This window comes from Mercurialis annua, linkage group LG7 (genome assembly GCF_937616625.2).
Source record: "Mercurialis annua linkage group LG7, ddMerAnnu1.2, whole genome shotgun sequence".
Taxonomy (NCBI): domain Eukaryota; kingdom Viridiplantae; phylum Streptophyta; class Magnoliopsida; order Malpighiales; family Euphorbiaceae; genus Mercurialis; species Mercurialis annua.
In genome coordinates, this window is record NC_065576.1 from 31,632,122 (window position 1) to 31,704,210 (window position 72,089).

Sequence of the window (72,089 nt, forward strand, 5' to 3'; positions counted from 1 at the left end):
AGTTGTGCATAGATGTGCCACAAACGACAGCAGTAATGTTTATGCTGTGAGAAGCATAGAACAAGGAATGGAAAGAGTATTGTTTGACTGTATAAGTAAAAGAAGAAGAAGTGTATGTAAATTCGAGGACGAATTTATATAAGGGGGAGAGAATGTAACATCCCGTAAATTTAAGGGATAAAATATTGCCACGTGTCTAATATTTTATTAGACAAGAGACGTAAATTAAATTTAAAGATAAATTTAATTTACAAGTGTCTCTAAAAGTATATTGTGACAATAGGATTTCAAATTTAAATTTTGGAAATTTAAATTTGAATATTTACATAGTTAACGAGAGTAAAATAAACTTATGAATTGGGTGCAGAATAATTCATAAATCCCGCGCAAATATTTTTGGTGTCAATATTCACGAAATATTTTAAAAAGGTTATCGTGAAAATTTAATAGAATTTGGAAAGAAATTTTATCAAGTGCGGTTAATGTGGACCTAATAAATCAAAAATGATTTATAAAAATAAAATATAATTCTTTTTATATTTTATTAGATTTTTGGGTAAAATTTCACGAAATTCGAAGTCGTTTCCGTTTGAGCTATGGACGACTAATTAACAAGTTGGTTTAAAGTGCATGATTGAGCTAGTATTAAACTGCACTTTAACTGTTTCCATATATATAATTTCATTTGAATGAATTATGCAACACAATTCATTTCTTTCATCAGAGAAGGAAAAGAGAGCACCTTGTTCTCTGAAGGTGACGAAGCTAGGATTTTGAAACCGCTTTGTCCATTTCTCGATTGTAACTTTGTTTCTTCGATGATTACTTAAGTAATCGAGGTATTAAACCCGTAATAAACGCTTATTTCGATATATTTCAAATATATAATCGTTTACAAACGGTTACCGAATCGAACAATTGAAATATACGTCCGATAGCGTTTGGATTATGTTTTTGTGAACTAGGACGTTTGAATACACGTTTGCCGCATTCCGAGCACATCGGAAATGCCCCGAAAATTGTGTTTTCAGGACTGGAAACACGGCTGCACGAGTGTGCAGCTCAGCGGCAAAAGAGGCTGCACGAACGTGCATCATGATTGTTGTACGAACGTGCATCATGATTGCTGCACGAACGTGCAGCATTGTTGCTACACGGTTGTGCAGCTACCTGCTGCGCCTTGCACAGCAGGTCCGACGCCAAATGGGGGGAGGACTTTTTTGGGGCTTTTGTCCTATTCGTCTGACATAGTTTCGTCGAACCGAAAGTATTGAAAAACGATATTTGTTTTTAAAAGAGAAATGAAAAGGGGTGTTAATCAAAACCGAAAAGACTTTTAAAAAGAGATTTTAAAAGTAAAGTTAAATGTTTAACTAGGACATTAAAAGAGTTAAAGTCGACGTTTAACCGGTTTAAAAAGAATTAACAAATGATATTGCTAAATAATTAGTATACGACTGTGAATTGTTTTGGAAATCAAGTCGATACTATTAAATGATTTTAATTAGGTATTGCTATACCTAAAAGGACTTCTAGAGTGAAGTCTAAACGTTTTCTTGAGGTGAAAACGACTCAAAGGGTTTTCAAAAGAACAAGACCCTAAGTGCTATATGGTATGTGATTTGTATGTTAGATTAAACCTAGGCTTCTAGACCTAGATTTTTATACCAGAAATGAGTATTGATGTGTTGTCTTGTGTGTTTTGTATGTTTGATCCGACTAGCTGTCCAGGAGTCAGACCAGGACTCAGGGGAGTCTGTCACACATACGACGAGGCTAAGTAGTAACTTACCAGTATTGTGAGTTTACGTGTTTACTTTTGAATATTAGTATTCAACTGTTTTAAAACCATAATCGCAGTAGTATAACTTAGCCAAGAGAGGTCCATTGTAACGAGCTACCTATTGTGCGGCAATAGGGTTGCGTGATCACCGACACTGATTCTATATGTACTTCTATCGAGGTATATAGGTATGTCTGTCGTGTTACGTCATTGGGAAAGTGAATGCGCTGACTTAACTGGTAAACCCTGAGACGACAATAATACAGTTACGGTCGCGGGTAAAACCGCGATGGCAGTTTTTTATTACAGTCCAAGTACTAAGGATACATAATTAGACGATAGTGATTCAGTTTATGGTCTTTATTCTATTGTCTATAAGCTCGTGAGTCGAGTTTGTCTGTTAGGACAATTGTGGACTAGGGTTTCATATGGATCCACAGATTGGTAATATTTTATATATATAATTGTTATATATATATTATGCGATTTGGGTATTTATCTATAAACTATTTACTCACTCAGAAATATTTATATTTCTGACCCCGTTGTTGTTTCCCATTTTCAGGCGATGAGCTTTGAGGCCAGTCGAGCTTCCACCTTCTTGTTTCAAGGGAGCTCTCCTTTTGGTACTTTACATATGGTTTTGTACTCTTAGAATGCTGCAATAGTATAGGTGTGATATGCCAGCAGCCGTGCCACTAGTCCTCAGTCTAGATACTCTGGTAGGATCTAGTGCACCTATGTATATGTTTTGGGTGGCCGCGTAGTGGCATATTGTATATAGTTACCGAGTCGGCTCGTGTGTTTTTAGGAGGGTCAAAACATTATGTTTTATATGCGCAGGCTATGTGTAACCGGTTCGTTGTGTATTTTAATACGTTTAATACCACCGTTGTGAGACGCAAAAGTGTATGTATTATTTAATTAAATATATTAACAGTGGCATGTGGTTCGGAACAGGGCTACCTATGTGTTAAAGTAAGCGAGACTTAAGTCCCTGGTTTCCAATAATCACCACGTCAGGTTTTCAGAAGGAAGCGAGGGTTGAGATAATACGGTTATCCAAACAGTACTTCTGAAAACCATAATTTCGCTTATATGTATAATGCAGAAATCGTGTTACGTTAAACGAGAAAAGTTTTAATGGTATTTTTTGAAAACGGATCGTGCGTGAGAAGCGATCTTTTAATAATATTTGCGAATTTTTTTTAGAGGTTCTAGGCTTGCTACGGATTTCAGAACAACCATTCTCATTCCCTTGCGCCGGTCGTGACTTGGATTAGTGTGGAATTCGGGCTGTGACATGACATCAGGATCATGCACCTCAACCTGTGATACTTGGGCTAGTGCATTGCCAAGCCACCGGCGAGCGTGTACCTCTGATGGTGGACAATATCCTTGTTGCTTGTTGAACAACGAGTTACTTCTATGACAGAAATTGACCTACTTTTTCAATTCCCGTCAAAGAGAGGGCAAACTGTAGACACCTATTTTCCGGACAAGTAAAAAATGATAAGGGACTGAGGCGTCCAATGATGATTTCCAGAGAAATTCATTCAGGTGACGAGCTATCGATCTGTTTGTTTGAATTCAAGTAAGAGTGATCGGTGCACATTCGCAAACTTAAAGGATTGTGATCCAAGTCTAAGAAATTGGATTGATTGCAATATCTTAAAAGTTTATGGGCCAATTTGCAAGTTTGACAAGTTAAATTGACCATACCCAAACCCATATGGTCTTATAAGTCCCTTTTAACACTTTTAAGCACCAAAAACAATTTTTACCCATTTTCTATGTGGCATACCTAACTAATTCCAAATTTTAACTAATAAATTAATAAGATAAATACAATTACTCCTAATCCAAAAAGATTGCCACTTCACACATTTTCACAACCAATACTCAACTCTAACACTTAGTTGATAGACTCTAACCTTAGCTTAGACTCTTATTAGATCTAACCAACCTTTCCCTAACCACTATAAATAGAACTGCCAGTCAGCCTAGCTAAAGGTGGAACCAGGGCGTACCAAAAAGTAAATACCAAAACCGAAAATTACTAGTATATGCCGAACTCTCCCCCCCACCCTTTAAAGTCAATTCCAGTCAATCGAACACGCTTCTACGCTTCAATCAATCAAGAACGTCCTATTGCGCACTAATCTGAAGGTGGATTCCACATCCACATCACCCGAAAACGAGCCAATGACTTAGCTACCATTTTGAGGACCCTTTAATCAATCTCTATCACTTTTTCATATGATGCATGCAAGCTGTTTAACTGTGTTAATTGCTCTTTATGATAATTGCCATATTTCCTATAACTGTCAATTATGATGATCATGACATGCTTAGAGCAGATCTATATTACAAATATGCTTTTTAGGACGTTTTACATGCTTTAATTACTCTCATATGCCAGATCTGACAAGATTTGATCAGATATGTATGTAGAATCACATGTTTAGCCATAAACTGTCTTTTTGTCATGCTTGATGTTCTTGACATATTTGCCTTTAGATCCATTTAGAAACATGTTTTTAGGATGTTTTTGAGTGTTCATGACGTTTAGATTTCAATTCCAGTACATGATTTGTGAGTTTTAAGCGTTTTTGAGTGTTTTGCATGAAAACCCAAACCAAATGACGAACTACCACCATCCCCCGCATTAGCGCCGACGCCACTATATAATGGCACCGCTGCCACTCCCTTTAGCGTCGTGGTTCCCTTGTTCTTCGATTCCAGAATCAACTCCCAGATCTTCCAAAATCAATTCAGATCTTATTTTTGTATTTCCGAGTTTGTTTGAACTCAAAAGTGGGCCCCGTTTGACCCACGTGTATGTAATTAGTCGTAGGACTTTAATTTTTGTTGTAGTGGGTCTGTCCCAATTTATTTCGGGACTGGAAGCCCATATTAGTAATATTCTCAGTCAACCGTGCTTTAAAGCCAAAACCCGACAAAACTAACAACTTTTTGACGCAATTCCGGCTTTGTCTAAACTCAGAATCGACCCCTGTCCAAACCAGTGGATCCGTATTAACGAGAAGAAGGACTTTCATGTTTTGACCGAGTCCTGATTCCGACCACATCAACAACCAAACCACATCGAGTGCAAGACACTCCGGTTCAGCAAGGCTAAAAAGTATCTCTAACCTTATATGCATATCACTTGCCTTTTGTGTATGTTAACAATGTTTAAACACTTTTCAAAGCATGCTCAAATTCAATATTAACAAGTTAAAGGACTAATCACCTAAATTAGTAATCAAATCAAGCAAGTCTAGCAAATTACCTAAAAATCATAGGATTGCCATGAAAATGTAATTAAAGGTTGTATAGGCATTCAAGACGGTTTAATAAAATCAATCTCACTTAGACATCCGGTTTTAGGCTTTATGCATGTATAATAATCCAGACCAACCACTTATCTATTATTTGATAGATATTTTCAGGGTTAGATGTATGCTTAGGAGTACCTGTTACTTGCCTCACATGCCAGTCCAAATCAAGTCATATTTGCATTAAACATGATTTTTTTGCTTTCCTTTATCGCTTTCATACATGTTTACCTTCTAGCATATTATCCTATGAATTGCATAAATGCCGAGATGAGAAATAACTGGATGATGCCCAATCAATAAAATGTAATCGATAAGTCAAGTACAAGAGTTTTGGTAAAATACCCACGAACCTGCTCTTTTGGTCTGATGTACGATAATCTCATCCATAAGCGAGTGAAGTTATTTAGTCGGTAGAAAACGCATTTTGTAGCTGAGCTAGGTGGCGACTCCATTTTTCAAACCTTTCTAAATCCAAAGTCAGCCATAAATATGGGCAAGTGGCCCCTAAACCTCGCTCCGATCACAATGGGTCGGTTTTGGGGTCGGAGTTGGGTGGTTGCGGGGTGGTCGGAGGCGTTTAAACGTCGAGATGAGTTTGACGTTTATTTAATTTAAAAATTAATTACGTATTAAATTTATTTAGATTTAGTTAAATTAATTAATTTTAATTTAGTTATGGATTTTTTTGTTAGTTTTTAAAGATGAAAACTTATTTTTATTTTTTAATGGAAAATAATATGATTTTATACTTAAATTTAATTATTTCAATGATTTCATTTTTAAAGTAAAAAAATTATCAAAAATTAAAAAATTGAGATATGGTTGAAATGAAAAAAAGGAATAACCCATTTCCAAGTCCTTAAACTATACCTGTTTTGTTTATCTGGTCCTTATACTATTTTTTTTCATTATCTGGTCTTTCAACAAAGCAAAAACGCAATTTCTAGTCCTTGAATGATAAAAACAACGTTGTTTTGTTATTTTCGAAAATGCAAATTGATACCCTAAGGTATCGTTTTTGCCAGTTAGGGATCAGAAAATGATTTTTCGCTAAATTGAAGGACCAGATAAAGACAGAAAATAGTTTAAGGACCAGATATATAAAACAGGTATAGTCAAGGACTTGGAAATGGAGTTTTCCATGAAAAAAATACAAAATAGAATAAATTGACCACTATTCAACATCCTATTAGATAGGATTAAAAAGGGTAAAAGATCCGGAAATTTTAAGGCATTAGGCCAAATAAAAAAGGGCTTTGTACCCAACTACCCAACTTTTTCTTATTTATATTTAAAATACGATGCCATGTTTCTATTTATTTAAATACGGGACACGCTTAAAATTCAAACATTTATACAGACTTTCTTATAACTCATCTTCTTCCTCCATCTCTGGTCTTATTTCTCATCTTCTTCCTCCATAGCTGTTGTTGCTCGTGATTCTTTGAAACGACACACCGTCGCTGCTATTGTCGAAATTTTGTTCTTCGCATTTGATTCAAATGTAACTCTACTAGAATCACAGAACACGGAGTTGGACGTTAGATTTAAGAATCGGAGAGATTTTTTGCCGAAGGCGGCGAGCGCTCTTGGTTCACTGTTTTTTTTTCATGATATAAGAATCTGGTTTCACTTTTAAATATCTTTTAGTTGATTTGAGCTTCATTTTCTTGTTTGTTAGTTTATCTACTCTGAGAAATTCTTGCCCGTTTGTTGATCTGAGGAAGTTAAAAAATAGATCCAAATCTAATTGAAATATGAAAGAAAACTAGGCAATACCCATCCCAAGTTAGAATAATGGATTTTGTATTTGTTAGTTTGAATTATTCCATGTGCTGAATTCAATAAATTACTAGTTGTTCTTAAAAGTTGTTAATTTTAATCCATTTTTGTGTTCATACAAGGAATACTAGCAGCGAGTTTGTTCCGCTTTGTCTAAATATCATAGGGTACTAGTTAGAAATAAGCCAAGGCGAAGGCCTAGTACGGAATCGAAGAGACAGGACCCGGAAAAGAAAAGAAGCGATGAAAATAATTTTTTAGGAAGTGACAATGCAGAGACCATTGATTCTTCACCCGGTTACTCTTGTATGCTCAATTCAGAAACCAAGTTTACGAATAAATAAGAGACCGTACAAGAATCCTTTGGCGAGTTCAAAGTTAGAGATGATAAAGAACATAAGACTATAAAGAGCTGCCACAAAAACCAAAAAAAAAACGATCGAGCAAGGTTATATATATATATATATATATAAAAAAATGAGTTTCACTGCTTGATGAATGAAGCTTTTTGAGAATTCATCCGGTTCAGCATTTCGTGTAAATGATTGTAATCACTTGGAAAATTGCAGGTTGTTAATTGTTGAAGCTCAAAAAGCTACTAAGGCAACAACAAGCCCTATTGCTCAAGCCTCCCTCATCGAATTGTAGCTGAAGCAATTCATTTAATTGAATCTAGAGGTGCTGAGGTTATGACATTTAATAAAGATACCATTGATCCTTTGCCGCAACAGAACTGGTTGACTAGATTGATAAGGAAGGAGAAGTGGGCCATGAAAATTTTAGTCAAGTACAGTCAAAACAAGGAGTTAGGAGTTAAATAACGACACTCTATTTTTGAAATTGTTCTGTCTTGTTTTTAAACCAATGCATGTTTACTATATTTTTTTTAATTTTAGGTTAACATTTGATTAATATTGTATTAATATTTTATTGATTTTAGCATTGGTGAAGATACAAAATAATGATGTTGAATTATTGTAATGTTACAGTGTTGATTTTGTGTTGATTTTTGATTGATATTTTGTTGATTTTAATATTGGTGAAGAACGCAATAATAATGTTAAATTATTATAATATTACAGTGTTGATCTTGTGTTGACATTTTGTAGATATTGTGTTGATGTTTATTTGATATTTGAATGAAATTAACATTAGCAAAAAAGACGATATTGTACATGAAATAAAATAAAACAAATAAATATTTAATTGAAATAATGCTGAAAAATAAAAATGAGTGTAAAAAAATTTATAAATTTAAATTAGTCAGTTTATTATATTTTGTTGATTTTTGGTTGATTTTATGTTGATATATGAAAGAAATATTAAAATTAAATATATAGTAAATAATAAATGCTCATTAATAATGAGTAAAAAATAAAAATAAAAAAAATAAAAATAAAAATTAGTATGAAAAAAAAATTAAAAATTAATATTATCCAATTTATTAAATGTTATTGATAACTCAAAAAAAGTTAAAATTCAAAAAAGTCAAAAAAATAAAAATAAATAAAAAATAAAAAGTAAAATATATGATAAATATTAAGTGCAGAAATAAAATGGTGAAAAAAATTAAAAAAAATAAAAAAATGTCGGAAAATGAAAGTAAATATAAAAAATAATTTTTTTTTAAAAAAACAGTATAAAAAAAGAAAGTTAGCATCCACAATGCAATGCTAAATCGGCAATGCTAATGCTGTAAGAGTTTTTTTTACAAATACCGGAAAAATGAAAATATTTACAAAAATACACTTTTTATATAAAATTCGATTTTTCCAGATTTTATATATGTTTGGTATATAATACGTATATAATCTGAATATAATTTATTAATTTTGTATATAATCCGTATATAATATGAATTATATACGTTTTTTAAAAAGAAATTCAAATCTGAGAATGAAAATATCAAATCTGAAAAACGAAGAAGATGAAGATGGAGTCAAACTGAAAATCTGAAAACAAACTGAATAGATCTATACATACAACAATAAATCTTAGATTTATACATACAAATCATAAATCTTATATTTATACACACAAATCATAAATCTATACACACAAATCATAAATCTATACATATAAATACTAGATCTATACATATAAATATAATTTTAACATATTACACTCAAATGGTGGCGGTGTGGAGGAGATAGCAGCGGCGTCGTGGTTGTGGAGAGGACAGCGGCATCGGCTTGCGCGAGGAGGCACAGCGGCGGCGGCGTATGGGCGTGGAGGACACAACAGCGGCGACGGCGGGAGTAGAAGAATGGCTGTTGTGTGCTTTGAAAAATTAAGTTTGATGATGGGTGGAGGCCATTCATGAAAGAAGAAATGAAAAAAGAAACTAGGGTTTCAAAGATAAAATAAGAAAGAGGGAAAATATATTTTTGCTAATAAAAAAAATAAGGTGGTATATTTGAATGGCTTAATACATAGTTTGACCTCTGAACTTGTACCCTTTTACCCATCTAACCCCTAAACTTAACGTCTCACCTATCGAACCTATGAATTTGTTAAATAATCCGATTTGACCCCTGAACTTGATAAATATGCAAATATTGAACCCTTCGTGTCCACCTGTCACTTGAAACGTTCTAGAAGAAATTGTGTACGGAGTGGTTCAATGTTTACGTATTTATCAAGTTCGGGGGTCAAATCGGGCTATTTAACAAGTTTAGGGGTTTGATAGGTGAGACGTTAAGTTTGGAGGTTAGATGGGTAAAAGGGTACAAGTTCAGGGGTCAAACCATGTATTAAGCCATATTTGAAAATATGAAAAAAACTCTTTTAAAGAGAAAGTTTAAGGTTGCATGTTTGTAAATATTTTACCCTATTATACTATAGAGTGTAAATATTTCATGCTACAATCACAAAATTCAACTTCAATGCAATACATACATGCTAAATTTAGCATATGCTATATTGCATGTTAAATTTAACACTCATTATAGCATATGCTAAAGTTGAACAACCAATCAAAATTCATTTTTAAGTATGATTCTACTATTATTTTCTTTGCGTTTTTTTTTTAATTTTATTCTCTTTTTTTATTTTTACGATCTTGATTGATTAATTTTTTTAATTATAGACCGCACGCCAACATATTAAAATATTATATTTTTAATTTATTGATTCACATAACAATTTTATTTAAAATAACTCATTATTATATCAAATAAAAAATAATTATTATTTGTTTCATATTGCCAAGCCGAAGAACATCACTTATGTACGTGGTCGCAGTATATTGTAAAAAATTATAAACATATGATTAAATTTTTATAATATAATAAAAATAATAATAAATAATTATCATAGTAAGCAATTAAAGCATTTATTTTAAAATTTTGCATTGGAGTTAAAATTAAAAAATTATGCCAAATTTAACATTTTGTCATTTTTTCATGCTAAATCTATACTATATATAAAAGCACGGATGGGGGGGCAGGCACTTTTACGTGATTACCCTTAACATTGTTTTAACTATTAATATAATTAATCAACAAAATTAATAATCCTATCCTAATCCAACTCATAATATATTTCCTAATCCAATACAAATTCTAATTAATTTCTAATTAATTTAATACTAATTAAAAAATTCTAATCCAACTCATAAGATATTTCCTAATTCAATACAAACTCTAACTAATTTCTAATTAGTTTAATAACTAATTTAAATAATATATGATTATATAATAAATTTAATTTTTAATTATGATTATGTCTTTCTTTTTGAATACATGATTATACTTATATCTTATTAGCTAGCATATGGCAAGACATAAACATTAACCTGGTTTTGATTTTCGTATAATAATACATAGGAAATAATATCACAAAGTTGACACCATATGATAAGAAATATGTATTTGATTTGATAAAGGAAATAAGAATTTAATTTGGATTAGAAAACTATATTATCTATAACATACCAAATATACCAAGACTTGATAAAATTACTATTTACAAATTATTACTTGCTAGAGACTATTATTACCTTAACTATTTACTGTTCTAATTGCAGCTATAAATTTTCGTGTGTTGAATTTACTATTTATGTGTCCATTTAATAAACCAATGTTATGGAGTCATTTTTAATTTTTATAGAGTCATTTTTCTCTCTCATCGTTTCTCTCTCAGCGCCCTGAGCTAGGTCTCCCTACGCTTCGCTGTTGCCGGTATGGCTAGAAAACGAACCGGGAAGATGACTGCTACTCTGACCACTAAAGAACCTCCTGAAGAACTGAAAGATAATCATGAACAGAGATCTGAAGAATTGTTTGAAGTTCCAATATCAATGATTGGATCTAGTGAACAAATGATTGGATCTACTGAACAAAGCCCAGAGATGAAGATGAGTGAATCTGAGAAGATGGAAGGAAAAGGTGAAGCTGTGAATGCTTTGGAAATGAATGAATCTGATAAGATTGAGGGAAATGGTGAAATTGTTAATGCTGTGGAGACGAATAAGGAAGAGGAGGTAGAAAAACCCCCTAAAAAATGGGTTAATCTGTTTGATAACCGCCAGAGAAGTGAATCAAGTATGTTGAAGTATATTCCGCCATCGATTAAGGATGGGAATAGATTTGTGAGCTTTAGCTCGACGGAAACCTTGAAAGAAGAACACAGGTGGAGAAATGCTATAGTTGGATGTGTGTATGGCTCTTTCCCTAAATATGAAAGAATCAACGCGTTTGTGAGGAATAGATGGGCAAAATTTGGTCTGCTGAATGTGATCAGGATTAACTCTTCGATGTTCTTGTTTGAATTTCAATCAGAGGAAGATTGCAGTAAGGTCCTAGGGTCTGGACCATATACGTTTGATCAGAAACCTCTATTACTGAAGAAATGGCAACCGAGGATGTCAATGGATCAAAATTCTATCAGAACAGTTCCTGTTTGGATGCAATTGCCAGGGCTGCCTTGGGAGTTCTGGTCTCCTGAAATCCTAAGCAAGATAGGGAGCATTTGTGGTAAGCCTCTTTTCAGTGATCAATGCACTACTAATAGAGCTAAGCTTAGTTTTGCTAGAGTGCTTGTTGAAATGGATGCTACAGGGCCCTTTCCAGAGACTGTAACTTTATGTGATGAGAATGGTATGTGTTTTGTCCAAAAAGTGGTGTATGAATGGAGGCCTCTAATTTGTGAGAAATGTTGTAGAATGGGACACTCAAAAGGTACCTGTAGAGTCAATCAAGATACCAGAAAAGCTTTAGAAAAGGTGGAACTAGTGGAGAGTATGGAGGATGGAAGTGTGAAAGAGGTAATCAATGGTGAAATGGGAGTAGAAAACTCTAATGCTAATCAGGATGAGATGTCAACTGAGGATAATGGGGATACGACTGTGGGGACAAAAGTGGATAAAAGTAATGAGAAAGAAGTGAAGACCAGTCAAGTGATGAATCCAACAGATAGAACCAGCCCTGTGAAGCATGGCCAAGCCATTTTGACTAAGGATGGTAAGAACTCTATTTCTCATTCTGGGAAACTTGGGGATCCAGGGGGGACTATAAGTATGAAAGGGAGTGATCTGAATTGGAGTATAAAAACTGGTAGGGGAGGGAGTAAGGCAAGGCTGAACTCCAAGATGCTAGATATTGACAGATGATTGGCATGTGGAATATTAGGGGGATTAACAATCCATCCAAGCAATCTGAAATGGTTGCTTTTATTTTAAATAATAAACTGAGTATTATGGGTATTGTAGAAACTAGAGTGAACTTCAATAAATGGGGGTTGATTTGGAGTAGTATGAGTAAGAAGTTGAATGGTTGGGAGTTGATCAACAATTATTCTTGCTCGAGTATGGGTAGAATTTGGGTTATTTTTGACAGTAATAAAGTTAATGTGAAAGATGTTATGGTTCACAACCAATTCATTCATTGTAGAATGGAGAGGGATGAATTTAAATGTTGGTGTACCTTTGTTTATGGATCTTACATTGCTGTAGATAGAATGGAGTTATGGAGTAATAATTCTGGGAGACTTTAACTCAGTTTTGAGTAATAATGATAGAGCAGGTGGAATTGATATTGATGAGGATGCTGCTGAACAATTTAAAAACTGGATTAATGAGGCCAATGTGAGTGAGATCAAAAAAGTGGGATGTAAGTACACTTGGACTAATAATCAGAGTGGTACTGACAGAATTTGGAGAACTATTGACTGGTGCTTTGTCAATGATATATGGATGTCTGAGATGGGGAATGCTTACTGTGAAGTTCAGCTCCTGGTGTGTCTGATCATAGCCCTCTGGTCATCAAGGTGCAGAATAATGTTGTTAGAAAAAGAGGTGGTTTTAAGTTCTACAATGCTTGGTGTGATCACCTGGAGTTTATGGATTATGTTAAAAGAGGTTGGGACATCAGTATTAATGGTGCTAATATGTATAAAGTGTATCAGAAGCTGAAGAATACCAAAAAAGAGCTTAAGAATCTCAGTAAATTGGACTTTAGTGGCATCTCCATTAGAGTTACCAAAACTAGAGAGCTTCTTAAAAAGTTACAGAATGATCTCCAGGCAAGCCCTAATTGTAATGAGCTGATTGATGAAGAAAGGGTTGTTCATAAGTACTTCTGCAATTTGATAAAATGGGAGGAAAGCATTGTTAGACAGAAATCCAGAATGAAATGGATTGCCTTGGGAGATAAAAACACCAAGTTCTTCCATAGATGCATTAAACAAAGATTAAACAGAAAAAGGATAGTGAGAATTAAAGTGGATGGAATAGTTGTTGAGGATCCTGATCAGATTAAAGAGGAAGTACTGAGACACTACAAGACTTTCTTTGGTGATACAATGAAGAACAGAGGTAATTCCAACCCTGCTGTCTTTGAGTATGGAAATAAAGTGAGCCATGATGAAAATGAGATGCTTACCAGAGATGTGTCTGAGAATGAAATTAAGAGTGCTTTATTTAGTATTGATTCTGACAAAGCCCCAGGGCCTGATGGGTTTGGCAGTGCATTCTTCAAGAAAGCATGGAGTGTAGTTGGAGGAGACATTGTCAAAGTTGTGAAAGACTTCTTCCTCAATGGAAAAATGTTAAAACAGGCTAATTCTACCAGCATTTCTTTGATTCCTAAAGTGGCTATTCCTGAATCTATGAGTGATTACAGGCCCATTGCTTGTTGCAATGTCACTTATAAGGTAATATCCAAAATTATTGCTAAGAGAATGAGTAACATATTGGATAGAGTAGTTTCAAACTGTCAGTCTGCTTTTGTCCCTGGGAGAAGCATAGCAGACAATATCCTTCTGGCCCATGAGCTGGTGAGAAACTACCATAGACAGAAAGGTGAGTCTTGTGCTATGAAAGTGGACTTGCAGAAGGCCTATGACACAGTGGAATGGGATTTTATAGAAGAAGTGTTGCTGGGCATGAACTTTGATAACAGATTTATAAAATGGATCATGATTTGCATCAGAAGTGCCATGTTCTCCATTCAAATCAATGGAGATAGTTGTGGATACTTTAAGAGTTCCAGAGGGCTTAGACAGGGGGATCCAATATCCCCCCTTGTTTTTGTCTTGTGCATGGATTATCTATCTAGAAGCCTGAGTATGAAGACAGAGATGGGATCAGGGTTTAAGTACCATAAAAGCTGCAATAAAGATAGTCTATGTCACCTTGCTTTTGCAGACGACCTTTTCCTGTTTAGCAATGGAGATGTCCACTCAGTCTCTATTCTGAAAAACACTCTTAGTGAGTTCTCTAAAGTATCAGGTTTGTTCCCTAATCTGAATAAAAGTTTTGTTTACTTCAGTGGCAGTAATGGGAATATTAAGGATAGTATTTTGAATATTTTGGGGTTCAAAGAGGGCTCTCTGCCTGTTAAATACCTTGGCTTGCCTTTAATGTCATCTAAGCTTTCTAAAGATATGTGTAAGGAGCTGATTGATAGAATTGCTAGCAGAATTAGTTCCTGGGCTTCTAAGTGTCTATCTTATGCGGGTAGACTTCAACTGATAAAGGCTGTTCTCCTTAGCATGCATGTTTACTGGTGTGCTGTGTTTATGCTTCCTAAATCTGTGATCAAGGGAGTGGAAGAAAAATGCAGGAAGTTTCTGTGGCATGGGAATAATGTAAAAAAAGGTAGTCCTGTGAGATGGGAAACAGTTTGCACCAGTAAGAGGAGTGGGGGGCTGGGGATTAAGTCAGTGTATTTGTGGAATGTAGCTGCTGTGTCAAAAAATATCTGGAATGTAGTCTCCTTTAAGCCCTCTCTATGGGCTAATTGGGTCATCACTAACAAGCTAAGGCTGTCCAGTTTCTGGGGGATAGCTAAACCCCTAGATAGTTCATGGAGCTGGAGAAACCTGCTAAAGATAAGACCCCTAATAGCCTCTTTATTTGAGTATAAGCTGGGTAATGGCAACAAGTTTTTCTTCTGGGGGGATCCTTGGGTGAATGGGAAGTCTATTACTGAGAGATTTCCTGGTATTAACATCAAAGAGTCTGAGATAAAGAAATCTGTTAAAGTGTCCAGTTTATGGAGGAATGATAGATGGGTCTTACCTGATCCAGTAGATGACATCACTAATAATGCCTGGGAGTATATAAGGGACAACATCAGAGTGAGAAATAACTTTGAAGATCAAGTTAGCAGCAAAGCAAAAAAAGATGGAAAATTCAGCATTAAAAGTTTCTGGCAGAGTCTGGATCCAGAAGGTGATAGAGTAAGATGGGGAAAGTTTATTTGGGCTTCAGGAAACATTCCCAGGTATTCATTTATAACTTGGATGACTCTGATTGGTAGAATGATTACTAAAGACAAACTGAAGAATTGGAATGTTATTAATGATGATATGTGTAACCTGTGCAACTCAGATGTTGAAAATAGGAACCATCTCTTCTTCGATTGCAGTTTTTCTAATGGTATTTGGAGAAAAGTTCTGGATAGCCTGGGTATTAACAGAGGAATTATGCATTGGAATAGAGAGGTCAGCTTCTTCTCCAGGAGGGCTACTGGTAGATCTAATGAAGCTAGAAGAAGGAGAACAGCTTTTACAGCAACTATCTACTTCATTTGGAGGGCAAGGAATGATTTGATATTCAACTCAAAAAGAACAAGAGCTGAGGATTGCACTAGAAAAATCCTTGATTGTATTTATTAGAGTCCTGTTCTTTTGATCTCAGCTTTTGGCCTTTTCCTGAGTTAGTGTTTTTTTTTTTGCTGCGGTAGTCAGCTCTGTTTTTTTGTTGCTTGTATCAGCTTTGCTGAACTGTTTTTTGGGGTTTATAGCAAGCTTTGCTCTTTTTGGTGCTTTTGCCAAAAAAAAAAATGTTATGGAATTATTTATTTAAAATAGAATTCTTTTTATATATAACTATTACTATTAAATTAGTTAATTGCTACAAAAATATTTTTTAATCTAACAAAAACTCTAAGAAATTTAATAACAATTATACATAAAACATATTGATACAATTGTAATAAATTTAATTTAATTTATATTATAAATCATAAATTAATATTATTTATATTGATTAATTTATTAATAAATATTGTCAATTCACGTTACGAGCCACGTGCATAGCACGAACTGCGAAACTAGTTTAATATAAAAAGTCGCACTCCATTGTTGATGTTCTTAGTATGTAAAGATTTAAAAGTAGTAATAAAAAATAAATATTTAATTAAAATAAAAAATAGTAATAAAAAAATAAATATTTGATAAAAACAGTATTTCATATAAAAATCAATAAATTTTGGTGATTGCCATGAAAAATAAATGTAATATATTCGATTTAATGTGATTTGGTGATATAAAAAAAATATATAAAAACTAATAAATTTTGTTGGTATTTTGAATAATTTTATCAAAATTCACGGTTTCATGATTTTACATAAACTGCTGCTGCTGCTGCTGCTGCTGCTGCTGCTTCTTCTTCTTCTTTTTCTTTAGAAGAACAAATTGAAATAGCATCCTGCTTCAAATCTTTTACACTTACACACAGCTCCTAAAACTGTCTTGTTACGGCTAACAAAACCAAAGCCATTGTCGTCTCTAAAGAGGTTTAGGATTTTCCACTCTCTCTCTATATCAAACTTTCATCTCAAGCTGTTTGTGTTTTAAATGTTTATTTGAAATTCCATCTCCAATTGATCCCTACACTTTTTTCTACTTGATTCAATTTCTGTTTGTTTTAATCAACATTTGTTATTAATCTTCCAATGATTTCTATTTCCTACCCAATTTCAACCCTAATTTGTATTGCAATTTTGTTCGCTCTGCATATTTTCATATTCACTACCAACTTTTAACTGGGATTAGGGTTTCTCTGTATGCTTCAATTTGTTAATTTTTTGTTTTCACTTCGCTGCTCTTCATATGCAATGTTTACCATTTGATTGTTATTTTCTATCAATTTTTCAGTGCAGAGAACAATGGGTGATAGGGATTTGAAGACATGGGTATCTGATAAGCTCATGTCATTGCTGGGATATTCTCAGACAACAGTTGTTCAGTATATAATTGGCATATGTGAGTCACCTTATGTTTTGCAGCATTTTATTTATGATTACCAAACATCATGCGAAATCGCTCTATGAAAGTGCACTTGTCAGTTTGTTCTCGTAATTTCTGGGTTAAGATATCAATATGGAATGGGTAATATAATATATATAGTGTGCTGAGTTAAAGTCACTTCTGGCTGCAGCTAAGCAAGCAAATTCCCCAACTGATGTTCTGGGAAGGCTATCAGAGTTTGGATTTTCAGCATCTTCAGAGACCCGTTCTTTCGCTGAGGAGCTTTTTTCTAGAGTACCCCATAAACAATCTGGTTTAAATGTGAGTTTTTTTTTTATGAGTTTCATACATTTGCACAAAGTTTTATTGTCACTATACTTTGCTTGAAAATATATATAGATTTTAAATGACATTTTAATATATATATAGTGTAAATGAGTGGGTTTAGGTTGCATTGATACGTGGGCAATGTGGTAAATAGGTGAAATACAACTTAAATGTCTAGACCATACTTATACAGTTTTATGCCCACCTAAGCCCACCCATTTGTTGCCCTTAGATGTAATGATAATTCTCCCCGTTGTTACTTGCAATACCATGTATGCATGTTTTCTTTCTTCCCTAGAATTATCAAAAGCAAGAAAGGGAAGCCGCTATGCTGGCAAGGAAGCAAACAACATATGCAATACTGGATGCTGATGATGACGACGACAACAATGGTGATGCCAGTACTTCTGGAAAGACATCCTCAATTATAGTTGCCTCTGAACGTAGAAGAGATGAGTCACATAAGAAGCGATTCAGGAAAAAGATTGAAAGTGAAGAGGATGAAGACAATGAGGCATAGTTTTATTTTCTTAAATTGATTCTTTTTATGGTCTTAATCTTAATCTGCTAGCCGATTTTATTTCGAATTGACATTTCTGTCGGATTTTTCCTTTTTGGGACTCAATTGAATGCTGCAGCAGGTCTCACAAATGGTAAATGAGAGAAAGGTTAAACAGAGGATTTCCCAAGATGAAGAGGATGGTTCAGAGGTATGGTGCCATTTCTGAAATATGCATCTTTCAAGAATATTTATAGCAACTTTTTGTTCAGTTCCTGGTACTCTGTAAGAATGAAATATCATTTTGTGCTTTTAGCAGTGAGATACTCTTCGTTTTTGACGGGTTATATCTTTGTTAATTGCTAGTAATAAGTACTTAAATAAAGTAACTAACAAATTAATTTTCTGTGGTGTGTATATATTTTTGCTTAGCTATTTGTTACTTCCCATTAAAATCTAAATGTGGCTTGTATTTATTCTGCCTTGCAGTCAGAGGAGGAAAGATTGCAGGATCAAAGGGAAAGGGAACAGTTGGAGCAAAATATAAGAGAACGCGATGCTGCTGGAACTCGAAATGTATGTATTGCACATAACAATCTTAATTGTATTTCCCTTGCATTTTAAACTTGTTGTTTCTGGGATCTGCTTGGACTGTTGCGCCTTAAATGGTCATAATTTTCAAAAAATTATCTTATTATTGTTGTCCCTCTTTTGTTACAGTGCTATGCCAAGTGCATAAGCTTTGGCTTCATTCTGGGCCACATATGGTAGAAAATGTATGTGTAGGATAACGTGGATTGTCGAAAGGGAATAAGCTTTTTATTTATTTACTTTGAAGCGAGGTCATGCAAATTTATTTATTTTTCAAATAATTTCTTATATTAAATGTCTGAAGTTCTCCTTATTTGGTATATTTATCACAGCTAACAGAGCCAAAGATAACAAAGAAGGAGGCAGGTATAACACCTTAAGAGTTATACATTAACAAAGCCACACACTAAATAAGTGCACTGCGTTTTGCTTGTAATATGTTAACTCTTCTCTGCAACTCCTTCCTTATTTTGATGCAACAGAAGAGGCAGTGCGAAGATCACATGCTTTGGAGGAAAATGGAATCGGCACTTTGAGGTTTGACCTTTAGCATCACTTACTTCTGTGGCTTTCTTTTACTGGTGAGAAAATCTAATCCTCTTTTTGTTGGCTTTGATTCAGAGATGTATCGAGGCAAGAATATCTTAAGAAAAGAGAACAAAAAAAATTGGAAGAACTCAGGTAAATTTCATCTAGCTGTGATCTAAATCTGTTACTGATTTTTTCTTGAAATATTTATTATGGTTATAAATTATTTTGATCTCAAAATAAAAAATGAAACATCCTTAATATGATTATTTGCAGTAATTTTGAATTTTCTGTATGAGATTATAGTTGTCAAAAAGCACCAGCTGTACTTATGGCCTATGAACAAGACACTATTGCAAGATATGCATAAAAGACTTGCAGTGGTTGTGAAAATGTAGTTAGTAATAGTTGAAAGAATCCAAGCCCTCTTAATAGAGCATTCTCATTAATCATTACTGAAAATTAAGATATTCATTGGACTAGGTAGCACAAGTTATGTTTGCGGAAGAAAACAAACGAATTAGTAGCATTATGTCAGGAGAAATATGATGGGCTATGCTTATACTTAGGTTGGATGGTGAAGAAATCGAGATGATTAAGAGGGAAGATCGGGACGCCAGATTTTGCAGGGAGTAATAACAGAATGAAATAATTAAGATGGCAGAAGGGCAACTTTCGAAAATGATGTGGACAACAGATTATGCATGACAGAGACATAAAGTAGAATAAGAATAACAAAGGCGTGTTCTCGCAAAGGCAGTCAATTAGAACTAAAATTGCTTAACAGAAGTAAACCAAATGATAAGTAAAATAAAAATTGGTCAAGTTTAAAACATGAACCTTAGCATGGTACCTTTAGGTACTGTAGCCCTTAGGCATCGCATTATCAATTGTGCTACAAACTCTCTTTTACATTTTATATTGTTTATGTTTTTGGGGTTACATCTTCACGATTCTTGTTTGTGAACTTCTACTTCAGGGATGATATAGAAGATGAACAATATCTATTTACTGGTGTAAAGCTTACTGAAGCAGAAAAAAGTGATATAAGGTAAAACTTTTGGTCATTGCTTTTGGTCCTGTGTGTTATTAAATACAATTTACTGTCTCTTTTTCTCGTCCCACCTTTACTGTCACCGGCAAACTAGCTTGTCCAAATGATGATTGTAATTGCAAGTCATTGACAATTCTGAAGTAATAATGATTTCAAATTTTAGTTCATTTATGAAAATTTATGGGTTTTTGTGATATAACTGAACAAATGGAAAATAGATCTATTTTTGCCTCCAGCTTCCAGCCTTGATGGAGAACGTGCAAGCACTGGTGGGTACTTTTGTAATTTCTGATTTTTGCAATACAGCAGCAGAAATACAAAATTTCTTTATTAGTATGTGTCCTATTTAGTTTAGAAGTCCTAATTAGTATTGGTTAAGGGTTTCAAATCCTATTAGTATTAGGATTATTTGTTTAAGTCTGTAAATAACAAGTTTATTTTTATGTTTCAGCACTTCAATTTCATAATAAAAAAATATTATTTTCAGCAATCTTTAACGAATTATGCGACTCAATTCTCTAGGCGTGACTCCTAGGCCTTCTAAGTGTCACTCTTAGAAGTCTTCTTTATTTTCCTTCTAATTCTTATTATTCCAGATCTGATTTTCCGATAATTCTGATCTGAAATTCAGACCTAAACCTCAAGTTATTCATTAATTAACCCTACCTCAGCTTTACCCAATCTGTCCTACATCAAGCCTTGTGTGTTTTACTTTGCCAAGCCTTCCTCTCTCTTTTCTTCCTCACTTTCCCTACTAAATGCGTTACATATTAAGACCTAGTTTTACACACACTATATATTATAAATTGATTCAACTAAATATGGTAAAATAATTTTGGCCATCTTATTTTCGCAGTTACAAGAAGAAAATATTTGATCTTGTACAGAAGTCGTCAGAAGATGTAGATGATACTACTGGGGTATGCAGCTTCTTTTTTCTCCTTATTTGTTTTCTTTTCTCCTAGCATATTTGTGATTATTGAACGAGACTCAAAATTTAGTGGCAAATTCTTGTGGCTTTTGACGATATTATTTAACTTATGAATTTTCAATGGATATCAGTGTCATTTTATCTTTCCACAATAGATATGATGATGACTATGATAACATTTAGTATCTAGATCACCATATCTATGCATTTGATAGTATCTGCGTGTAACCATTTTGCTGTGGAAATGGTGGTTTCTCTATAGTAGAATCGGAAACTAGAATTATCTCTGAAGAATCGCATACCATTCCTGATTCAGAAGCATGGAAAACATGTTTGTTGCTAAGTAATTTTATGTCCTATGTCCCCTTTGAAATGCAGTATAGAATGCCAGATGCATATGATGATCAAGTTAGGGGTGTTAATCAGGAGAAGAGATTTGCTACCGTTCATCAGCGTTATGGGTCAGTATGAGAACAAAAGGCTCCTTGATTGGGACCGTAAAGTTTTTCTGTTAAAATGTTATTTTTTTTAACTAGCTCTAAGTTTCCAATATTTGATTGCTTGTTCCCCCTTGCATTGAGGCTTTTTTATCCTCTTCTTTTTGTAGAGATGGTGGTTCCAGTAGCAAAATGAACCCCTTTCGCGAACAGGAGGAATGGGAAGAATATCAGATTGGTAAACCATTGGTATTAGCATTTTCTTAGCATGTTCTCTAATGCAAGGCAACTCTAGTTTGCAACTTATTCCGAATTTGTTGTTATACTCCAGGAAAGGCTTCTTTGAAGTTTGGCTCAAGGAACAAGAAACAGACCTCTGATGATTATCAGTATGTTCTTAGAGTGTCACAATGTTGATGAAATTATTGACTGAGCAATTTCTTACTGTATTTGTTTTTCTGCCTTTAATTAAGTTTTCTCAGTTTTTTCTTCTTTTGTTCTCTTTAAATATAAATGTTTTCATGTGTTATTTATTTTCTATATCATATTTAATTATGATTTCTGGTTATGCTTAGGTTTGTGTTTGAAGACCAGATTGAGTTTATCAAGGCATCAGTGATGGATGGTGACAAGGTAGATCCATCAGTCCCCAAGTTATGAATGGTGGTTGTTTAGTTTGTCTCTGAATTCACAGTAATTACATGTCTTCTATGCAGTTTGATGGTCAATTACCAGCTGAGTCCCTGGATATCTCTGCGGAAAAATCAGCTATGGAGAAGATTCAGGTGCATAATTTATTTTTATCTTTTCGCCCTTTCTGCCTACTGATTGTTCTTTCTGTCTTCCTTAAATTCTCTGATAATGCTTTCTGTCACTAAAAGACAAAAGTTATGCGGCGTGCATCCGGAACAAGTATCTTGGGGCTCAACTTTGCCTTTCTGTTACAACTAACAAAAACAATCATTAAGAAAAAGACAAAACAAGGTTGATTCCATAATTCTTCTAAAATTAAAGTTAATTGCTAGACTTCTATATATAGGTTCCTTCTCCCAGCCTATAATCTCTACAAAGACCTTTATTGTAGTTTGTTCCCTTTGAATAAGCACAATATTGAAATTTTGGCCCCTGCATAAACAATCAAGAATCTCAGTACTCACTCTTCTTATTCCATAGAATCAAAAACCTCCTATAGAATCTGATGAAGAACTGTACTTCCATAACATTTTTTTATTGATCGACATTTTCAAATACCACTAATTGGATTACAGCTCTATTCATAATCGAGCCGAATAGAGTTGAGTTGAAACAACATAAAAATTGAGTTTGACTTGACTCTTCTTATTCCATAGAATCAAAAACCTCCTGTAGAATTTGATGAAGAATTGTACTTCCATAACATTTTTTTATTGATCGACATTTTCAAATACCAATCATTGGATTACAGCTCTATTCATAATTGAGCCGAATCAAGTTGAGTTGAAACACCGGAAAAATTGAGTTTGACTCGACTCTTAAATTCAAAACTCAATTCTAACTTGAACGAGTTTTCTTTTATGAGTTTGAGGTCGAACACTAGTTCAGTAGAACTGATAATCGCGTTCAATTTGATTCGACTTGATTTTCAATATTAAAAATTAAAATTTTAGTATTAAAATTAGAGTTTTATTGTAAATACGTGTAATTATAAAAGATCAAAAAGTAAATTAATCAAAATTCGATCAGACTTGGGAGTTTGTTGAATTGAGTATCTTGATTATTGATGTTCGGAATTAACTTGGCAGTTGACTCGAGTAGCTCGAACTTGAGGTCAACCCGATTAAATTGGGTTTTGAGTATTTTTGAGTCAATTTCGAGTAGTTTGGGAATTGGCTTGACTCAGTCACTCATATCCTTAAGATCATGTATGTCAAATTTCAAGGTAAGTAGATATCAAGAGGCTTGAATCCATCTATTTTACAGTTGAAGTTCTCAGCAACTATGGCCAAATCTGTATGATACATAACATTTCTGATTTATATAAATTTGGTATAAACAGAAATTTGAGTTCTATTGTAAGGCTTTGCAAAAAAGCAAGTTATAGAAATAGATATAGGACTGCGGAAGTAACCATGTAAATTACAACCTGCAACTGATTTTTGCTTGTACAAATATAGTCTCTCAGCCAATATTTAAATATGTATTTTTATTGTTTATAATTGATGGTTCCTTTATCCATCAATAATGATATCTTTTCTTGAAGGCTAAATCCATATGAAAGCCCTTGTACTATACCATTTTTGCTCAAGAAGTCCTTGTATTATACCATTTTTGTTCAAGAAGTCTTTGTACTATTTTATTTGTTCTTCTGAAAAAGGACCTCAAACTCAAAAAAGAAAACTCGTTCAAGTAGAGAATCATTTTAACCGTCTGGTGTCCACTTTGTTTTGAAAGGAAATTATGTATGAATTACTGTCATCAGAAATTTAAAGGTGGTCGTTCTTTGAATAATTTAAGATAAGATTTTAAACTCTTGAGAAGCCAAACATCAGAAGAAGATATTCCTCAGTAATCAACTCAAGTTGAATTCTTAGTTTCTTGGCGATTTATTATAAAAAAAGATCAAGATTAAAATAAATGGCTGAGATCTTATTACGTGATAAATAAATATTCTTCTCTGAAAATTTATTTATTTTTCTTTGTAAATTTTCAAATAATTAGAACAATAAACATTCAAGTCCTGGGAGGTTAGGAATATTTTACAAGTTCGAAGACTTAAAATTATTAAGAATTTCAAATCTCAGCAAAGGAAGGGACTCATAACAGCTATCAAAATTTAGCTATAAGGGTCATATTGTTATGCTATAAATTATTAATTTTTGTTCTTGTACTACGAATGTTTTACGCATATGTACTTTCATATACAACATAGAATAAATTGATTATATAGAAAATGTTGTCAATTCATAACTTCTTCTTGCTCCTACTAGTTAGCATATTAAAATACCCGCTGCGAGACCTTTTTAGGGCTCTAATCTTTCTTTTATTGCCTGTTGGAGCTTACTATGGACCCCTTTGTTGAATGGAGTTTCGCCGAGGGATCAGAAAAACTAATATCGGATAGTTGAATGACAATTTGGTTCTCTTAATTACTTTATGGCGGCTTCATTCTCATTGGCTTATTCCAAAAGGTCCCATCTCCTCTTGTGTGTTTTATACTTCTTTTATTCCTCGTTATAAACCTTAAACAATAGCTCTAAAACAACTCTCCCTCTCTCTCTATCTACACACACACACGTGTAATTAAGGGATCTTCAGGCCTTCTTCTATCAGCTGTTATTGCTTTGGTATGTGAAAATGCATCGACATTTTTGAATATTGAATTTAATATTAGTAAACTGTAATGGAATTCCTTAAAATAATAGAATAATTTTTTATAGGATTTTTATTCTATTAAATTTCAGATTTCTAAGTTGATAAAAGTAGGAAACTTTTATGGCATATTCTCAATGAGTCTTATCTTTGTGTAATCTCTTCAATAGATTATATTTGAATGCCTCCGTGCTTGATATTTCCATGTCCTAATGAACTTATAGGCTTTTGGAATCACTGGTTAACTGACTTGATTTTTAAAACTTGCTTAGGTTTTGGGTCTTGAATGTATGTCCTTGGCATCCTCTTTCTGATTGAAAATATTAGTACATATTTGTTGTTGGTTTCTGGTTATGATTTGGATCAGAGATAAATCCCTTGTACAGCTTTAGGGATCGACAATCAATTTCCTGATTTTGTCAGCAATTTTTTAATTTTATGATTTTATTCAAGATGATATGATTAAATGTGATGGAAACAGAGATTTTTTTTCCCATTTAATTGTGCAAAGGCAAACTGAGGGGTGTGTTTTAGTAGTATTTAGACTCTTAAAGCTTTAGACTCGATGGTTCACTAGCATGTAGCATTTACATAGCCTTAAGTACCAATTCCCCCTTAATTTATTTTTTTTGGAAATCTGTTTGCTTAACCATTTGAATCTGCAAAGTCTTGCAGGATTCTACAGTAGTGAATTATCCTTGGCGTGGAGATAGACTTGATACTAGTTTTCTTATCATATCCTTTTAATGATCATGTAACTTAAATATCTGAGATTGCTTCTAATGCAGGAGGATCGAAAAAGTTTACCTATATACAAATTCCGAGACGATCTACTTGCGGCTATTGAGGAACATCAGGTTTTCGTCCTTTTTTTAATTTCCTGGTCATGCTCTTAATGTTTTTATTGGACATTAATGTCTTGGCATGTTTTATGTACGTCCACTACATGTGCATGATCTTTTTGGCAAATTATGTGTTTTTGGCATATACATAGGTGCATGATGTCTGTATTTATGTTGTTTCTTTTTATTTCTATTGTAGGTTCTTGTTATAGTGGGAGAAACCGGTTCAGGGAAAACCACACAGATACCTCAATATCTTCACGAAGCTGGTTACACCAAGCGTGGAAAGGTATGAACCCTTATTGCTAATATCTGCTCAAAAGTAAATTTTGATAAAATTTGTGCCTATAATTATTGTGATCTTTTGTTGCTCAATCATCTGTGAAAAGGATGGACTAGAACATAATGTTTGAAGTTACTAAAATTTAATGTTTGAAGTGGACCAAAGTTGAAGTAGGGAGGGTAAAACTGATTTCTTAAGAAAAATTCTAAGAGGGCACTGCCATCACTAACCTCTTTTTGTTTCTTTTCCTTCAAATACATTAAAACTTTTAGTTGATATTCGTATTTTAATTTCTTTAGAGGAGGCCATGGATAACCTGCTTCCATCCGTGTTTGTGAAAGCCTTTCAAGTGCCATACATCAGAACACTTGATTTGATGCATCCTAAGACCATCTCCAACACATCTTTATTTTAAAGTAACTCTATATGATAATAAAGTTTTTCTCCAACACAAACTTTATCTCTAACCCTAAAATAGTACTCTCATCATATTACTTTTTATACTACTATAATTAATACTACACTATTTTATTATCTTAACAACTTAACCAAACACAAAGGGAAATTACCTTATATATCTCATTTTTTGAAACTTTTGCAAAAATATCTCTTTTACCTCTAATCTACTAATGAGTTACCGATAATCTACTAATAAACTACCAAAAAGGGGTATTTTTGCAAAAATATCAAAAACTGAGGTATTTTTAAAAAAAGCCCAATTTTAATTTTTTTTACATCTTAATCCAAAAATTAAATCTAACTAATTTTTATCGATAATAAAATAATAAAAAGTTAAATAAATGTACTTTACTATATAACAACATAAAGTAACTAAATTTTACTTAATCAAATCAAATAAATATTAAAAAGAATTAATATATAAATAAAAATTATTTTTAAATAAACACATGTACTAAAAAAATATTACATAAAAATTAAAAAGAATACAATACAAATAATAAAGGAATATGCAGATTTTTAAGTTTTTATTATTCAATCAATTATTGTAAGTCAGGTATAAAGGAATATAATAATAAAGTTATGAAGGTATAGAATCATAATATTTAAATATATATTTTATTATAATATGTAATTCTATAAATTAATATTAATGGATTAAACAAGTAATTTGCGAAGTCGAAAAATTACAAATGAATCTTTATAGAGACGTGAATAGTGAAACTCTACATGTAAAGTAAAAAAGCTGAAACTGCAAAGTGGAGTAAATTTATAGAGTACGGTTGGAGTTGATTTATTTGGGACTACACTCTATTTTAGAGTTGAGTTGGATATGCCTTAATTTTAGAAAAGTACAATCTCATGCTGGATATATGTGAACTTCTATTGTCTTTTACAGGTTGGCTGTACGCAGCCAAGGCGGGTTGCAGCTATGAGTGTTGCTGCCAGGGTTTCCCAAGAAATGGGCGTCAAGCTTGGGCATGAGGTTGCAGCCTTCCCTTTTAGACTTGTGCTTTTGTTGGTTATAATCTTTTATATGTTTCATTTCATGATCCAAACATTTGTCACATTTAAATTTCATGAGCTTTGCTGTGAAAAATCAGGGAAACATGATTTTATGTGTTATGATTGAAGAACTACAGCTACATGATGTAGTAGAATATTTATTTTGGCTGCGATTATGATCTAGTCTTCAGTCTAAAACAAATTTCCTGGCGTAACAATACTATTCTGAAGTTGGGTTTGTTGCAAGTTAAGCTTCAAGTTCTAATATGAATCTTATTGACTTCTCATTTTGAATTTTTTTTTCTTAATCCACTTCTAACATGGCAAATTGGTTTATGATTCCTAGACAACAAAATATGATTTAATGTTTTATATAATATTTTCAAATATTTGTGAATTAGTTACCATATATATAGTTTTTAAACATTTTGACCCTTATATATCAACAAATCAGCGTTTGTTCTCTATTAAAATTAAGCACAAAGTTCTATGCCTGCTAGCATTTCTAGCTTTGTTTCGGATGATGATGCGGGAGTTTCGCTACCCCGCATGTGTAGATCTCTTTAGTTTTCCTCTGGCTTTGGCCATTCTCCTTTGTATCAAAAAAAATAAAAAAAATTAAGCATAAAGTTCCTAAAGGTTTTCTGAGGTCTTTCCAGATTTTATAGTGAAACGGATAATAAGTTCAGATAAAATAAATGTGTGAGGTCTTCAATGTACGTTTTGCAAGTCAGAGATGACATATTGAGAACTCCTAAGAGTTCCAGATGCCGAGTGTATTTGTCCCTAGATTTTGTATTTTTCCATGGTCTGGCTGCATTAGTAATATTATCAATAAAAAAAGAAAAAACATTTATGATTATATCAAGTCTGGCAATTTGGAGTTAAACACCATTATTTTTGCCGATAAATGGACAGCAGTAATGCTTTCCGTGTTATATTTCAGGTGGGCTACTCCATTCGATTTGAAGACTGCACATCAGAAAAGACTGTATTGAAATACATGACCGATGGAATGCTCATGCGAGAATTCCTTGGTGAGCCGGATTTAGCAAGCTACAGGTATGCATGCTTATCTGCTTCGTTAATATTTATATTTTATGGTGTTTGGGCTGGTCTACTTACTTTGTCTAGTATTTTATTAGTGTAGTAATGGTGGATGAGGCTCATGAAAGAACTTTGTCAACCGACATTCTGTTTGGACTAGTTAAGGCAAGTACATACAATCTACTTGATCATTTTGAACACCCAGACATGAGGACAAAATGTGGCTGTAAATAAGTTTCTGCAGAACTTGAACTTCTGCTGACGTGTTTTCATAGGCATATATGATCTGTCTGACAGCATTTGTGTTTGCATACCTCTAAGGCTTGGTTCATGGAATGGAATAGCATGGGATAGAATAGGTATTCCATGAGGAATAGAATAGCTATTCTTTAATTCTTTGAGATTAGTTATTCCACAAAATCATGGAAGAGCAATTCCATTTCATGGAGTTATTAACCATGAACCATAGCACGGAATAGCTATTCTATTTCGGACCTATTCCATGAACCAAACATAGCCTAATTGTTGTGAATGAATTCAAGCATGGTCAGATTTGAATGAACTGATCACCATCCTTGCATTTTCAGAGTCCACTTTTATTTCCTCTAAATCCTAATTATGTTATATTATCTGGTGCTCATGGATGTTAGGATATAGCCCGGTTTCGTCCCGATTTGAAGTTGCTGATCTCAAGTGCAACGCTTGATGCTGAGAAATTTAGTGATTACTTTGATCTTGCTCCAATTTTTAAAATTCCTGGTAGGAGGTTTCCTGTTGAGATACACTACACAAAGGCACCAGAAGCTGATTATCTAGACGCAGCAATTGTAACTGCGCTTCAAATCCATGTGACACAGCCACCTGGAGATGTTTTAATCTTTTTCACAGGTCAAGAGGAAATAGAGACGGCTGAGGAGATCTTGAAGCATAGGACCAGAGGTTTGGGGACCAAAATTGCAGAACTTATCATCTGCCCTATATATGCAAATTTACCAACTGAGCTTCAGTCCAAAATATTTGATCCTACTCCAGAAGGGGCCCGGAAGGTTGTCCTTGCAACCAATATTGCCGAAACATCTTTAACAATTGATGGGATCAAGTATGTCATTGATCCTGGCTTTTGCAAGATGAAATCATATAACCCTAGGACAGGGATGGAATCTTTGTTAGTAACACCTATTTCTAAAGCTTCTGCCATGCAACGTGCTGGTCGCTCTGGACGAACAGGTCCAGGAAAGTGTTTCCGGTTGTACACAGCCTACAATTTCCAACATGACTTGGATGACAATACGGTACCAGAAATACAAAGAACAAACTTAGCAAATGTTGTCCTCTCATTGAAGAGTCTTGGAATTCACGACTTGCTAAATTTTGATTTTATGGATCCCCCACCCTCCGAGGCATTGCTAAAAGCCTTGGAACTCTTGTTTGCTCTAAGTGCACTAAATAAACATGGTGAGCTGACCAAAGTTGGTAGAAGGATGGCTGAGTTCCCACTTGATCCGATGCTATCTAAAATGATTGTCGCTTCTGACAAGTACAAGTGTTCAGATGAGATAATTTCTATTGCTGCTATGCTTTCCATTGGAAATTCAATATTCTATCGTCCAAAGGACAAACAAGTTCATGCTGACAATGCCAGGCTGAATTTCCATACTGGAAACGTGGGGGACCATATAGCTCTTCTGAAGGTAACACATGAGAAACATACTTGGTTATGTACATAAAGATGGTCATGGAGGCTTGTGAAATAGTGGTGTAGGCACTATGGTTTACTTATATCTGCTCGCATGCATTTTGACTTGGTAGATAGGCGCATCAAATTTGATTTTCAAATAAACAACAGACACATGCACAGCACAAATAAACAAAATTATAAGAAAAAAAATGATGCTTAAAGTTGTTCAGACTCATATAGGAGGTTTCTTGATACGTTGATAAGTATGTAGTATCTGTTTTTATTGTTAGAGCTTGTTTTCTCTTATACATTCTTGACAAGTTAGGTACTGAAATTCTGTCTGTTTTCTTACAAAAAAAGAAGAAAAGAATTAGATTTCTAATTTCGTGTGATTTTATTCTTAATTGTTTCTGTTTGTTTTAGGTGTATAGCTCTTGGAAGGAAACTAACTACTCAACACAATGGTGTTACGAGAATTATATTCAGGTATGGCTCTACAACCTGACATAATAGTTAATATTTATCTCAACGATTGATTTATAGAGTCCAAGGGGGGCTTGATGGAGACAAATTTGGTAGTTTGGATTGTGTGAACTAGTAATTGCTTAATTAGATAAGGTAAATGATTATGGAGAGAATGTTAGAGACAACACCTGAGAGAGGGGTGAAAAAATAAAGTAGGGGATGCAAAAAGGGAAGCGGATGGGAGGAATTGGAGCAAAGAAGGGAAGGTGTTGAAACTGAAAGGACATAGTCACCATCATTTGATAATTGACATTATTGCGCACTCCGTCAAAGTGTCTAGTAGTTTGCTTAGCGACAAGAAAAACTAGTGCTACAAGAATTCATATGAAAAATCCTAGCATATGAATGGCTAGCTGTTATCAAGTACAATAGTCAAAAGTGTCAAATAATCAATTAATTCGAAGGTTAAGCTGTCAGGTGAAGTTCCAACTATGATTTTTATATATCTCACTCACTCCCACACGTGAATATGCATCGTACTGGAAGAATGCATAAACACAAACTCACCTTATTTTCTGCTCAATTATTTATATAATCAAAGGGTGTTGCTAAGGATCAAACTTTAAACATTTCAATCATAGACGCTCTGATACCATTTCAAATAATCAATCAACCCCTAAAGTTTAAGCTAATAGGCGAGGCTCTAACTGTGGCTTTATATCTCTAATGAGAGGATTGTTTATTTTAACTAAATTTACTGTATGAAGGAGACTAATAATAGTAAAATTGGACATCATCAAGGCTTAATCTACATGAAGGATATGATACAGTTTTCTTCTTTCCTTTCATTGCACCAGTCGTGCTAAGAAGCTTCTTTGTGTTAGATTCCATCTTAAAACCAATTGGTGTTAAGTGGAGGTGACGAACCAATATTTAAACACATGTCCACTCACACACACAACTAATGTGGGATTTCCCACTTTAACACTCCCCCTCACGCGTAGCGTGTACGGGCCGAGCAACAAAGTCCCCCCCACGTAAATCTCACATGGGCCGGGCCAAACTCAAATTGTGTGAATGGACAAGGCTCTGATACCATGTTAGATTCCATCTTAAAACCAATTGGTGTTAAGTGGAGGTGACCAACCAATATTTAAACACATGTCCACTCACACACACAACCAATGTGGGATTTCCCACTTTAACACTTTGTAAATTGTTTTCTTTCTTTATTGGTTTGTAAGCCTTTGCTTGGCGCTAAGGTGCTTAATTTTGGCTGAAAGGCCTTAGGATTGAGTCTTAGAAACTTCCTCTTTATGAAAATAGACCTTTAGGTCACACATAATGGAGGACACCGCCAAAAATTTTGCAAGCTGAGAGTCCTTTTCTTTTTATTAGTCTGTTGAAGTTACAATATCAAAATTAGGAGATTCCGTGTCTTGGACTCGATCAAAATTTGATCACTTGAGGCAGCTTTATTTATCAAAAGTAATTAAGTGATATTTAACACTAGTTCTTATCCGATCAAATCTGGCTGCTTCTAGTAATGGTTTATTACTAAACCGTCTCTCTCTTTCACACACACACACAACCTTGTTTTGCGTTCTTTCTTACTAGAAAACAGGGGTGGATTCAGTGGGGGGCGAGGGTGGCGGCCTGCCCCCTTTCCTCCGGCAAGAGATGAAAATGGGGATAGATCTGCCCCCCTATGAGGCATGTCCGCCCCTCCTCCATTGATGGAAAAATCTCTTTAGGAGCCATTGTTTATTCTTTGTTATAGTGGGAAAAAAGCAGTGTAGGTTATTTTAGAGCTTGAAGAAGGAAAGAAGAAGATAACGAAACAAAAAGATATTAAATTGAGTATTAGCATCTTCTACGTGGATGACTTTGTTTGCTACAATGTATAATAAAACGCACCATGTAACTTATTGCTTTGCTTCTTGGAGATTTCTTTGGGCAAAAGGCTATTATTGGAAAAACTATGCGAGTCTTTGAAATATCATTTTAGACTATTAAACCTTTAAAATTAAGCCAAATTGAACAACTAATATTTTTTTTAAAAAAAATAGTAGACCGTATAACATGTTGTTTAGGCTATTTTTTTAAATATTTAAATGAAAATGTTGTTTGGCCTAAAAAATTGAGAAAAAGAAAAATCGAACAACATTGTTATTTGGCCGAGTAAAATTCCGCCCCCATCCTTAGTAAATTTTTTGGTTCCGCCACTACTCAAAAATCTCATCGCAATTTATAAACACAAGACAGATAATCTATTCTCTCAAAAAAAAAGATCTTAATTTCAAGGGGTTGTCTACATTCAAAGTAAAGCTTACTTTGTTCGCTTTTCACCATTGGATGAGTTATTATCACTTTCATCCAGTGGTGAAAATAAAATAACTTAAAAACAAATTAACTGAAAACAAAGCAACTCTAGAAAAAGCCTAATTTCAACTCAGAAAAGGATACCTCTTCATTATAAAAGCAATTCGGCACAACAGCATAAAGCTTTTGTTTAATAGATGTTCTTCTTCCTATCTACAATTGTGAGACTATATATTTATTTCCCGGGATGGAAATTGTGGCTGTATCTGACATTCGAGCTGGATGCTGAACTTGTCTGTTGTTAATATGCCATGTTCTCATGAAAATGCTGTATGCATGTTTAACCACATAATTTCCCTTAGATTGCATTTTAAATGCAGTTTCGCGGTTTTTAGGAATATTTTGGATGGTTCAGTTTACTTTTTGTTTCATTTTTGACTCTTGTTTAAGTTTTTGATGATTGATTTTATGATTTAAATTTATTTTTTAGTAGATGTCAATTATATGTGTTAAGGTAATATCATGAAAGTATATTTTTGTCCTTATTAAATTCCAATCTTCCCATAAACTTAGCGATGCAAGTATATTAGCAGTCATTGGTCATCTCAATTGTATGACGAGAAAAAAAGAAAAGAAAACTGTTCAACTATTTACAAGTAGCAGAAAGTAATTTCAAGTGCAATTCAATAAGCAGTTACGTAGGGGATTTCTTTTGTAAGTAATCACATTAAATATAGATCACAATCCCTAAAGGAATTTAAATTTGCAAATCAATATGAAAAGACAATGAAAAAACACGATTATAATTTAGAAGCATTATCCATATACAAAAACTAAAAGTAATCAGTTAAATAAGGACAATAAACATCTGTCTATTTATTCTAGTACTTTTAAGTGTTGTAACACCTTTATTATTAATTTGGGGTTCTCCTTGTTAGGGATGTTTATCTCTGATCTGTTATCTTTTTGTAATGCGTTATTTCAATCTTTCAAGGTAAGGAGTATGAAACGAGCTAGAGATATAAGAGATCAGTTGGAGGGCCTACTAGAAAGGGTTGAAATTGAGATAGCTTCCGATCCTAATGATGTAGATGCCATAAAGAAGTCCATAACTTCTGGTAAACTTTCTAGGTGCCATGTATTCTATGTAACTGGGATGTTAGTGCTTTCTGTTGATTTTGATCTTTTAAATCCAATTTTATTTTCCTCTCTAGGCTTTTTTCCTCATTCTGCAAGGCTACAGAAGAATGGGTCTTACAGAACAGTGAAACATCCCCAGACAGTTAATATACACCCTAGTTCTGGGTTGTCTCAGGTAATCTTTATCGACTATTGATTTTTATCACGACAAGCTTAGAAAGTATCCAATTGTTTTTATCTCAAAAGTTTTCCAAAATATGTATAATGTTATCCATCTTATTCTGGTGGACTGTGGAGACTGAAAGTAAACCATAAACACATTTCCATTTGATTTCTTCTCTGGTATTTTGCTTTGCTCATTGCAGATGCTTAGTGCATAGTTTGGGGGTCGAATGACTGAAAATGTAAAAGTTCAAAGGTTAAATAACGCATTAAGTCACAATACACGTCATCTAAGTGCAGCCATGTCAGTATAATTTCGTCCTGTCAGAGCTATTGTTACTCACTCTCTTTTAGAGGTTAAATAGACAAAAACTAGAAGTTCATAGGTTCAATAGGTTAAGCGGAAAGATGAGGGGTTAAATAGGTGAAAGTATACAAGTCTAGGGGTTAAATCATGCTTTAAGCCATTAATTCTATGTTCCGAGTATTGAGTCAAATGGACTCCTCTCTCATCCGGTTACTCTTTTGGAAAAAGTTGTTTCAATTCACTGGTGCAATGTGATATGGCTTGCTGCGGGGCGGGTGCTGTTGGATTCATATGCATTGTAGATGAAGTGAACCATGTTGTTTGATTGACTTGCTCAGGGCATTTCGTGTCATTTTGGTATCCAAATTGCAGATGATGTTAATTTGGGACCGGATCTAATTTGGAGATTGTCAAATGAGAATTTTTAGCGTTAATTTATGCTGCAGATAAAATAACTTTCGACTCATGAATTATTTATATGGTTTCAAAAGTTGTTACATGGAGAGAAGAGACTTTTTAGCCTTTCATATTAGCAAACATTTGTTGTATACGAGTAATGGTTTGGTTAGCAATAATAGATATCGCTTAAGATCATTTGCAGATGTAGTGTAAGGTGTAAATTCCAAAATTGTTTGGTGAGTAATAATATATAATTGGCTCAAGATCATTTACAGACATAAGGTATATGACTATATTATTCTTTGTAGTAGGTCATTCTTGTGGCAGTATGATTTCGAAATATGCAGTATCAATTAATACCCAATTGTTTCACAAGCAAACACTTTTAAAACCAAATCTCTGCATAAGTATGCTGTGAAATTTTTTCTTTTATACTGAAAGCAACATTTGCAGCTACAGTGCTAAAACTTGGGTTGGGTGTAGCAAATGCATCTTAATTTTTTTTTGATACAATGTACACTTATTTCATATACTATTTGGTTATGTTCAGGTCCTCCCGAGATGGGTTATATACCATGAGTTGGTTCTTACAACCAAGGAGTACATGCGGCAGGCAAGTATTAAAATCTGTAATTTCAGATACTTTTATTCTCCAGAGGCTCTTTTAAGCATATGTTTGGTATGGTGATTTCATCGATAAACTTGAGGCATATTTTGCAGGTAACTGAGCTGAAACCAGAGTGGCTTGTAGAGATAGCCCCACATTATTACCAGATGAAGGATGTTGAAGATCGTAATCTCTCCTTATCCCTCTCTCTTTATTGCCTGTTTGTGTGAATGCCGACTTGTGATTTATGGTTTGCCGTTCTGTTGGTAAAATCAACTGCACTGTTATTTGTGATTAACATGAGTCATTACCCCGAAGTGCTTTTATCTACTAGCTATATAATGCATCTTAAACAATGATAGTGACACTGGGGAATTAATAGAATACTGCAAAAAATTTAGGTTCACTTTTTTTTTCTCCTACAAAGACTATGGAATTTATGGACCTACTTTTGAAATTGAAATTATTTTGTTGTGTTGCAGTGTCATCTCCAGTATCATACTTATGGTTGACCTTGCTCTTATTTGATGCATTTTATCCCTTATAGACGTAGAGAGTCATGCCCAGGAGTTAAGAGTCCCCCCCCCCCCCTCTCTTCTTGGACGTTCTTTTCTCTGCTGGTAATTATTTATGGACAGTTGCTAAATTGTGGAAAATAATCAGGGTGCTTTAGTGTTCCCCATAAAAATTAAATGAAAGCACCTGATAGAAGCCAATAGTTATGCAACATGAAGTTCTATTACGAGTGAATCCTGAATGTCATGCGACTGTGCATACCCCTTAATTTAATAATGCTGTCATTCCAAATGGCGTTCAAGAATCTAATCTAGAGAAGGTATGGATTTAGTGAACATTAAACATGTGCTATATTTTGACTGGAAGATGTTGTTTAACGTCTCATTGTGTGTGGCTGTCTCTAGAAAGTGTGGAAATCTTGCCCTTCTTAAGCTTGTTAAATCATGAGATGTGCAAGTTTAAAATACCAATTGGTCTTGAGTGCTTGTTTTGTAGATAGGTTCTTAGTATATATCAAATATGAATAGATTGATTTTTAAATGCTTATCTGCTGTTATGAATGCAACAGCCGGGTCAAAGAAAATGCCACGAGGGGAAGGACGTGCGTGACAGCCAAGTATATGAACAACATTCTTAATCCAAGGAGGAGAGAATTGTATATACAATTTTGTAATATGGAGTAAATACTTATATTAACAAGTAGAGACATAAGACGTATTGTCATGTCCGAAGCCAGTTTTCAAGAAATTGTTCGCTTTTTTTAGTAAAAGCTGCATTGGCAAAGGGAAACAGCTGTAAAACTTCAACTTTGTAGTATTATCCAATGATTAGTGCTTATTATTGCATTGTAATCATTCTAACAGTAATTTCAGCAGAATAGAACTTCTGATCAGTGACCAATTGCCAAGTTATTTCCTTATTACGAGGAAATGAATTTTAACACTGTTATTTTCTTATGAATTGCAGGTGCATGCGCTTAAATATCAAGCATTCTCTATGGTATTTTCGATTTTCACATAGCTCAACTCTTATACGTAATCTATGTGGCAGATCTCGCAGCTTATTTCCGTACATGATTTGATGATATCCCAGTACATGGGGCTGGTATAGAACCGGTCGTGGTACTGAGCAGGTCTTATAATGTTCTTCAAATTGAGGGGCTTGTGCAAATCGAATCGAATTCGATAAATTGGATTGGTAATTTAGTCTGGCTTTGTGTGATATTATAAGAAGTTAAATTTGTCCCTTAGGTTTTAAAAGTAGAATAAATTTCAGTAGATTTTAGTGCAAATTCAACTGAAAATATTGAAGTGAATCAAAAAACTTAATTGAACCAGAATATTTAAAACTAGTCGTAAGTCCTGCGTATTTAAGAGGAACTAAATTAATAATTTATGTAAATAACAAACTTATTTAAAAACATATATAAAAAATTCATAATATGTAGACTAATAAAATAAAATAATAATGTATTTTAATATTAATAATAAATTATATAAAATATTGATGATTTTTAATATTAATACCTTTTAATGATAATTTTTATATTAAGTAAAAATCAAATAAAGTTTAATATTAAAAATTAAAAAATAAATGAATATTTTGTATAAAATGTGAATTTGTAAAAATTTTAGATTAATTTTATTTTTAAAAATTAGTATCCAATAAATAAATAATTTATAGACATTAGAAGTTAATATATATTAGAACATATGTGTAGACATTAAAAGTTTAATATAGATTAAAACACTCATTAAAATAAATATAAATTAAATAAGTGATTTCCAAAATATTAACTATTTCTAATGTTAATACTCTTTTTTAATAATAACTTCTATATTTGGTAAAAATACAAAATAAACTATAAAGTTAAAATAATAAAAAATAAATAACATTTTATATAAAATGTGAGCTTGTCCATATTCTATATTAATTCTATTTTATAAAAATTAATATTCAATAAAATAAATGAATAATAGAGATTAGAAGTTAATATATATTAGAATATTATGATGTGTAGATATTAGAGGTTAATATAAATTAGAACACTCATTAAAATAAAATATAATTTAAATAAGTGATTTAAAAAAAGTGGAAACTAATGAGAATGCTTTATTTGATGAAAAATAATGAGAAAATTCTATTTGCTGAGAATGAATGAAAAAACTTCATTGGTTCTCTAAATTATATACGAACTAGTCGGAAGTCCGCAGATTTGCGTGGAATTAAGTTTATATATAATTTGAAGTATGATGAAATTAAATAAATAATAATATAAGTAGTTTTTGAAAATCTGTAGTTCGTGAACTAATAAAATAAAATTAAAATGGAATCTAATAATCTTAGTTTTTAATTGTTTTCAAATGGTGAATATCAATGACATTTTTTTTGCATTTAATATTTCTAAATATTTCTTGTGCTGAATTTTTTTCTTCTTTCCAACGACTTTCTTTGTTTTCTTGTATATTTATCAATGTTTTGAAAAGCGGACCGGACCGGCTGATTAGACCGGGTTAACCGGAAACCGGCTATGTGTCCAATCCGGTTATGTATAAAAGTCAAAGAGTAAAAAAATCTGTCAAAACTCTGGACAGACCAATAAAATCCGGTTATTTATAAAAACCAGTAAAATTCGATTTTTGAAAATATGTCCAGAAATGTATTTTGTTCCGGAAAAAGGACGTGGTCCCTCTCTTATTTATATCTATTTTTCACTCTCATTTTTACTTGCATGTGTGGTCCCATCAAATTCTCTTTCATCTCATTTATGAGTGTTTATCCCACACAACGGATGTGCCACGTTATTTTTACAACAAGCCAATAAGACTCTGCGATAGGAAATCTTTATTTATTGCTTATTTTTGCACATGGCTAACGCCTCATTGGTTTGTTGCATGAATGACGTGGCGCAACCGTTGCGTTCAATAGCGGAACCAGATTTTTTTTAAGAGGGTCGAAATTTCACACAAAAATACAAAAGTAATGAAAAAAAATTATTTCATTCACCAAATCAATTCATCAAATTATATAAAAAAGAAACTGTAACGCCTAAAGTAGAATATTGATTGTAGTTTTTTTTATCATAAAACTCAAATTTGAACATTTTTAATATTTTGTGCCAATTCAGAGGGGTTAAATGACCCTTTTTGCTAACATTATGGTATATAGCTCTTGCCAAAGAAGAATACTACGTTTTTTTACTAACATTATATATATGTGATCAATTCAATTGGGTCCTGGATTGCCTACACATTCAATTTATCAAATTATGACAATCATCAATTTAATCAATCACAACCAAACTAATTTATCAAATTATGGTAATCATCAATTTAATTCACCAAATGAATTCATCAATTATGACAAAAAATTATTAATTTATAAAATATTTGGCAACCAAATCAATTTATTTATATACAAATTAAAAAATAAAAAATAATTCATCCATGATTTATCATCAACACACTAAAGTAAATTAACAATTAATATTAAAAATTAACAAAAATTATATACTAATTTGTTGAGTTTTTGTCTAGTTCACCACTTTTTTACATTACTAATCCAATATATATATGACCTAAAAGATATAATTAAAGATTATTGTTAGATAATAAAATAAAATAAATTAATTATTGTAAAAATAAAAAAACTAAGTTAAAATAAAAAAAATACAATACTTTTGATTATTGAGTAGAAATAATGATGGGTTTAGAAATTAAATGGTATTGGGTGATTAATTTAATGAATGAGATTCAATTTATGATTTAAAATTTGGATACTTTCCTTTAATGCAAAGAATTATCTAAGAAAAATAAAAGAAAAATGAAAAATAAATAAAAAATGAAAAATAAATAAAAAATGATATATGTGAACAATAGAAATTGAACGAAAGACCTTTTTTAAGAAAAGATGAAGCCTTCAACCACCGAGCCAAATTGGCTTTTGCTATTAATTATTACATAAACGTATATATATACAAGTGAAGCCTGGGCTATTGAAAGATGGCGGCCAGCGTACTGCATTCTGCAACCTGCAAATCAGCAATTTTCATCCGCATGTGACCTCAAGTCTGGAGATCAAAAGGAAGACGAGGACCAGTGGAGTAGCACCGGTTCCTCGATTTTCACCGGCGACCTGACCCTCCCGTAGTCCCGTCACCGGTTGCGTTGTATAATTATTCCTTATTTATATGTGTGGTCCTCCAAACATACACTTTTTTTCTCTTATAAAAATTATACAACACTATTATTTATTTAATTTTATCATTATTTTCTCCTCTTTTAAAAAATGTATCATTATTTTATAATCAATTATAATTATAGTTCACATATTTAATAATTAATTTTATTTAAATATAGTTATTATATTCTTTTATTATTAAGTTTTGTTTAATAATTAATTTTATTTGAATATAATTATTGTATCTTTTATTTATAACTTTCAATACTAATAATTCTTATTCATTAAAATAAAATAATCATTTTTTCATATAAATAATTATTTTATACTCTTAGAAAGTGCTCATTTACAATAATAGCTTACAAATAAAATTTACAAATATATAAATTTAATATTTTATTATATTTTTTATTTATGATATTATATATGTTTTATTTAAATAATTAATATTTATTAAAAATTAAAAAATTCGATCCAATCCGGTTGGACCGGTAGAACCATGAACCCCCAACGATGCCGGTTCGCTTTCCAGTCCGGTTTTAAAAACATTGATATTTATTGAAAACTACTTTATAATGAAATGCGTATTGGATGTCGTATTTACTATTTTAAAAATTGATAAGTAGTACACAAATTTAATGAGCATATCCAAGTACTAACATATTTTCAGCATTATTAAGTTTAAAACGACCACAATATAGTATTAAAAATTAATACAAATATTATATTTGATAGTCGGAAATTTTGATTAATTGTCACTCTATTCTTGTAATTCTGATTTTAGTTATCTTGTTCTTTAATGTCACGACCCGATTTCCACCCTAAACCATGTCATGAACGGCGCTAGGGAATGGGAATGGTTGATCCAAAAACCCATAGCAAGCCTAGAACCTCTAGAAATGTTTTGCAAATATTAATACAGGATCGTACCTCGCGTACGATCCGTTTTCAGAAAACACTACTAAAAAACAGCCGATTAGCGACGAATTTTTGCGACGGATTTCAAATCCGTTGCTAAAATCAAATTTAGCGACGGATTTAGCGACAGATTTCGAATTCGTCGCTAAATCCAAAAGAAAATTGGCGGGATTCGTCCCGTCACTTTTAGCGACAGATTTTTTTAAATAAGTAATTATTTTTAAATAAGTAATTATTTTTTTATTTTTTAAAATTAGCGACGGATTTAAATCATTGCTAATTTTTTTTATTCCGTCGCAAATATTTTTTAAATCGGTCGCTATTTAGTTAGTGACCAGCGCTAAACTCGTTTAGGTCACCTAATTTAGCCATTTAGCGACGGAAAAATCCGTCGCTAAATGGCTGTTTTTTAGTAGTGAAACACTGTTAAAACCGTTCTCGTTTAATGGACACACGTTTATGAAATATACATATAAGCGAAAACTGGTTTTCAGAAGCACGGGTTTGATAACCGCATTATCTCAGCCCTCGCTTCCTTCTGAAAACCTGGCGTGGTAAGCACTGGAAATTAGGGACTTATCTCTCGCTTGCCTTAACATATAGGCAGCCTTGTTCCAAACCACACGCCACTGTTAATATGTTTAATAAAATAATGCAGACACCTTTGTGTCTTGCAACGGTGGTATTAAACATATTAAAATACACAGCGGACCGGTTACACATAGCCGGCGTATATAAAACATATTGTTTTGGTCACACCCAAAAACACACGAGGCCGAGTTGGTAACTATAGACAATATGACACTAAGCAGCCACCCGAAAGGTATTTACACACGTGCACTAGATCCTATCAGAGTATCCAAACAGCGGACTAGTGGCACAACTGTTGGCATATCAAGCTTATACTATTGCAGCATACTAAGAGTACAAAACCTTATATACAATACTCAAAAGAAGAGCTTCCCCGAAGCAGGAATGTGGAAGCTCGACTGAACTCAAAGCTCATCGCCTGAAAATGGGAAACAATAACGGGGTTAGAAATATAAATATTTCTCAGTGAGTAAACAGTTTACAGATAAATACCAAAATCGCATCATATATATAAAACAGTCATATATATATAAAATATTACCAATTCGTCTATCCATATGAAACCCTAGTTCACAAATGTCCAAGCAGACATACTCACATTACGAGCTTATGTACAACAAACTAAGGACTGTGAACTTAGTCACTGCCGTCCACTTCTGTATCTCTGGTACCTGTACCGTAATCATGAAACTGCCATCGCAGTTTTTCCCGCGACTGTAACCGTATTACTGTCATCTTAAGGTTTATCTGTTAAGACAGGGCATTCACGTTTCCAATGACTTAACACGACACACATACCTTTATACCTCGACAGAAGTACATCGAGAATTGGTGTCGGTGATCACACAACCTTATTGCCAAATTGGTAGCTCGTTCCAATGGATCTCTCTTGGCTAGTTTATATTACTGAGATTATGTAATTAAAACAGTTGAATACTGATATTCAAAAGTAAATAAGTAAACTCACAACACTGCTAAATTACTATTTAGCCTCGTTGTATGTGTGACAGACTCCCCTGAGTCCTGCTCTGACTGCTTGGTCAGGTCAAATACACTAAACCGACAAGACAAATACATTAATACTTATCTCAAGTATAAACATCTAGGTATGAGAACCTAGATTTAAACTAACATGCAATTCACATAACACCTAGAACTTATGGTCTCGTTCTTAAAAAAAACAATTTAAACCGTTTTCACCTCGAGAAAATGGTTAAACTTCACTCTAGAAGTCCTTTTAGGTATAGCAATACATAATAAAATCATTTAATAGTATCGACTTGATTGCGAAAACAATTAACAGTCGTATACTAATCATTTAGCAAAATCGATTGCTAAATCTTTTAAACCGGTTAAACATCGACTTTAACTCTTTTGAATTCCTTTTTAAACGTTTAAATTTACTTTTAAAATCTCATGTTAGAAGTTATTTAAGTTTAGGTTTAAAACATTTCTTTAAAATGTTTTAAGTTCGGTTGGAAAACACGTCGATTTACTAATCGAAAACATTTCAAAATCGCCCCTCGAAAGTCCGACGAATAGGTCCGAAAAAGTCCCTCCCCGTTTTCGTCTGAATTGTTGTGCAAGGCACAACAGGTAGCTGCACGGTGGTACAACAACAATGCTGCATGTGCGTGTAGCAATCATGTTGCACGTTCGTGCAGCCTCTTTTGCTACACGTTCGTGTAGCTCATGGCTGCAGACTCGTGCAGCCGTGTTTCCAGCCCTCGAAACACAATTTTCGGGGCTTTCCGACGTGCTCGAAACACCGGGAACGCTGCAAACGTGTAATTCAACATCCAAAACCACATATACACAATCCAAACTCAATTCGAACGTTTAAATCAATCGTTCGATTCGTTAAACGTTTAAAAACGAATATATATTCAAAATATATCAAAATAAACGTTTAATACGGGTTTAGTACCTTGATTACTTGAGCGACCATCAAAAAAACGGAGTTAGAATCGAGAAACGATCAAAACGGATCGAAACCCTAATTTCCATCGCGTCTCTGAAGCTAAGTAGCTCTCTGCTTCAGTTTAAAATGAAGAAATGGTTGCTGTGACCATTTTTAATTCATAACTTTAAAATATATATAGTTAATGGTTAAAGTGCCATTTAGTACTAGCTCAATCATGCACTTTAAAGCAACTTCTTTATTAGTCGTCCGTAGCTCAAACGAAAACGACTTCCGAATTTCGTGAAACTTTACCCAAAAATCTAATAAAATATCAAATGAATAAAAATATAATTTTTATTCTCATCTGACTTATATTTTATTTTTAATAAATCATTTTCAATTTATTAGGTCTTGATGGAGTCGGACTTCTGACCCGGTTGAATGACCTGCAAAACAGAGTAGAAGCTAACCGAACGGTATTTGTTCGATTAACTCTTCGATGCTAATGTCAGTATTGAGCTTAGCAGAGTTTTTTGTGTATATATTGTAGTTGTGTGTTTAGGCATATCTCAAGTTCCTTTTATAGTAGATGATTGTATACCTTGTAGAGTTGTAAGAGGAAGGTGAGTCCTATTTTGTAGGGGTTGATCCTGATTAGGAGTGATATTCCTTATTCAGACATGATTCCTATTTAAAAACGTCTTTCTAAATAGTTTCGTCTTTCTAAGTTAGAAGTTATCTTCCTAAGTTGGAGTTTGTATCCAAATAGGAAAGGTACTTGGGAATATTCAGTAGACTGGTAATCTGTTAGAATCCCAGGGTCGACACGCTTTGTCCGAGTCCTCAGGGATTCGGTATTCTTCCAGTTAGATGTGATTTTCCAGTCGAGGTGGATCCTATGGATTCGGCCGCTTGCTTCGTCTGGTTTGGCCCTTTGGGCGAGAGTCCGATATTTCCTATGAGGATGGATCTCCTGTGACTCGGCTCCATTGTGCTTTAAGATGGGATTTGGTATCCATCATTAGCCCCCACGCAAGTGAGCTGAAGTCTTGGTATTTATGTCTTGGTAAATTTTAGCTCTTTTGGAAGTGAGTCGTTTTATATTATGGCGAGTCGTTTTGCTTATCCAGCAAGATTTCTACTTTTCTTCTCTCTGCCATGGTCGCTCCTCGACGATCTGTGGTTATCTGATGGGAGACAAGTGTCTCGCTTTTATGACATTTGTCACTCATTCGACGCGACCCTAATGGTTCCGTCTTTTTGACTTCCTGATCCCCAACTTCTGGGTATAAATATTCATTTTTACACTTTTCCTCTTTTACTTCTGTTTTTCTTCAGAAAAATTCCAGACTTCTTTAAGCAGTTTATTCTCTTTGTCATGTTAATCTCTTTCAAGTTTTCTCATTTCAAGGTTGCTCCATATCTTTCCTTTGATCCTGCCTATTTGATTTCAAGGTATTGTGTTTTCCTTTTACTCCTGTAATCTACTGTTTTTGATATCTGGGTTTGGGTTGTTGCTGTTCTTCGTGTTCTTCCCATTTCTTAGTTTTTCCTTCTTTTTATCTTTTAAATTCGAAATTTCGTTATTCCTCGTTTCTCCCCTATTTTAATTTGAAATGTCAGAAGTAGTTGAAGGGTCTCGGGGTGCTCGTGATGACTTAGAGCATACCTAAAGTTCTTCATCTGTTGAGGAGATCATAGATTTTGCTGAAGAATTCAATTTTCCCGAGTCATACGTTATCGTGAGACCGGGAAAATGTATCGGGCGAATCACATCACAGATTCACCTACAAAAATTGTTGTTTTCATGAACAGTTTGTCGCGGGTCTTCTTTTTCCTCTCGAGTCTTTACTTATTGATATTTGTCTTAATTTAAATGTTCCTACCAGTAAGCTTCATTCAAATGCGATTCGCATTATTTGTTCCTTTATCGAGTCCTGTAGGTCTCGCAACCAAGAGCCTTCACTTGGTTTGTTTAATTATTTTTATGTTTTCTCCCGCCGAAAGGACGAAGAGTTTATTTTCATTGGTGGTCGAATCGGTCTCTTTTCCTTCTTCCCTCGTCTTTGAAGGGTTGGACTCCAAAATGTTTCTTGGTTCAACATTCTTCCTTTTCTTCTTTTTCGCGAAGCTTGACTCAAAGTAAAGTTTCGCTTTCTTTTGTTCCTGTTTTATCTAACGAAAAGAAAGACTTAGCCCTGGCATTTTTATCGGATTGTCGGACCGAAAAACCTAAACACAACGTTCTTTTTGAGCAATATTTAAATCGTCGCGATTTACTTTTAGTGGATCTTCCTTTTGAAGGTATTTTTCTAACCTTTCTTATTTTTTGGCGTTTTGTATGATGTCGGCTTCCTTTAGTCACCTTCTTGACAATTTTAATGTCGATATGACTGTAGATATGGGCGAGGTAACCAGTGGTGTCCTCCCCTCTCCTGTGCTGATCCGAGCCTTAGCTCGAAAGAGACTCCAAATCCTGCTGGTGATCAGGTTCCGGGCGCTGGATCTGATTCTGCTATGCCCCAGCAGGATCTTGAGACCTTTCAAGAGAAGGTGCCATCTATTACCAGAAAGATACCTACTGAGGACTAGACCGGTCCCTCTTCTAAAAGGTTGAAGAAGAGGAAGGCCTGTAAGGAGGCTTCTGCTGGCGAAGCGCCTCGTTTTGTTTAATGTCGGATTCTCAGGATCCGCCTCGGTATCTAACACCGCAGTTCTTCATGCTTGAATGGAGAATATTATGCTGAAGGAGGACGTAGAGTCCATAGATCGGGACCATGGCGATGGTCTCGCGGAGTTCGCCTCTCTTGGCGGCTTTTCGGTAAGTTCCATTTCCTTTCTATATTTATTTATTATGAAGTATTGCCGCGTATTTATTGTGCTCTTTTTTACCTTGCTGGTGGTCCAATCGATTTCCGTTTTAGAGAAATGCCGCCGAGACGCGGTCGATCAATTGAAAAAGCTCCGGAAATATTGTGAGTCTTGGCAATCTGAGAAGGAGAAGATGGAGCTGGCTCTGAACGAGGCCGAGGGTCTCACCCAGCAGTTGCGCTCTTCCAAGAGTGCTAAGGAGAGGGACATCGCAGCTTTGGAGACTCGGTTTCGGACTTTGTCCGAAGAGATCGAGTCTCTAAAGTCTTCTTTAGATGCTCTTACGAAAGAGGGGGATGAGCTGAAGAAGGAGGAGGAGCGCCTTCACCGCCGATTGGGCGAGTAAGGGAGTTTTTACTCCCAGGTGATGACTCATACCGCCTGGCCATTGGGGCGAAGCTGTGGGAGAAGAACCCCGGCATCGACCTTTCCGGGGTGAATCAATTGGATCCGGCTTCGCTTGCTAGGGAGGTGAAGGCAAAGCTTGACAAGCAAAAGCAGGATGCCTTGAAGAAAGTAGCTTGATTTTTTATTTTTCTTTATTTGTGTATCAGATCGTAACATATCCATTGTAATTTTCCTTTTGTTAATATACGGGAATTTTCCACTTATTGCATGTTCTTGTTTATTTATTTTTTGAGTTAATCTAAACTCGTGTTCGTTGCTTTTTAATTTTCTGAAGTTAATTTAAACTTCATGAATGCATAATCATGAGCCTAGTTGAGATTCAGATGTATATATTTTGTTTGTGAATCCCAACGGATCTGCTATGTTTGTTTTTGACTCAAACGAGTCTTTTGTTTTAACTAGGGCTCAAACAAGTCTGTTAAATTTGTATATATAGTTTTCTGGCGAATCTTCTTTTATTTCATATTGTAAAAACTTGTACATGCTAGAGATAGCCTATTGGTAGTACATTCTTAAGTATTCTACATTCCAATATTTCGGGACCATAGATCCGGTCATTTGTTTTAGCTTTTATGCGCCTTTTCCAGTAGTTTCTTCCACTATGTAGGGTCCGTCCTAATTTGGCTGCATTTTCTTCACTCCAACATTTCCTCGGCCAATTTCGGCGTCTCGTAGAACAAGATCGCCTACTTGAAATTTCCTCCAGTTCACTCTCTTGTTGTTATATTTAGCGGCTTGCTTCTTGTAAGCTGAGGCTCAGATCCTGCTTGGTTTCTTTATTCTTCTAGTAGGTCAAGGCATAACCTTATTTTTGATTCGTTTGTGTCTTCTTCTAAGTAGTTCACTCTAATACTTGGTATCCCAATCTCTACGGGTATCACGGCTTCAGTACCGTAGGCGAGTCTAAAGGGCGTCTCGCCTGTTCCCTTTCTTGGCGTTGTTCTATATGCCCACAGGACACTGTAGAGCTCATCCACCCAATTTTCTTTATATTGGGCTAATCTTTTCTTTATCCCTTGTTCTATGGTTCGGTTGGTCACTTCAGTCATCCCATTTGTCTGGGGGTGCGCTACCGATGTAAACTTCAAACTTATCATCAGATCTTCGCAAAACGTCTTAAATCGTTTGCAGTCGAACTGTTTCCCGTTATCTGCTACTATGGTGTGAGGTATGCCGAATCGACATATTACCTCGTTCTTGAAGAATTCCTCCACTCTAGCTGCCGTTATGGTTGATACCGGTGCTACTGCGACCCACTTTGTAAAGTGTTCGACTGCTACGATTAAGAATTTCATCTGATTTCAAACTGTTTCAAATGGCCCGACTATGTCGATTCCCCACGTGAAGAATGGCCAAGGACTTTCTAGAGATCCTTGTGGTACCACCGGCCTGTGGCTGACGTTATCGTATCTTTGGCATTTGTCACAATTTTCACTAGTGCTTTTGCATCCTCTTTAATATTTGGCCAGTAGTACCCTTGAAACCATTTTTTACTTGCAATGGTAACCGCTCCTTCGTGTGCTCGGCATATCCCTTCATGAATCTCTTTTAGGATTAGGCTTCCGCTTTCGGGCGAGACACATCTCGCTCAAGGATGTGTCAGGGAAGTTCGGTAGAGAACTCCATTGTGGTACGAGTAGTTGGCTAATTTGCGGATGACTCAGATAGCTTCGACGTTGTCTGTTGGTAGCTCTCCTTGGTCTAGATATTTGATCAGCGGGGTCATCTAGGAGTCGGCTTCATCGATAACCATTATTTCCTCTTCGTTGATGCTTGGAGACTTGAGAATTTCCTTTACTTGCATTTTCATGAATAGGTCTCCTAATTCGGATGTCGATTTGGCGATGGCGTCAGCGTTGGATTTTGTTCTCGTGGGATCTGTATAATTTACCATTGTCCTCCCTGCGCTTCAATATACGGAGTAATTTCATGACCTTTGCCAAGTATTCTACCATTCCTATTTCTTTAGCCTATTACTCGCCTTTGACTTGATTTACTACTAGTTGAGAGTCACTGTAGATCTTCAGGATTTCCGTTTTGTTTTTAAAACTAAGCCGAGTCCGGCGATCAGGGCTTCGTATGCTGCAGCGTTGTTGCTGGCGGCGAATCCAATATTTACTCCTTATTCAATTTTCACCTTTCTGGGGCCTTTGAGAATAGCTCCAGCTCCTGATCCTTTTTCATTAGAAGCTCCATCTACATGCAATTCCCATAGTAGTTCGGGTACAGATTTTTCTTGTTCTCCGGGAGTGATCTCGGCTACGAAATCCGCCAAAGCTTGTGCTTTGAGTGTTGGGCGGAGTTCGTATCAGATGTCATGCTCACTTAGTTGGATGGACCAGTGGACGAGTCATCCAGACGTTTCGGGTCTCTGTATCGCCTTTCGCAGAGGCTGGTTTATTCTTACTACCACATTGTGGCTCTAGAAGTAGTATTTCAACTTTTTTGTGTAGTTATGTCACAACCCAAATTATTGAGCCGAGACCGGCGCTAGGGAATGGGAGTGGTAGCTCCAAAACCCGTAGCAAACCTAAAACCACTAATAATTTTTCGCATTTAAAAATATAATATTATATATAAAACATTTTCGGAAAAACTCTTGTAGATAATACAATTATAGATATTAAAATATTATATTAGAGTTTACATTCAAAACTAATTATTTGAAATCAATTCACCAATCTTATATTGACACCTACTGACTACTGCAGCTCTAGAAACTCATACTTGTGCAAGTCCGACGACTTCTGGCACAATGAAGATGGATTGTCTGATCCGACTCCGACTACCTTCAAACATCAGAGTGAGGGGTCAGTATTTGGGAAAATATTGAGTGAGTTTGCAAGTTACTAATGGTATTATTAAAATATAGCATCACATGCTTAATACGTATGTAAATTCCATACATGATATAAGCACACATCAGACGTTCCTAAGTAACAGACTCTATCGAAGCTCTAATCCTTGATTTGCTAACGTATATAATTGAATCCACTTGATCCAAATGGTCCGACCCGGGAGTGTTTACACTCAACCACGTCAGTCGTGACCAATCTCTTAATTCCAAAGTGTGAGTCCAACTCACTGGTGGGTCCAACCCACTGGTGGGTCCAACCCACAAGATACGGGGCTCAGGTTACTTTAACCGAGTTCACTCTCGTGGGGCTCAGATCACTTTAACCGAGTTCACTCTCGTATCGCATACTAATTCAAATTCCCGTAATCAAGCGTATCCTTATATCATCACAAACAGTCTAATTACACTAGACTGACTCACTGGTAATCTCATAGCCTATTGACACTCAATAGGTAGTTGATATCTATAGATCTCACACTAGCTACTCATATTCAAAACAATGAATATAACGACATTCATCTAATCCAATTTATCAAACATAACATCTCATGCAAGCAAATCGTATACATGCGATGTATTGGTAATAATACTAATAAGGTATGAAAATAACTTTTATACGATAATAATACGCGGAAATAAATTTGCCACTCACAGTGACCGCTTTCCGAATAATAATATTATAAGATCCCATGAACACGAGCTCCATGCGTTGTTTGATCCTTTAGCTATTCCAGCTCGTCGGTCTAGTAGTTCGTCGATAAGTCAGTTACTTATCCGGATTACCTGTACGTTTAATTCATAAACGTAGACTTAGTATCAAAATCTTAAGTTATAAACTTAGGTTAATGTAATTGTATTTCAAATACGATTCTTAACTTTAATAGTATTCTAATACTTAGTCGAGATATTCGTTATATCTCTTATTCATCGATTCTTAAACTTAGGTTCCTTATATCTCGAAACCCTAATCGAACACATTATGTTCGATATCCAAATTTCTCGTTTTCGGGGTCCGTATTTTCTTTTCAATATCCGACATTCTCAAAGTCGGAAACTAGGTTTAAACGGGGCAAAAAGGCCCAAACAGGCGCGATTGCTGGCTGTGCAAGCACACGAAAGGTCCCATGCGTTCGCACGATCCTGTGTGCGTTCGCACACCGCGTTCAGCCCCAGGAAAATGACTTTTTCGGGCGTTTCGCCGCTCGCTGACATTCCCGACATGCTTACATGTCATTCAAACATATAATCCAATTCAATTCTCACCAAAAACGACTATAGAAACACGATTACAATTCGTTTAATTCGTTAAAACGAAATAACTCTTATTTACTAATTCTCACAATAAAAACATCAAGCTTACCTCGATTTGAAGCTTATATACGATAGAGAATCGAATTCTGAACAAATCGATATAAAGAACGCTCGATTTGGACGAGAAACGGCGAAACCACGGCGGATCGTAATCGTTCGTCATTTTCTTTTCTTTCCTTCACTGATTCATTCTTCCTCTTTCTCGATTCTTCATTTCCTTCAATCCTTAAATATATAATTGGCTAAGATACTCTTTAATCCTTCATTTCTTTAACTTAAACCAATTCTCTTTTAAATTTTATAATTTAACCAAATGGTTAATTATTCACTTTAACTCAATTATTTACGCATTATTTACATCCAAATAAATAATGGTAACCCAAGATTATTATTTTTCCGTCAATCATCTTTTTAATTACTATTCTCGATAGTTAATTGGCTAATTTGTACTTTGGTCCTTGAACTTTTCAAAAGTTGCAATTTAGCTCAAAACGCATCCGCGTCCAAATTTTAAAAGGTCTCCGATTGACCCCAAATTTTTACCACTATTACTATAAAACATTTCGCGGACCTTGGGAAAATAATTTCCCTTTCGGGACTTAACTGGTTAAATTACCACTTTAGTCCCTGAACTCTAGTTTGAGACTTTTCTTGAAACCTTTCCCTTTAATTCAAATTCCAACTGTAGAATTGGAATATGATATTAAATTCCGCATAATTACTTTCCCAAGACCGACTTAAAAACTTATTTACTTTAATTTCTTGGAAATTATTTCCGATATCGCCACCCTGGCGAGTCAGAACTGGACACATGGTCCAATGAAATACTTAAATATTTTGGGGTATTACAAGTTACTACGGCGAGCTCCATTTTTTCTATCTCCGGATATCTCATTTCCACTCCTTTCAGGACTCGGCTGATATAATAAATAGGCTTTAGCTCGCCATCCTCTTCTCTTGCACTGTCCCTATGACTTCCTTTCTCGCGCAAATGTATAAATAGAGCGTTTCTCCATTTAGTGGTCGACTCAGCAGTGGTGGTTTGGACAGAATTTTTTTAGTTCTTCGAACGCCTCTTTGCAATCCTTATTCCATTCGAAATTTTATGTCCCTTTCAGGGCCTTGAAGAATGGCACACATCTTTTGGCCGAGCAGGACACGAATCTTCCGAGTGCGGTGATTCGCCCATTGAGTTTTTGAACTTCATTTATACTTCGGGGTGCCTTCATATCCATTATTGCTTTGATCTTTTCTGGATTCGCCTCTATTCCTCTCTGGGATATCATGAATCTCAGGAATTTTTCTCCTTGTACTTCAAACGTGCACTTGTCCGGATTCAGCTTCATCCCAAATTTGTTCACGATTTTAAATGTTTCTGCCAGGTCTTCAGCGTGGCTTTTTTCATTTTTGCTCTTTATAATCAGGTCGTCTACGTACACTTGGACTCGCTTTCCGATCTCGTCTTTGAACATGAAATTCAAAATCCTTTGGTATGTCGCTCCGGCATTCTTCAGCCCGTAGGGCATTGCCGTGTAGCAATAGGTCCCTCCTTCGATTATGAAAGATGTTTTTTCCTGGTCCTGCTCCTTCATTTGAATTTGGTGATAGCCTTGGGCGGCATCCGCCAGGCTGTACATCGTGTGTCCTGCGATAGAGTCAAGCAGTTGGTCGATGTCTGGCAGTGGATAACTCTCTTTGGGGCATGCTTTGTTTAAATCTGTATAGTCTACGCACATCTTATTTTTCCCATTCGCTTTCTTCACGATTACTACGTTTGCCACCCATTCCGGGTAGTTTACTTCTCTGATGAATCCTGCTTTACTGAATTTTTCTACTTCGTCAGCTATTATTCTTTATTTCTCTTTGGAGAATTTCCTTTTCTTCTAACGGGATTTTTCGTTCCTGCTACATTTAGATCGTGGGTTATGACGTGCGAGTCTATTACGATGATTTCTAAAGCCTTGGCGGCGAACGTTCCAATATTCCTTACTAGAATCGCCGTAATTTCTTCTTCAATTTTGGGGTTCATGCCTACCCACAAATTCACTTTTTTTATCCTCGTTGAAGTCTAGTTTCTTTGTTTCGCCCTCTAATGATGTTTCTTTTTCTTCAATGTCGTGATTGCGGATTTCCTTAATCGGTAGGGTTTCGAAGGATTCCTTTATCACCTGGTTATAGCATTCTCTTGTTGTGGTTCAGTTTCCTTGCACTGTGACAATCCCTTTCTTGTTGATATCTTCATCGTGAGTGCTTTCACACTGGTTATGGTTGCTGAATCGTAGAGGAATGGTCTCCGCAATATTGCGTTGTATGGTAGGTCGATATCTACGACGCTAAAACGCGTAGGCAATGCTTCACTTCTTCTTGCTCTTCCCAGCTTGACATCAAGCATGATTGTTCCCATGGGTTTGATGGGAGATCCACCAAATCCAATCACCGGAATAGCATTCCTTTTTAGTTCCGCGGGAGCCCTTCCAAGGCTCTCGCAAGCTCTTCTTGTCATCAGATTGATGACACTTCCTTCATCAACCAATATCCTTTCTACATTCCAATATTCGATAATCATGGCCATTACTAGGGCTTCATTGTGTTGTTCCATGATTCTCCCAAAGTCCTCTTCGTCGAAAGTCACCAGAGGTGGAATCATGGATTCTTGTATTTTCTGTTTCTTATGGTGCGATGTGGTTTTTAACTTGTTTTTCAGGTTTATTCCGTCAGAAAACATCTTCTTTAATAGTATTTATTTGAGTTCAGAAAAACTCCTTTGAATTGAAGTTTGGTAAGTTTTTTCACAGACGACGCCAATTGATGGAATAGGCCTTCTGATCCGGTTGAATGACCTGCAAAACATGATAGAAGCTAACTGGACGGTGTTTGTCCGATTAACTCTCCGATGCTAAAGTCATTATTGAGCTCAAGCAGAGGTTTTTATGTATTTATTGTAGTTATGTGTTTAGGCATACCTCAACCTCCTTTTATAGTAGAAGATTGTATACCTTGTAGAGTTGTAATAGGAAGGTGAGTCCTATTTTGTAGGATTTGAACCTGATTAGTAGTGATATTCCTTATTCAGACATGAGTCCTACTAAGGAACGTCTTTCTAAATAGTCTCGTATTCCTAAGTTAGAGGTTATCTTCCTAAGTTGGTCTTTGTATCCAAATAGGAAAAATACTCGAAAATATTCAGTAGATCTGGTAATCTGTCCGAATCCCAGGGTCGGCACGCTTTGTCCGAGTCCTCAAGGATTCGATATTCTTCCTATTAGATGTGATTTTCCAGTCGAGGCGGATCCTATGGATTCGGCCGCTTGCTTCGTCTGGTTTTTCCCTTTGAGCGGGAGTCCGATATCGTCTGAGGATAGATCTCATGCGACTCGACTCCATTGTAATTTAAGATATCCATCAGGTTTATATCGACCACGCTTGATAAAATTTAGGCTTAATTGCATGAAAAATCACCAACTTTCGCGTGTTTTTGTTATTTAACATAATCTTTTCTTCTTGGCATAAAAAATCACCAACTTTCATTTTTTGCATATTTGTCCACGAGATGTGAAACGACGCCATTTTGAATGTAAAACGGGGTTGTTTTGCGCTAAAACGGCGTCGTTTTGTGCTTAATTTTTCAAAGGAAACGATTATGTGGACGAATATGCCAAAAAATGAAAGTTGATGATTTTTTATGTCAAGAAAAAAAGATTCTGTTAAATACCAAAAACACGTGAAAGTTGGTGATTTTTGGTGCTTAAGCCTAAAATTTATACTCCCAAATTTTATCAAATTTTCACGATAACCTTGCGAATATTGACACCAAAAATATTCGCTCGGAACTTATAAATTATTCTGCATCTAATTCATAAGTTCATTTTATTCCGTTTAATTATATAAAATATTCAAATTTAAATTTTCAAAATTTAAATTTGAAATCCTATAGCCACAATATAATTTTAGGGGCACTTATAAATTAAATTTATCTTTAAATTTTATTTACGTTCTCCCGTCTAATAAAATATTAGACACGTGACAATATTTTATCCCTTAAAAATACGGAAATTTACATTTAAACTCAAAAAATTAACACAGTCATACAATATTATTAAGGGTGAGCAAGAACCGCTAAACTAGTTTATATGAATAATTTATAATCTCTAAATAATAGTATCACTTCTAAAATTTAAAAGATAAATCTAAAATTTCAAACGATTAATCATTAAATGGATTACCCTGTAAAACTATTTTGATTTTGCAGTTTTTAACCATATATAATCATGAATAAAATTATAGAAAAGAAGAAGATAAATTTTAGGGTTAATATCAAAAAAAAATTACAAACAGGGGCGGATCTAGCCTTGGGCTCGGGTAGGCTAGAGCACGGGCTGCCGCCGGAAGTCTGGAGGACCGGTGCTGATCTTCTGAAAACCAGCCATGGCTGCCGATGCTGAGGAAGAAGGCTGAGGAAGAAAGCTGAGGAAGAAAGATGCTGAATTTTTTCTAATGAAGAGGCCAAAACGACGTCGTTTTGGCCTCTTATTTTTTTTTTATTAAATAGAGGCCAAAACGACGTCGTTTGGGCCTCTATTTAATTTTAAGGTTTCATCAGCTCTGTTAAAACAGAACAGAAGAAACGGCCAAATGGGGACTGATGCTTATTAAATGCATTAGCCCCAAAATCCCACTTCCCCCACAAATAAAAATCAGCCCCCACCACCTTTATTTAATTTACAAATTACAAAGTTTCAATTCAATCCCTCAATTTCTCTAAATTTATGTCATTTGAGGTAACTTTTATTATTCTCTAAATTCTCCATTCAAACTCTTTAACCTAATTTCAAAATATACAACCTAATTTATAAATATCATAACCTAATTTTTCAATTTCAAATTCTCCTCCAAAATCAATTAACCTATAACTTTGGGTAAGTCTTTTTCTTTTTAAATTTTATTTATGTAATTTTATTTAATTAATTTATTTGTCTTATGGTGAAATAACTCTATTCAATTCTATTTGTTTAGGTTTTCCACTTGATTTATTCATAAAAAATCAAAAAAAGGAATTGGACTACAACAAGTAAGTATTCGAAATTATTGTCATTTTATTTTATTGATAAATATTTGATGAATATTATTATTTTGATATTTTTGTGAATGTTAAATTAAATTGTATGATAAAACTAATTGAAATAATTGTATTTAGGTTATGGATAAATATGTTATTAGAACACCAAAAATTGTTAATTCTTGTGATAAAGGAGATGATTTGGGTGCATCATCGGGAGAAAAAGAAAACGTGTCGAGTTTGATTCTACTGATGTAATTGCGGACCCTGGAGAACGAATTTCGATTGATGACTATGAAATCAATATTAGAGATGAAGTGAGACGTGCGTATGTGCTTAAAGGTCCTTGTCAACCAAAGGGTCATAAATTTCCTCAGAAAAAATTTGGAAATCAAAATAGAAGTTTTCAAAGCACTTGGTTTCGTGATTATGTGTGGTTGGAGTATAGTTTATCAAAAGATGCAGGATTTTGCTTATGGTGTTATTTGCTTTTTTGGGTTTTTTGTGTTCATAACGCAGCGGAATTTCAAAAATTTATCTAAAAACCCAAACCAAGATCCATGTAATTCGAATTAACAGAATAAGTACTTACTTGTATGTCGAATTCAACAGCAATGTAGGAAGGAAGGAGGTGGTTCACTTTGGTGATACCTGGCCTCGGATAAGAAACGCCTCCAAAAGAATGCGTCCTCTACGAGTATCCACACGAACGGACCTTAGCCAAAACTAGTGCTTGTGTGCTAGCACTATTGCTTCACCAGCAATTTCGAATTTTTAGTGATTTAGTGAATAATGAATTTCGTGATTCTCAAACCAATTGGTTAATGTGTATTTATAGTGATACAATAACACTAGGGTTTGAGACAAATTCGAATTTCAATCTCATTGTAATTCTTGCAAGTTTATGTTTATCAAAAACTCCTTTTTAATAATCATTCATATATATTAATTATTTATTATCTTCAAAAAATAATAAATTAAGGAAAACACTTATCCTTAATTTCGAATTAATATATATTTATTAATATATATATATATATATATATATATATATATATTACGAATTATATATATATATATATATATATATATATATATATATATATATATATATATATATATATATATATATAATAATTAATCACTTAATCACATTGGGCTTGTACAACCCATAACTGTTTTGGGCCTGTTCTTAGTGTGCGACCCTGTAGGTTCATATAACGTTGGCAGTAGGCTCGAAATCCCTATTTCAACCCACAAGTCATAAGTGGCCTCTAGCAAGACATTATGACTATCCAAGTTATACGAATATCGACAATCCGATTTAACCATTTACAATAATATTTTAATCACTTTGTCTCTCGATATCCAGATTGAATATAAGGCATAGTCATGTCATCCTTATAATATTCAATCATTAGTTTCTTGACTCTAAGTAGACTGAAAATGATAACTCTTTATCAATTCATTTAGCATGGCCATGCATTTTCTTCAGTCTATCTTTTTCAAGGGGCCCATAGATATCTTACTCAAATAAATGAGGGACAAATTCCTTCTCAGTCACTCACATTTCTCACATAGTTACTTTCATATCCAATGACAATATATTTCATTATCCTGTTAAAGATAATGTAAGACTGTATCAAAATATGAAATAGCTATGTAGAAATCCATGATGATTTCAAGGTCAAAGGATTATACTAATAGAACTGTAATGAGAATTACTTATGACAGTGATCTATGTAGTATTCTCACAGTGGGTCATCCAGTGCCTTATTTCTCAAATAGCACCTATGATTTGACTTAATATCTCATATACATGATTAGTAAAACATAATCATCAGTCAACATCATACTAGTCTCAATGTTCTATTAAGACTAGGGATAGATGGTATATATTTCTTTTATTAAACCTAAGGGTTCTACTATCAAGTTATATACTTGATGACCTTAAAAAGAATTAACCATTCAAGTATTTTAATCATTAATATAAAATGATAAAACTTGTCAATCAATAAATAACAAAATAATAAAGTCAAAACATGGTCAAACATGATTGACCTAGTGCATATCACTAACATGTTTAAACCGCCAAAACCCAAGTATCAAGGCGGTCGAGAAGTATTCACAAAAACAAGATTCAATAATTGAAAGAATGCAAGAGCTAGCTTGGGAGAACATGTTGGAAATGTTGATAGTGACCACAATTATGCTGCGAGAAAATATAGCATATAAAAACCAACGACAAAGTGTGGAGCACATATTTACTCAGCATTCTTCTCACGCAGAGGTTGCTTATCGTACTCGATTGACAGCAGTATTGGATGTTATTCGATTCTTACTCAAACAAGGATTAGCTTTTCGAGGACATGATGAGTCGAATGATTCATTGAGTAGAGGCAACTTTCTTGAGTTACTCCAAAGGGATTGTGAGCATTATGAAGAGATTGCAAAGGTGTTAAATATTAATGCTCCAGGTAATTTATAAATAAGATCTAATTAATTTACATTTAATAGTAATATAATTTAATTATGTCTAATTATCAAATTATTTTTTCAATGTTATAGACAATCAGATGACTCGCCAAGTATTCAAAAAGAGATAGTGAATGCTTGTGCAGAAGAAGTGAGAACTACTATTATTAAGAATATTGGAGATCGTTTTTTCACACTCATGGTTGACGAATCCCGCGATAACTCTTTGAAAGAACAAATGGCTATTATGGTGAGATATGTTGACGATCATGGAGAAATCCTTGAGAGGTTTCTTTCAGTTGAGCATGTAGCAGATACTTCATCACATACTTTAAAGGAAGCTATTGACAAGTTTTTTGCCAAGTATGGACTATCAATATCTAGACTGCGAGGACAAGTATACTTAATGAGAATCCTTATGCTAGGTATGTTCATTGTTTTGCTCACCAGCTTCAATTGGTAGTTATTGCAGTTGCAAAAACATTACCGATTGTAGAGACTTCATTTAGCTATTTATCCATAATTGTTAACACTGTTGGAGCTTCCTGTAAAAGAAAAGATGCACTCAGACAAAGCCAACATGATCATATTGTCACACAATTAGAAAATGGTGAAATCTCTTCGGGAAGAGGGATGCATCAAGAGACAAGTCTTGCAAGACCTGGAGACACGAGGTGGGGTTCTCATTACCGTACGGTACTGCGTATATTGGCGATGTGGCCTTCAGTAATGGAAGTGCTTGGATATGTTCATGATGATGCAATTGGTTCAAAGGATAGAGGTGCAGCTTTGGGTTTGCTTGAGCGAATGGAAAATTTTGAATTCGTGTTCACCTTGCGCCGTTTAGCCGATTTCTTGCGTAAGCTGTCTGGATCGGAGACAATCATTTTCTAGATTTAATGCTCTGAAATTGCGTCGTTTAGCCGATTTTTATCCAGAAGATTTTCTGCATTTGATTTGACGATGTTAAGCGATCAATTGGATATATACATATATGATGTGAGGCAAAGGGCTGATTTTGTTGAACTTGTGGGAATCGGACAACTTGCAAAGAAGCTGGTGGAAACAGAGAAGTACTTGATTTATCCTCTTATTTATCGATTGATAGAATTAGCATTGGTTTTACCAGTTGCAACTGCTTCAGTTGAAAGGACATTTTCAGCAATGAATATTATCAAGACTGATTTGCGTAACAAAATGGGGGATGAGTTTTTGAGCGACAGTTTATCATGTTATATTGAAAAAACAATTTTTTTGAAGATTGATAACGAGCCCATTCTACAGCGCTTTCAAGCTATGTAGACCCGGAGAATGCAATTGCCTTGTATTTATCGAAATTAATGTAAGTAATATCTATTGTTTGTAATTTTATTACATATTTTTATGCAAATGAATTTATTTACTACGTGTTATTTAGCCCGAACTGAAATAAATTCCTGGATCCGCCACTGATTACAAACTTTACATATTTTCTCATTTTAATCACGCAGTTTAAATTTTCTCATTTTCATGCACAAATTACCATTTTTTCTCAAATTCATGCACAATGCTGAGGTGGCACTCATTCATTGGTGTAAAATGACCTCCACCTCAGCGAATTACACCAATGGAGCCGTGACACTTCAGCACCGTGCATGAATTTAAGAAAAAGTGATAGTTCGTGCATGAAAATGGGAAAATTTAAATTGTGTGATTAAAATGAGAAAACATGTAAAGTTGGTGAATTTTTATAACATTAACCCTAAATATTATAGAATTAAATTTCAAGCATATTCTAAATAATAATCTTATTCTATTTGGTTGTGTTGTCCATGTGAACCATCTACTACAATTTTATATATTTTTATTTTTATTAGGTAATTTTTTAAAATAAAGTTCTTTAATAAAATTATTAGAATAATTATACAATGCAACGGTTGCACCACGTCATTCGTGCAACAAATCAATGAGGCGTTAGTCATGTGCAAATGTTTAATGATTAAAAAAATATAAAAATTCCCTATTGCAAATGATTATTGGCTTATTGTAAAAATGACGTGTCATATGCGCTGTGTAGAATAAACCCTCAAATTATTAAGGTGGTTTTATGATAGAAATTATAATTTGACTTATAACTGAGTTTTAATAAGATTAATATATATAAAATATTAATTAATAATTTTTATTATGTGGCTTGAGATAATAACATATATGGTTTAATTACTAGATCATAATTACATTCAATTAAAAGGGAATCACAATTCAATAATCGAACAAAATGTGAGTTTAATTTTTCTAATATGAATATCCATTGAAGCTTCACCTAGCAAAAAGCCAAAACATATGGTCTTGCCCTCACAGTCTTCTTATAAAGCAGCTTGTTAATTGATTTATTTCAAAATGTGGTATATACTAGGCTTAATCACCAAAAAAATGCCAAACCTATACGTTTTGTGTCAATTATAGCCAAACCTTTAAAAATCACCAGATTTAGCCAAACCTTATATGTTCTGTTTCTTTTTTAGCCATTTTTGAATCGAACCGGTTTTTTATGACACCGTGCCATCCACGTCACCGCCAACTAAGCAATTGGCTGACATGGCAGCTGAAATATTTAAATAAGGTTTGGCTATAACTGACACAAAAGAAATAGGTTTGGTATTTTTAGGTGAATAAACCAAATTTTAAAATCAAACCAATTTTTAAATTTTAATTAGTAAATTAATTATAATATTTATAAAATTTATTTATATTTAAAAATAATTAATATTTCCTATTTAATACTAATTAAAATTAATTTCAATTTTTTATTAAACCTAATTAAATCTAATAAATTTATATTATAATATATTTCATGAATATGTAATTAAATAAATGAATTAATGTATTATTTAGTAATTAATGTTGAATTAAATTTGGTGAAAGTGTTTAATGTTCATGATGATTTTGAACTTGATTTATTATTTTAATGTTTTGTTATGACTGGATTTAGGTAATAAATAAAATAGTTATGCGTAAATTAAGGTAAGTTTTTGGCTATGCCGAATAAAATAACATATGCGTTTATGCTTATAAACATCATGATATATATTGATTACATCACAATGAGCTTCCCTCGTCCTTTAAATAAGCAGTCTGTTTAGTGATTATTTTTATGTTTATGTGTGTATAGTTGAATTATGAACACTGTCTTATGTTTGTTGTGTATGTTACTCTCAGATTATTCGTCGGAAGACGAACAATTGGGTCTCAAACGGCGGCAGTGTCAACGAACCAACGACGGAATTTTTTTAAAAAAATTAAGATGAAAATGACATTTTTTGTATTTAATAGAATTTAAATTAATTATATATCCATCAAATATGTAAAAAAAATTATTAGAATTAATTAAATTTAGTAAAAAAATAGATTAATTTTAATTAGCGTTAAATAAAAATATTATTTTTTAAATGTATATGAATTTTATTATAATATAATTAATCATTTAATTTTTTAAGTTTAAAATTAGTTTTATTCACCAAAAAATACCAAAACTATGCATTTTGTGTCAGTTATAGCCAAACCTTATTTAAATATTTCAGCTGTCATGCCAGCCAATTGCTTAGTTGGCGGTGACGTGGACGACACTGTGTCAGAAAAACCGGTTCGATTCAAAAATGGCTAAAAAAGAAACAGAACATATAAGGTTTGGCTAAATCTGGTGATTTTTAAAGGTTTGGCTATAATTGACACAAAACGTATAGGTTTGGTATTTTTTGGTGATTAAGCCTATATACTATTGTTTCCACTTAGCGAAAATTGAAATACAATTGCTATTATAATTTTTCGGATTTGTCTTTCTTTTCGATTGAGGAAGCAGATTTAAATTAAAAAGCTTAACTTCTCAAAGTAATTATCAAATTTTTGTAAAATTAAAATTGATGTCTAATATTTCGAAAGAGATAATTTAAAAGTGAAAATCATAAAGAAAAAATCATAATTAAAAAATTAAAAATAGATAGTTTAAATAAGATATGAACTAATAAGAATGTTCTAGCAAAATTATTTATTAATACTATTTCATAATATTAGTTAATTGTTTTATCTAAATTACGAAATCATGAGAATGTTTCTTTGGTTTTCTCAATTATATAAGTATATATATAATTTATTAAATAATAGATTTAACAATATATGAAAAATATGAAAAAAAATTCATAATATGCAGACTAATAAAATAAAAATCTCTTTTCATGTTAATAATAGAATATTTGATAATACTGATGATCTCATTTATTTAATAATAACTTTTATATTAGATAAAAATTAAATAAAGTACACTGTTAAAATCATAAAAATTAAATTAATTTTTTTTATAATATGTGAATTTGTCAAAATTTTAGATTAATTTTATTTTTTTAAATATTAACGTACGAAAAAATAAATGATTTGTAGAGATTATAAATTAATATTATTGGACCAAGTCTTTTTGATCTCTTCAATTTTGACTTTTAACAATTAATTTAAAGGTTATAATATTATTTATTAGTGTGTAGAAACCTATTAAAATTATTGTGGAGCGATTCGGAAGTTTCTAGTGAGAATCAAAAAATTTAATTATTTCAGATTCAGAAGTTTTTCGCGCCCGCTACCTTCAGTTTGTCGCGGGCGCGACGCATTAGAAACAGGCGCTACTCAAGTCCTCAGTGGGCGCGACTTAGGTTCACTTCATTAGTCGCGGGCGCGACTCATATGGATAGCGGGCGCGACCTTCCTAACCATTGCAATCCTCAACGGTCATATTTGAATGACCCAGTGAAGAGGTGCCATGTGGCACTTAACCGTTCATTTTTCAGAAGTCTTCAAAGGTCGTGGGCGTTACTCAGTGCTTTTCAACACAATTTTGAGCTTTCTTCTAAAAGACTTAAAGGCGTGTTGTTGGGGTTATAAATACCCCTAATCTACCACATTTATTTGGTTAGACATTTTATCAACAAACAACGATTACAAACATTCAATTCTCTTATATAAACATTTATCGTGCATCAATTTGTATTGATTGTTTTTCATTTTTTTATTGATCATCAATTATTTGATTAATCATTTTGTGTTTGTAAGTTTGTGATTAACCTTGAAAAATTACTTTGTGAGTTTAAAATTAGCTCTAGATTTTTTTTTTGTATTAGTTAGTGTTTAGCTTTAAAACACATTTTTAGTGGATTATTAAAATCTCAATTTTTGATTGAGTAGTGGACTAAGACCGAGTTGTGATCCGAACCACTCTAAATTCCTTGTGTCTTTCTTCTATCTCTAAACCTCTTTAATTTTTAAAATACCTTATTCACCCCCCTCTAAGGTAGCATTTGAAATTTCAAATATATATATTAAACAATTAAAATATAGAGATTATGAGTTAATATAGATTAGAGCACTATAATATGTATAGATTAGAAGTTAATATAAATTAGAACACTTATTGAAATAAATATAATTTAAATAAGTGATTCCAAAAAAGTAAAAACTGATGAGAATGTTCTATTTGGTGAGAATTAATGAGAAAATTCTATTTGCTGAGAATTAATGAGAAAATATCTTTTCATGTAAATATTACATTATTTAAAAATACTGACGATCTCTGATATTAATACTTTTTTAATAATAATTTTTATATTAGGTAAATAAATAAAATAAAGTATAATATTAAAATCATAAAAATTAAATAAATATTTTTTATAACATGTGAATTTGTCAAAATGTTAGACTAATTTTATTTTTTAAAGATTAATATTCAATAAAGAAATGATTTGTAGAGATTATAAATCAATATATATTAACACTATAGCCAATGATCTCTAGCTTAGTTGGCTAAGGAGTGAGGCATAAGTCTCAAGGGGCATGGGTTCGAACCCCCTTGCGGACAAAAAGGAAGAAAAAAAAGAAGAAGATTTATGGAGAGGACATCTGGAGAAGGCTCACACGTCAGAAGCGTCAGAAGCAGCGGCTACGGCATCATTCCGTCATATTGGCGAGCTCGGCGATGCATTCAACGTAAACGGTGTGGATGACGTGAGTGGCGGATTTGCACATATTTGTAAAAAGGGTAGTATGTATATATATACCTTTGTTTGTAGCTTTGTAACTTTGTTTGTAGTAATAGTATGTAATATCTATCTCTGTTAAAAAAAAATATTAACACCATAAAGTGCCGAGATTAAAAGTTGTTTACACCACCCAAAAAGTACTTATATGGACTAATTCGGGTTTTTGAGTCCAAAAATCTATTAATTATTCTTTTATTTTTATTTGTCATTATTTAGCCTAGTATTTAGCCTAATAAGAGATTCTATCTCATTAGAATATGTTTTCTTTAAGGGTTTGTCCCCTATAAATAGTTAACTTTAAGTTTGTATTGTAGACAATTCAAATTATCAATCAAAAACAAACTTCAAAGCCCTGTATTTTTCTATCCCCAACCCCCGCGGTTGATTAACTTAGGAGTAGCAATAGTTCAAATATTAATCTCGCCTGGATTTCTTAATCTCCAGATTAATGTTTTAATTTAGATAAATCAAACCCTATTCAACTTTTCGGACAGAACCGGTTAAAGCATCGAGCCACACAATATCCATCAATAAATTCAAAGATTCGAGTATGGAAATATTTCCACGCGAATATCTTTTGGCGACTCCACTGCGGACGCGTTTATGGTGAGCACAAAAACTAGAACGACGAAGGAAAGTTATAGGTGCACTCGTTAACATATCCGAGTCTAATCCGAAGTAGGTCGCACATCATCAGGCGATTCAAACTCAGGCTTGGAGGCGATCATGACAAAGGGTGACAAGTCAGGCTACAGCTGCTTGGGGACCTACGAACCCCCCGCCGGAACAATGATTGTCGGGTTACAGCTGCTTGGGGACCAACGCACCCCCTGCTGGAACAACGACTGTCGACCTCAGAGTCAATCATTCGAACCAAGTACATGAAGAGGAGACAAATGACTATGTCCGCTACCTGCCTCCCACTCACCCCTCAAGGTCACGTGCCGATTTCATAAGTGTGATGAGATAGCCCAAAAAATCGGCGGGTACTTAATGGGCAATGAATCAGATGGGTGAGGCCATCAAAACAATGATGAAGGGTCACACGATCATCCAAAGGGAGATAAAGGCGGATCCCGGTAGCTTAATAAATGTTCATGAAATCATTGGCGAAAGTCTTGTCGGGGCGATGTATTGTCGAGACTGTCAATAGAGTGGCCGAGTTGCCCCAAACATCGAATATATTTGGAGTACAGGGGGTATCGGCCAAACAAGGGCATCAACCCAACAGGTTCGGCATTAAAAATGGGTCAATGAGTATTTTAACTCACTTGTATTCCGAGTCTTCATATAGGGGTGTGTGTGATGGGTACTTGAGGGTGGGTCGTTTTTCTCTCTATTCTTCCTTCTTCTCGGCCTTACTTTCTTAAAGGTCCACAACGGACTCGTCGTAGCATTTCTTGGCTATATTTTGTTCTCCTCTTATCGTCACCAATCCTTTTTCAGTTGGTATTTTCATTGTCAGTGCTCTTATGCTAGTTATTGCAGCTGAATCGTGGAGGAAAGGTCTTCCAAGGATGGCGTTGTATGTTAGCTCCATGTCCACTATGTTGAATAGTGACATGACCTTTTTGTTGATTCCTCTCTCTGGATCGATTATGACTTCCAGCGTGACTGCTCCTAGTGGATTGATGGAGGGGCCGCTGAGTCCTGATAGTGGGATTGGGACTCTACGCAACCTTGATGCGGTTCCTCCAAGCATCTTGTATGCAAAATTTGTCATGAGATTTACAACACTTCCTTCATCAATTAGGATTCGCTCCATGTTCCAGTTCTCAACGATAGTAGTCACTACCAAGGCATCGTTGTGGGGCGCTTTCACATGCTCGTAGTCTTCAACATCGAAGATTACTGGTGGCATGTGGGTCTCTCTGATGTTCATCACCTTTTTTCTTTGCTTTCTTCTAATTGTTGAGCTGCTATGTCCTCCTCTATTGATCATATGAATGGTTCCGAGTATTTTCGATGGCCGTTCGTCTTCCTTCTCTTTTCCTTTGTCGTCTCTGCTTCTTTTTTCTCCTTTATCGTTGCTTTTCATTTTGTGACCTACAAACTTCCTTAGTTCGCCTGTATCTATCATGCTCTCGATTTCGACTTTCAGATCTCAGCAACTGTCCGTCTCGTGCCCATAATCTTCGTGGAATGTGCAATATTTTCTTGTGTCTCTGATTTCAGCTTTCATCTTTGGTGGCACATTCTTGACATTCTCTTTGATCCACATGAGGATATTAGTTCGGCTGGTATTCAGTGCTGTGAAGTTGTTTTCATCGTCTCGGGGGTCGTACCTTGATTCGTACCTTTATTGGGGGTCGAATCGTCTATTCTCTTATGGCCTTCCTCTTCTATCTTCTAATTTTGACTTCGATTTTTCCTTGGATTTTTCTTTCGACTCTTTTCCCTTTGCCTCTTTTTCGCGAATCGCCCTTCGTCCCTCATTTAATTCGAAGTATTTTAGGGTTATGCCCATGAGGTTTGAGAAAGTCGTGGGTTTATTAACTAGCAGCTTATCCACTAGCTTGCTGAATCGTGTTCCTTCCCGCAATGCTTCGATCGCCATGTCGACATTTAGATTATCTATTTTCATAGCTTGCTTGTTGAATCGCTCGATGTAGCTTCTCAGTGTTTCTTCTTCCTCTTGAATGCACGACCTCAAAATGCTTGTGGTTGTTTTTGCCGGTATATTTGTGAGGTATCTGTTGAGAAATTCTGTTGATAGCGAGGCAAAGCTTTTGATTGATCCTCGTTTTAGCTTGTTGTACCACCTTTGGGCGGTACCTGTGAGAGTGGTTGGGAATACTCGGCACAGAATTGCGTCTGACACGCTTAGTAGCCCCATAGTGGCTGTGAATCTGGAAGTATGGTCTCGTGGATCTCCTTCTCCATTGAAGGTTGGCAAAACCGGCAGCTTCATATTGTAAGGAATTGTTTCCTCCTTTATTTCAGGTGAAAAGGGTGATCCCTTCAGCCTGAGGTCGTCTATGTTAAGCTCTTCAGATTTCAATTTTTTGAGTGCTTTGGCTATTTTCTCCTCTAGGTCTTCTTCTACTACGTATGTGGCTTTGCTCTTTTATGGCGATTCTGAGGATTTGCCTTCCCTTTCCGGGTGTTTTTTCTTCGGTTGCTCTTTTCCTGCGTCTGTGTCCTGTCTTTTACTCTTGGATGGTGCGTCTTCTCTTTCTTTCTCCCTTCGCTCTTCTCTTTTCGAATTGAGCCCGCTTCGGGCATCATCCTGGTTTGCATCATTTCTGGGTGAGTTTCTTTTGGGGTTTGCTCGTCGGAGTCGTCTCTTCCATCTACTCGACTTTCTGGGCGTTCTTCTTCGTTCCTGGTCTCATCTTCTCGCTGATTTCTTTCGTTTCTTCCTTCGTTTCTGTCACGACCCAATTTGATGGATCGCGACCGGCGCTAGGGTATGGGTATGGTTGTACCAAAACCCATAGCAAGCCTTGCGGAAAACAACCAATCATATAAACCTGCAGAAAATCCAAAGATCGGGGGCAACCGAGACTCAACTTAAACTAGCAGTTTATATAATAATATTTCCATTAAATAATAAATAACCAAAGTTAAATAATTTAATATGTCAAAGTATAAAATAAGCAAGTCAGACCCAATCCGACAACAACTATGATAATATAGACTTTTATTTTACTACTGCGGTCTAAGAATAAAAATTAGTTTGACAATTTGTTAAAAATGAAATAAACCTCTTTTTTAGAAGTCCGGATTGTATTTTACTGGGATGATTGTTCTTTTTGTTAATCACACTTAATCGTAGCCTTTAGTGTGCAACTAGTTTGCCACTTTTTGTGCGAAAATTTTGTGTGATTTAGCCTTTTCCACTTCTTGTGGTCTTTTATAATATCTTTATTCATCAAAAAAAAAACCTCCGAGGAATAAAGAATCGGAGATCAGTAGACTCGCTCAAAATAATAAACCTGGAAAATGGGGAAACAATGGGGTCAGATATACTGAGATGAGTTTGCAATACTATTTATTTTTATTAAGATTAAAACCCTTAAATTAAAACATTTTATACTAATATAATATGATTATGGAAAACAGTATTGAAATGATCCCAGCGTAAGTATGACATAGCATACTGAAAAATCCAAAGTGAACGGGAATAAATCCTCGTCATATATATATACCAGCGTAAGCAAGACTTTAGTCTGTCGATTCCCAGAGTACTTACCGGTGCACACAGTCTCGATACAACCTATCGAGTAGCTCGTTTCAATCCAGATCCATAATCGCTTAAAACAGTTCGAAAGCATTTATAATACTAAAATAAATTGTGGTACTTAATAAAGCGGTAAATAGCACTACAAACTCACAGCTTGCTTATCCACGTGAATCTTGGCAACTAGCTAACCCTGCGTAGACTCCGAAGCACGAGCAGTCGACGGGTCTAAAACAATATATAAGTTAAAATCCATACAACTCCTAACTCTATTGGGTTTCCGCTTTAAAATCCGTTCCGAAAAGTATTACTTAAATAATAAATAAATAATAACTTAAATCAATTTCCTCAAATATTGGGTTAGCCGAGTTACCAATAACTACCAAGCTACCTCACATTTCGGTGACCCAAGTCTAACTCGACCCAAAATATTTTATCAAAATATAAAACAGAGTTTATAATTCCCAAAATCGCTTTGATAAAATAAGTATAATCATACCCAATTATAAACCATAGTTTATAATTATAAAATCAACTTGATAAAATAATAAATCAATATTTAAAACGGAACCCAATAGCTTTAACCTCAAGTAACCCAAGTTACAATCGAAAACTTAATCAAATAAGTTTTAAAAACGTTTAAGGGCTAAATTGTAATTTAGCCAAAATGACATACCAAAAAGATATTTAAAATCAAATATACTTACTCAGGTAATTATATTAATTTAGATTATAAAATAATCATCATTTTTAATTTGATAAATTATATAACGAAATCCAAAAGTTAAAATATAATTTAATCACGTTGGCACACCAAGTCAATATTTAAAATAAATTACAATTACCCAAGTAATTATCCGATAAAAAGTTTATAAAATAAATATTGTTTTTAAAATATAATAATCCAAAAACAATTTAAATTATAATCGATATTAATTTTTTTTAGACTTGAATTACGTTATCAAATATCAATTTAGAAATCTAGACGATATTCGAAAGTCCAGTTTTAAAACCGATATATAACAATTTAATAGCTTAAAATAGAGACCCAACCAAATACTATGAATTAATTGTTGGCTCAACAAATTTGAAATTTGTTTCTATCGCCTAATATAAACCAAGAGCAGTAAAACCAAAAGGAATTGTTAAATGAAAATATAATCAGCCAACACTCTTATTACTTTAGTTTGCATCCCTCAAAATCCGAACCAAACACAATCACAGGTCAAATAATTGATGTCAAACCAACAAATTTTAATTTAAGATGATAAAATATTAATAATGATGAACATAAACTAAACATTGCTTGGGACCACAAAATAGCATATTATCCTCCATTAATCATCGACTAAGGCATGTGAATAAGCATTAAGAAATCAAACAAGAAGAAACCAAACCCAGCACTTAGCAACCAAGAGTAATTCCAATGCATCAAAACAACGTAAGGAAATCAATGAACCCTAGCAGTAACTTCACCAAAAACCAACAAGATGAAAATCCAAACAATAAGAATGAATTCCTGCAATGACAATCAAAAGCTTCCCTAGCACACTGGTGAAGAAACGAATCGAGAAGAAGCAAATAATTTCACGGCATAAACCCCAAGAACAAACAACAGCTTAAGAATTTTAAAAAAACCGATAAAATGACGATACTTAATACGAAGAGATTAACGTACCATTTTAACGATTTCAAAGTATAGAATTGTAGATAATGACGAATACCGATGTAACCAGCAATGGTTTGATGCTAAACGACGGAGATACGAATTAGAAACGGCAAAAGCGATAACGAACGGAACAGCGAGAAAAGTGATGAGAAGCTTACTGGGTTGAAACGAAAGAATGGGATGATGAAGGCGATATCTCAGAATGTTTCAGAGCGTATGGCGGCTAGGGTTTTGTTTAAAAACAAAATAAAGAAAATAGGTTTACAAAAGATAAAACATAAGCATATATATACACGAAGAAGAAGAAGAAGATGAGTCTGCAACTCTTTTATGTAACTAATTGTATTGGACTTAAAGAAATGGGCCTCTCATGCTATTAATAGAAAATATGGGCCAAAGTTATGTGGATAATAATAAAAAAAATTAGACATGGGGTTTTTATTTATGTATGAATGGATTCTATCCAGTTATTATTATTATTATTATTTTAAATAAATAATATGCTTGCCAAAATTTATTACTACAAACCGAACACGAATCGAATCACGACCGAGTCAACGAACGATTCAATAAAATTTAATATACAAATAATAATAATAAATTACACAAAGTTTGACGGAATGAAAAAAATTAAAATTAAAAAATTTTAAAAAAAAATATTCAAAAATACGGGATATTACATTCTCCCCTACTTATTAAAAATTCTTCCTCGAATTTACCACAAAACCAAGGTACTATAAAACAAAATCAATCATAGCACGCAAAATCACACATAACTCAAAATACCGAGCAATGCATTCTCAACAGAACGAAATAAAATAATTATGCATCACAATATCTGATTCTCAAAATCACTTACAACCGAGTGACAACGCAACGGAAACAAATAAAAACCGCTTAATTCAACCTAACCGAAAACACCACAACAATCTCAAAAGATTAAATAAAAATCCTACCCAAGGGTAATCTTACCATCATGACAACTGAGGAGACCCAAGAGAAATGAAACATCATCTAAGTGAAACACGTTGAAAATTTTACGGACATTCTCTCCAACTTATAGAATTACGACTTTTAATATAAAATCGAATCGAAAAATTGAAAGATTACCACACGCATACGCAAAAAAAAAATTACGAGTTCAACAATTTGATACCTCAAGTGGCTCCCCAAACATGAATGAATTAAAATTTATTTTCTAACCATGAATAACCAACACAATATAAGAGAAAAAAATTTCGAAAATAACAGACTCAAGTCTCAAAGACTAGCAAAGC

General features: G+C 34.1%; 2 protein-coding genes across 6 annotated transcripts; both read left to right on the plus strand.

Moving 5' to 3' along the window:
* The first annotated feature begins 16,754 nt into the window (after positions 1–16,754).
* Positions 16,755–37,224, plus strand: LOC126654811 (pre-mRNA-splicing factor ATP-dependent RNA helicase DEAH1-like). 5 transcript variants are annotated; one of them, XM_050348805.2, is made up of 28 exons: positions 16,756–16,931; positions 17,293–17,400; positions 17,576–17,706; positions 18,011–18,226; positions 18,351–18,422; positions 18,701–18,787; positions 19,135–19,168; positions 19,285–19,339; positions 19,424–19,483; positions 20,310–20,381; positions 21,241–21,304; positions 21,694–21,776; positions 21,923–21,990; positions 22,084–22,141; positions 22,328–22,385; positions 22,469–22,537; positions 25,889–25,957; positions 26,142–26,231; positions 27,583–27,669; positions 28,636–28,751; positions 28,835–28,901; positions 29,387–30,427; positions 30,838–30,900; positions 34,196–34,319; positions 34,416–34,516; positions 35,760–35,822; positions 35,930–36,002; positions 36,901–37,224. In XM_050348805.2, exons 2-28 carry the CDS (start codon positions 17,304–17,306, stop codon positions 36,939–36,941), a joined length of 3,159 nt encoding a protein of 1,052 aa, XP_050204762.1. In that variant the 5' UTR covers positions 16,756–16,931; positions 17,293–17,303; the 3' UTR covers positions 36,942–37,224. The 5 variants fall into 5 exon arrangements, with proteins under 5 accessions (XP_050204766.1, XP_050204762.1, XP_055959700.1 ...); XM_056103725.1 differs by having other exon boundaries at positions 17,298–17,400; XM_050348807.2 differs by having other exon boundaries at positions 16,757–16,931; positions 18,354–18,422.
* Positions 37,225–58,581: 21,357 nt separating this feature from the next.
* Positions 58,582–59,795, plus strand: LOC126657035 (uncharacterized). Its single transcript, XM_050351655.1, has 3 exons — positions 58,582–58,903; positions 59,003–59,298; positions 59,352–59,795. The coding sequence occupies exons 1-3, from the start codon at positions 58,582–58,584 to the stop codon at positions 59,793–59,795; spliced, it is 1,062 nt and encodes a 353-aa protein (XP_050207612.1).
* The last annotated feature ends 12,294 nt before the right edge of the window (positions 59,796–72,089 follow it).

Coding starts and splice junctions, on each gene's coding strand:
- LOC126654811 (XM_050348805.2), top strand. CDS start 17,304: ATGGGTGATAGGGATTTGAAGACATGGGTATCTGATAAGCTCATGTCA. Junction 27,670..28,635: donor GCGTCAAGCTTGGGCATGAG/GTTGCAGCCTTC, acceptor GTTATATTTCAG/GTGGGCTACTCCATTCGATT. Junction 34,320..34,415: donor AAAGAAGTCCATAACTTCTG/GTAAACTTTCTA, acceptor TTTCCTCTCTAG/GCTTTTTTCCTCATTCTGCA.
- LOC126657035 (XM_050351655.1), top strand. CDS start 58,582: ATGCAAGAGCTAGCTTGGGAGAACATGTTGGAAATGTTGATAGTGACC. Junction 58,904..59,002: donor GTTAAATATTAATGCTCCAG/GTAATTTATAAA, acceptor ATAGACAATCAG/ATGACTCGCCAAGTATTCAA. Junction 59,299..59,351: donor TATCTAGACTGCGAGGACAA/GTATACTTAATG, acceptor TTTGCTCACCAG/CTTCAATTGGTAGTTATTGC.